Here is a 72,089-nt window from a genome sequence, read left to right on the forward strand (position 1 = left end):
TATTACAGTTTTCAATATTTTTTCAATACAAATTTTCAAGTGTACGTAATGAGCTTTAGTTTATAATTAAAATTTAATTAAAGTTATAATCAGATGCAGAGTCAGGAAATTTTCTTTGAGGGAGCTGAACATGATACATTCATATATATATGTTATACCAAAGAAAAAATAAATATAAATCTCATAAATAAGTATATGACATATTAAAAAACATAATAATTATTAAAATTAAAGAAACATAAAAAATAGATATTCATAAAATAATAGAATAAACATATTTCTTATAAAAACCAAAATAAATATATTAGTTAAGAATAAACGTATATTTAAGTTAATTCATCTAAAATATGTATAAAAATTGAGACTACTAATTTAATTTAAGTACATAGAAATAAATGAATGGGAGCTCAGCTCCCTCATCCAATCCATCAAAACAGACTTAAAATATTAAGTTTACAGGTCCAACATGATAATAATATTACAGACCAAATTCAAATAATTACTGCTAACGCATGCGGAAATTCTAGGAGTAAATAAAATTACAAAACTATTGATAAACAACCTGCGAAGGAGAAAAGCATGTTAACCACAATAAAATCCTCCTGTAGCCTGAGAAAAAAATATTGAACAGGAGTGAGCGTTCGACTCAGAGAGTAAAATATCAATTTTAACCAAAATCTCTATAACTATCTAAAACTAATGCAACCTGTGGAATGAAGTGCAACATCAGCAATAAATTCACATCATAGCATCAGAAAGGTAATTTGGAGCACTCACACACCCTGTAGTATCAATCATAACATATGGGAGCTGATCCCCTATACAGCTCTCTTAAATCCAACCTGGTGCCAGCGAATTACTCAAGCTCGGACTTCCACTTAATAACCAAATCGAGGGTCCCAGCGAATTACTCAAGCCGTGACTACCCCTCAAAGGAACGGGTCCCAGCGAATTACTCAAGCCGTGACTACCCCGTCCTTTCCATAGTCCACACCACATCACACGCACGCCAACGCACGCACACTGCTCCAAATTACCACAACAACATCCATGGTACATCAACAGTTATGAATGCAACATAAATCGTGCCTAGAGTTTAACTACATAAATATATGCATATAAGTGATGCATGGGCATGCTTGAACATATAATAATATCGAAATTACAATTAAAATTAATATTCTACTCACAGACTTGACGACAATCACTGTGGCGGGCGGAGGAAGAAGGTCATTCCGCTCACCTGACAATTTTATTACAATCATTTAATAAATCTGACTCAATACAAACAAAGAAAAAGACCAATACGTCCTAAGTCGTGCCGAAAATCCGACAGAATCTTCCCTATACCTAGGACCTACCCAACCTGCAAAAGGGCTCAAAACACACTTCTATATCCACAATCCATATATCCACAACTCAATCACATCACACAGCCCCTCGTGGGCCCATCAAATCAATCACCCATCACAATACGCAAAATTTCAATTTAGTCCTTATTATTGATCATTTTTGCAAAAACTGCTCAAATAAGCTCTAAAAATTATAAAACTCTGCCCCGCGGTCCTTAGAAATATTACTAAGCTATTGCAAAAAGAATCGTAATTTTCTAAGCTACCACGAATATTTTATGGATTTTTAATCCTATTTAAGCACTAGAAAATTACGAAAAAGCAAGGTTCGGGTTTACCTTTGCCGATTCCGACTTCGGGAACGCGCTCGGGATGCCTGACAATAGTGGGATAGCCAAAACCTCGATCCAATTCGGAGACTTTTCCGGTAGCTGGTCTGTCTGGCCAGAAATTCACAGATCCGGACAACTGTCGAATTTCCGCGAATTGAGGATACCTACACGAAGCCCAATAATAATATATAAAAATCAGGGGTGTTACAATTATGAAAAAATTAAATATATGAATTATTAATTTAAATATTAAATTATTAAAAATTGAAAAAAAAAATTGTAACGAAATTAATGACAGATATTAATGTATTAACAAAATCAAACTTTAAAAACTAAATCATTTCTCATAAAAAAAGTACGAAAATTGATATTTAATTTTTAACACACTTTAGATATTAATTTGCAATGGAAAATTTACAATTTGATATTTGAGTTTTGTCTTATATTATATTTCAGTCTCTAAATTTTAGAAAATTAATTATTTAGTCTCCAATCATTGTATTATATTGCATTTTAATCTCTAAATTTTTTAAAACTAATTATTTAGTTTATAAATTTTACATTATATTATACTTTAGTCTCAATTATTTTAATAAAAACATTAAAATTATAAGTACTATTGTTATATATATTAAAATTAAATGGACTAAATAATTTATTACTTAAAATTTAGAGATTAAAATGTAATATAGTATAAAATTTAAAAATTAAAAAATTAATTTCTTAAAAATCCAAAGTTTAAAATGTAATGCAGACCAAAATCCAAAAATCAAATTGTAAATTTCGCATTTATAATTTATCCTTTTAATTTTAGACCACGCACATTAATTTATTGTCCCTTGAATTTTATCATTTTTATATTTTTTTATACATATAAAATATTCATTTAAAATAATTAACCCAATGGTTGAATTAAATTAATCCAAAATTAATTAAAGGTTTTAGTTAGAACATGTATTAATTAATAAATCAAAAATTGATAACTAGAAGTCTTGACCTATAGTGTTACATTGGTGGGTTCAATGAGTTAAAAATCTACATTATAAATTATCCATGTTATACGGAGTATTTATTATTTTATGTTAATAATATAATTTAATATTTATTTTTATATTTTTTATTTTTGTAAATTATATTATAAAATTTTATTAATATTAAAATCTTTTATTAATTATATTAAATACAATTAAAATTTACATTAAATTTTAAATAATTATATACCTATCAAAATTAAATTAAATTAAATTAATTTTTTAAATAATTATTAATTATTTTTCTTTAAATGCTCCTTTATAAATATGTAAAAATATAATATATTTGCAATTAAAAAAAAATACTATATATGATTAAAAAGAATATATACATAATAGCAAATATAATAATAGATATGCTTAAAGATATTATCTTAAATATTATGCTAATATTTAAGAAATGATAATAAAAAATCATAAAAGCCATAATTATTTTCTAATTTATAATCTTAATTTTTTTTTTCTCATACTTTTTTCTAAGATTTTCATTTTATTATTCTATTTGAAATTTTGATAAGTGAAAAGGATGTGTGGAGATTTTAATAATCTATATACCTAGTATTCAAGAAAAATAAAAATGAATTTTATTTTCTTGTGTTAATAAATATTTTTTTAATAACGGCTGATATAACTTTGTATTTACAAGAGATATAAAAATATATACCTTTTAATCTTAAATTCTAAAATAAATTGAGTAACATATTATTTATTCTATAATTTTTTAAATTGTATTAATCTTAGTCTAATATCCCTTCACACATTTTCTCGGGAACCAAACAGAGGCAGATTACATGATTTGTTGGGCCAATAACTAAGCTCGTATAGAAGTGAGATTTTATTAGCTATACTAATATAAAATTATTAATCATATTTAGGGTTGAGCATATTTCGGTCTGAATCGAAAAATCAAACCGAACTAAATTGAGTCAATTTGGTTTATTCAGTTCAATTTTAAAATTTAATCGGTTCGATTCGGTTTATAAATTTTGACGATTTCGATTAATCGGTTCGGTTTAGTTATTTTTATAAAAAATAAAAAAAAAATCAAACCGAACTAAAATTATATATATATATATATACACACACACACAAAGGAAACTCTAATATTTTTTAGTTATAATTTCTAAGTTTTTTTTATGTTTTTGTTATTGAGATTTAATGTTTAAAATATCAAATCTTATAAAATTCGATTTGATCGATTTAAAACTGAACCGAACTGTAATTTATCAGTTTGATTCGGTTCGATTGTCTCTTAGTGATCGGTTTGATTCGATTCGATTGTCTCTTAGTAATCGGTTTGATTCGATTTTCAAAATTTTTAATTTTTGATTTTTGATTTTCGGTTTTATCGGTTTGGAACCTAACCGACCGTTTGCACACCCTTGATCATATTACAGTTTTCAATATTTTTTCAATACAAATTTTCAAGTGCACGTAATGAGTTTTAGTTTATAATTAAAATTTAATTAAAGTTATAATCAGAAGCAGAGTCAGGAAATTTTCTTTGAGGGAGCTGAACATAATACATTGATTATATATATATATATATATATATATATATATATATATATATATATATATGTTATACCAAAGAAAAAATAAATATAAATCTCATAAATAAGTATATGACATATTAAAAAACATAATAATTATTAAAATTAAAGAAACATAAAAAATAGATATTCATAAAATAATAGAATAAACATATTTCTTATAAAAACCAAAATAAATATATTAGTTAAGAATAAACGTATATTTAAGTTAATTCATCTAAAATATGCATAAAAATTGATACTACTAATTTAATTTACTTACATAGAAATAAATGAAATAATTTTTAATTTGAATGAAATAAATGATAGGTAGTTAAATGAGAGAGAAGATAAATAAAAAAAAATTATATATTACCATAGAAAATTGCATTTGAAAATAAAAGGTTTAATGCTTTTAAAATTGCCTAAAAGCCTTTTTATTTAATTTAATATTTTTCAGACTTTAAATGGTTCTAAAAAATAATTAAATTAAATGTCTAAACCCACCACTAAATTTGTATTTTTCGGTTAAATATTGGCTTAATGGCGTGATGAGCTTTTTTTTTAGTTTTTTTTTTAATTATTTTCTTTGAATGTTAAGATAAATAATAAAAGATAAATAAAATGTTTCATTATAATAAATATCCCTTGTAACCGTTTAGGGAAAAGGACATTTAATTATTTATTTATTTATTTTATTTTTAAGATAATTAGTTTTTCCTACAACATGCATTGCACGTTACAGACTCGTGATTTAATTTTATATATTTAATTTTTATTAATTTTATATATAATATAATATTATTGTAGTATTATAAATATTATAATTAATTATTTAAATTAAAATATTAATTTTATTTTGATTACTTACATAAATAAAATATTTATTAATTTATGAATGTTATGTGTTATTTTATTAACATATAATCTTAACTTAATTATAAACTTAAATGTAATATAATAAAAAAATATAATAATAAGTTTTAAAAATGAAAATGGGTAAGATGTTTAAAAGTTAAATAAGTTAATAAAAAATATAAATTAGCTAATTGAATTAAATTCGTTTAAATTTTGTTATTTTAATTTTTATTAGAAAAAAGATTGATTTGCTTACATTATATTTTTTTATAATTTAAAATAATATTTAGTTGTATAATAATGTTGCATATTTAAATTAATGTGAATGAAAATTATAAAATAAAAAATTATAATTTTAAAAATATATTTTATATGATTTTGTATTTGATAAAAGATATAAAATATATACTCTTTAATTTTAAATTTTGAAATAAGATTTATTATTTTTTAAATTATATTAATTTTAGTTTTTTGATATGATTTGATCATATAAAATGCAAGGAACCAAATGCCCCAGTAGAGGGAAAGAGAAAGAAGGGAAATGGAGATGCTTAAAAATGACATGAAGAGAAATAGTTTCATAGTTAATAGTTTTAGATATTATTGTTTTCAATCAGATGTTATTTGTAACACCCCAAAAATTTTAAATTTATGAGCATTTTTGGTATTTTAATTTTATTTAAATTTTAGAAATTTTTTTGAGATTTTTCGGATTTTAAAAATCGGGTTCGATTTTCCAAAAATATAAACTTTGATGATTTTTAAAAATTAATTTAAAGACCACGTGACAAAACTAAAAATATATTTGGAGTCTACGTATTTTTCTGAGTTTTCTGGAATTTTTTTCGGAATTTTTGGACCTCGTTTTCAGTCTCGAGGCAGAATAAAAATTTAAAATTTTGTATTTCGAATTGAACCGGTCGAATCGAACCGGACCGGATCGGACCGGTCGAATCGGACCGGCTCCCTTCTCTTTTTCTTCCTCCCGCGCGCGTCGTTCCCTCTTCCTTTTCTCTCTCTTTTCTCTCTCCTCCCTCCCCTGCCGCCGGCCAGCCACCTTCCCCTGCCACCCCAGCCGACCGGCGTCGCCACCCAGCCTCCCCAGCCGACCGGCCGCCGCCCCAAACGGCCGGAAAACGCGCGCGATCTCCCTCCCTCGCGCGCGCGACGTTTCGGCTTCCCCGACCAAAATCCGGCCGATCCGGCCACCAATTGGACCGGGTCTTATGTCTAAAATCATCTACTCGGCGAGAGCTTTCCATAGACACCAACAACGCCGAAATCCATCAAGCGGTTTGTCCAATTTTTGCTCGGGAAGTTTTTAGCCCATTTAGACTTTTGGGCTAGATTTCTCGAAAATCGTGAATCCCACGAGAAAACCGAGGGTACCAGCACGCTCCACTCGTCGAGAGCTTCGCGGCGACATAAATTTCAAATTTTTCCGACACCGTTTTTCGGTGGGTCCCACGGAACTTCGCAGTGTTTTTCCGAGCATTTAATGAGCTTAGAAAATTCTGAAAAATTTATGTACTAACCCCCGTGTTATGGGCTTCGTGTAGGTATCCTCGATTCGCGGAAATTCGACAGTTGACCGGGTCTGCAAAATTCCGGCCAGACCGACCCGTTACCGGAAAAGTCTCCGAATTGGACCGAGGTTTTGGCGAGCCCCCCATTGTTAGACGTCCCGAGCGCGTTCCCGAAGTCGGAATTGGCAAAGGTAAACCCGAACCTTGCTTTTTCGTAATTTTCTAGTGCTTAAATGGGATTAAAAATCCATAAAATATTTGTGGTAGCTTAGAAAATTATGATTCTTTTTGCAATCGCTTAGTAATATTGCTAAGGACCGCGAGGCAAAGTTTTAGAATTTTTAGAGCTGATTTGGGCAGTTTTTGCAAAAATGGTCAATTATAGGGACTAAATTGAAATTTTACATATTGTGATGGATGATTGATTTGATGGGCCCAAGAGGGGCTGTGTGATGTGATTGAGTTGTGGACATATGGATTGTGAATATAGAAGTGTGTTTTGAGCCCTTTTTACAGGTTGGGTAGGTCCTAGGTATAGGGGAGACTCTGCCGGATTTTCGGTACGACTTAGGACGTATTGGTCTTTTTCTTTGTTTGTATTGAGTCAAATTTATTAAATGATTGTAATAAAATTGTCAGGTGAGCCGGGACAGCCTTCTTCCTCCGCCCAGCTGCCTCAGTGACCATTATCAAGTCTGTGAGTAAAATATTAATTTTAATTGTAATTTCGATATTATTATATGTTCAAGCATGCCCATGCATCACTTATATGCATATATTTATGTAGTTAAATTATAGGCACGATTTATGTTGCATTCATAACTGTTAGCATGCCATGGATGTTGTTGTGGTAATTTGGAGCAGTGTGCGTGCGTTGGCGTGCGTGTGATGTGGTGTGGACTATGGATAGGACGGGTAGACACGGCTTGAGATCTTCGCTGGGACCCGGTCCTTCGGGGTAGACACGGCTTGAGTTCTTCGCTGGGACCCCGATTTGGTTATTAAGTGGAAGTCCGAGCTGAGTTCTTCGCTGGCACCAGGTTGGATTTAAGAGAGTCAGATAGGATCACTCCCATATATTATGATTGATGTTACAGGGTGCGTGAGTGCTCCAAATTTACCTTTTTGATGTTATGATGTGAAAATGTTGTTGATGTTGCATTTCACTCTACAGGGTGCATTAGTTTTAGATAGTTATAGAGATTATGGTTAAAATTGATATTTTACTCTCTGAGTCGAATGCTCACTCCTGTTCAATATTTTTCCAGGCCACAGGAGGATATTTTTGAGGTTAACCTGCTTCCTTTCCTCGCAGGTTGTTTATCAATATTTGTGTAATTTTATTTACTCCTAGAATTTCCGCATGTGTTAGAAATGTTTATTTGATTTGGGTCTGTAAACTAAATTATTATTGTGGACCTGTAAAATTATTATATGCATGTTTGATGGACTGGATGAGGGAGCTGAGCTCCCATTTATCATTATGATGATATGAGTATGTGGAGGGTGAGCTGAGCTCCCCAATGGATTGTTTATTGTGTTTACAGGTCGGGTGAGTCAAAAACTCCCCGTTGGTAGGTCCATTTTATGGCCGGACTCTGTCCGGTTGGTTTCTTGAAATTGGGCCCAAATGGGCCTTAGAGTTGGGTAAATGAATAGTTAAGGCTTACTACGAGCCTCGGGGGCTTTAGGCTGGCCCAGGTCCTAGTGCCGGTCCGGCCCATAGGTTGGGTCGTGACATTATTGTTTCAAGATAAGAAGACCATTTCATTGTTCTCTCAATTTGACTTTATCTCTATATTTCATAAGGTGCGTTTATATATTTTATAGTTACTTATATTTTCTTATATTAATTAATTTTTATTTATCTATTTTAATAATAAAATAATTATGATATAATAAATAAAAAAGTTATATATTTATTTGGAAAATAAAATAAATTATATGATAAAATAAATTAATATTTATATATATTTATTTTAATGATAAAATAAATGTTATGATATATATACCCTTATTAGTTATTTTATATACTATCAACAACAACCAGACAAAATTTTATCAAACACTTGAGATAAATCAACTATCATTAGTTGTATTTAACAGTTAAATCAAATAAGTCATTGATGTGCCACATGACAATTTTTAAATATCCTTATCAAGTTTATTAGCAAAATTTTTAAATCACAATTTTTAAAACTACCACCACCATTATTCACTGTTACTACTATTGCTATTACTACCACCACCACCTACCGTTGTTACTTCACTACCGCCACTATACTATTGCAACCATCATGCACCCACTACTATTGCTGTCACTACCGTTGTCGCCGCTGCCACCACTGCCACTTAGCTAGAATTACCATCTAACCACTGATCATTATAGCAATTACCACTTATTGTTAATACTATAAATAAATTAAGTATTAAAATAAAAATTATCATCACATTACATTACTTAAAATTTTTATTTTTCAATGAAATATGAGAATGTAGTGATAATTATATTATATTAAATGACATCATTCATTTCATTATATAATTGATTACATTATACTACGTTATATTATATTATACCAAACGTAGCCTCCAAGTATTGTGTTCAATCTTCATTCTAACACTTATTTTTCTTACTTTTCCACAAATTAATCATAGCAATCTATTTCACATCATATATTCATGCTAAATGTAACAAACCGGAAAAAAAAAAAAAGTTAAAAATCGGGAGGAGGAAACCCCCCCCCCCCCCCAATTTTCTCTTCTCTCCTCTCCTTCCCTCTCTTCTTCTTCTTTCTTTTTCCGGTGACCAACCGGAGACCTCCCAAGCAGCTCCCCACCCGGCCGGCGACCCTCCGGCTACGGCAAGAGCCACCAGAAACGGCGGCAAGAGAGGGAGGAGAGAGAGAAAACGCGCGCACAGTGGGCAGCGGCTTTCCGGCGCGATTCCGGCTTCATCCGCCTCTGATCGAGGCGATTCAGGTGGCGTTGGAAAGCTTGTTCCGAGAGTTTTCTTTTGATACCAATTTTGCAGCAAATGGAGGTCGGATGAGTGAGATATGGAGGAGAGAAGTTTCGGGTTTTTCAAGCTTTTTCGTCAGATCTAGGACGATCTGACCGTTGGATTGACGATCCGAGATCATATAGGGACTGAGGAAGAGGAGAGGAACATGGTGGTATGATTAGATCCGGCAAATATCGCCGGCGATCGGTTGCCGGCCACCGTGCGCGGTGGTTCCCGCGGTGGCTCCGATAGGCTATGGAGGTGATTCAACTTCCAAAGGCTTCCTCATAAATTTTTGGAATTTTTGAGACACAGATAAATTTCGGGTAAGACAATTTTTATTATTTCTCTGTCTGTGGAGCATAAATACAATGTTTCTTAAACAGGAAAAATTGGAGAAAAATTCTAAGAAAAATATATGACGAAAGTAAAATTATTTGGAGATATTCTATGGTGTTTGTTGAATTTTTGAGTGATTGTATAATATTTTTGAAAAATATAGATGGAATTTAGTTAGATTTTTAGCATATGAGCATATAAGATTATTTGAAATTAAAGATAATTAAATTTTATATAATTGGTTGAAGCTTGAGGATGGAGGTTTAAATATGTGAATATTTAATTAGGTTGAATTAAGAATATGTTAGATGTTAGAAACTTATGGAATCGAGTAAAATTCTTGAATAAAATATTCATGGGTGATTAGAAAATTATAATGCATTTTGCAATAGCCTTATAATATTATTAAGGACATCGGGGCAAAATTTTAGAATTTTTAGAGCTTGTTTGAGTGAATTTTGAAAAATGTCAATTATAGGGACTAAAACGTAATTTTTAAGATTTTGAGTATTGTCTGATTTGGAGGGCCTAGGAGGGGCCATGTGATATTGATGAGATGTGGTTGTGGAAATTGAGAATTTAGAAGTGTTATTTGAGCCTTTTTGCAGGTTGAATAGGTCCTAGGTATAGGGGAAATTCTGCCAGATTTCCGGCATGAATTAGGCTGTCTATTGCCTCTTTAGAGTTTTATCTTAACTTAGTACTAATAAATTTATAATTTAATTATTAAATGATCGAGGTCAGCTATTTTTCTGCATCCAGCAGCCACAATAGTCATCGGTATACAGTGAGTAAAATATTAATTTTAATTGTAATTTTGATATTATTATATGTTTAAGCATGCCCATGCATCACTTATATGTATGTATTTATGTAGTTAAACTCTAGGCACGTTTTATATTGCATTCACAAATATTAAAGTGCCATAAATGTTGTTGTGGTAATTTTGAGCAGTGTGCGTGCGTTAGCGTGCGTGTGATGTGGTGTGGACTATGGATAGGACGGGTAGACACGGCTCGAGATCTTCGCTGGGACCCGATCCTTTGGGGGTAGCCACAGCTTGAGTTCTTCGCTGGGACCCCGATTTGGTTTATTAAACGAAAGTCCGGCTTGAGTTCTTCGCTGGCACCAGGTTGGATTTAAGAGAGCTGTATAGGGGATCAGCTCCCATATATTATGATTGATATTACTGGGTGTGTAAGTGCTCCAAATTACCTTTTTGATGTTATGATGTGCAATTGTTGTTGATGTTGCATTTCACTCTACAGGGTGCATTAGCTTTAGATAGTTATAGAGATTATGGTTAAAATTGATATTTTACTCTCTGAGTCGAACGCTCACTCCTGTTCAATATTTTTCCAGGCCACAGGAGGAGTTATTTCATAGAGCAACCTGTTTTCTTCCTCGCAGGTTTAACGTCGATTATTTAATTGTTTTACTATCTTTTCTAAATTTAAAATCTAGAACTCCGCATGTGTTAGTAATAGTGTGGACCTTGTTAGAAATTGTGTTAATTTAAATTTTTGAGATTTATAAATGAAGGTTTGTATGGTATTTAAACAGTTTGTAAATGAGGTAACAGGGTTGAGCTGGGCTCCCCTGATTTTAGTTTTCTGAAAATTTCTAGGCTAAGTTGGCCCGAAATGAAATCATAACAGTTTAATTTAAATTATCTTATATGCATATTGGGTCTAAATTGTGGGCCTGGTTATGGATTTGAGGAATAGTTAGGCTTACTACGGGCCTTGGGAGCTTTAAACTGACTCAGGTCATAGTGCCGGTCCGGCCCATAGGTTAGGTCGTGACACTAAACTTCAATTCTTATTCTCCTCCTACTTTTTCCCTTCCTTCTCTTCTTTGCTTCGTTATGTTTCTTTTACTTTTTTTTTTGTCCGTTCTTTTCCTGTTTTTGTCAACATTGTCATCTTTCTTGGCTTTTTTTCCCTCCATTTACACTTTGCTTCTTTTTTTTCAATTGGACTTTCCTTTTTCTTTTTTTGTTACCCATCTTTGTTTTGCTCTTGTTATTCACTTGGTTGTTCAAATTTTTAATTCTTTTATTCATTTATTATTGGCTTTTGCTTAGTTTAGATATTAGTAGAGATGATAAGGAGTAGGATATCCGTGAAAAATTACTTACTCGAACCCGAACTCAAATCCGATTAATATTCTCAATACCTGAACTTGATTAATATTTTTAATACCTGAATCCATATCAAACCTGATTAAAATTTACCCTCAACTACTCAAATGCGAATGTTATTACCCGAAAAATACCAAAACCCATTTAATTTTATACATTTTAGTAATCTATAAAAAAATATTTTTTTTATTAATAATCTATATTTTGAAAACATAATAATTCTATAAAATATTTAAATTTTATTTATTGAAAATATAATAAATATGAAAATTTATAAATATTATTATAAAAAAACATATATTTTATATTTAATTAATTATTAATAAATAAATTCAGGTAACGAATACTTAACATACAAAACCTGAATCTGTTATGAATATTATACCTCAAACTCGAATCTGTACCAAACCCAATTATATATTACCTAAATTTTTCTTATTAGGATTCAATTAGACCAGGTACTCACAAATATTCAAACCTTTGCCATACCTAGATGTTAGCTTTATATTTTTGGTGGCTCTTATATTTGTTTTGCATATGAGGATTTTTTTTTTTTATTCGTATTGCAGATGAGACTTTAAACTTTGAATTTTATCATCCAAATCAATTCATATCTAGAATCTGCAACGAATTAAGTCGTGAAAATTGAGATTTTGTTATTTTTTGATATCTAATTTTTGTCATTTTTTTTTCATTTCTTTAAATGCAGAGAATTTATGATTGTTGTTTTCTGTTTCACTATTCTTCTCCTTATTTTTGACTTTGTGTTGAGTTTACATTAGTTATAAGGTTTTGATATAGTGCCTGTTTGTCATTGCATTTGAAACCTCAAAACTACCTTTTTGAATAAAAGTATCATTTTAAATATTATTAAAAAAATTATTTTATTATTTTTATAATTAAAACTCATCAAATTTAATTTTAAATTTTTTTTAATACTCTCTAATTAATATATTAAAATAGTGATTTTAATATTACTAATGATAAGAAAACTAAGCGTAATTCTAATAACAATATCAAATAAGCCCAAAATGTGTATGTATTGCTAATGCTAAGAAAACTAAGAGTGAAAATTTGAGATATTAAAAGAACATATCAATTGAATTAAATTAAACTAGTTTATTTTAATTTGACTCAATTGGATTAATTTCTAAAATTCAGTCAATTAAATTTTAATTTTTAATAATTTTTTTTTTTTGAAATTGGTTCATTCAAATCCAATTAGCTATTTTCACACCCCCTACTAAACAAAATTTAACAAAGAGAATCAAGCAATACTTGCAAATTTATAAAAAGAAATTAAATAAAATAGATTGAAGCACAAATAAATTCCTTATCAAGAACATGAAAAAAGAAACACTAATTTAATAAAATAAATCAGAGTGATGATTAAACAAACACTAATAATGCATCTCTTAAACATAAAAATTAACAATTTAATAAATACTAATATTATAATTTCAAAAATTATATATTAAAATTCAATTATTTATAACAGTATTTAATTACTAATTATAATAATATACTTTTATCATTTAAAAGATTATTAATTTAATATTAATTAAATTTTAATTTAATTTTAAGTAAATTTTAAACTCTCAAACATTTACTTTTATTTATGTGACTAATATGAAAAAGACAAAAAAAACCAAAGTGAAATTCTGAAACATACTGGGCGAGTTTTGAAAAGAAGATGGACCCATGTGATAGAACCCATAGCAAAACTCGATCACGAGCTAGTTCGGCTTGTGAACCGACTCGGGTCAAACTCGAGAATAGGTTGAGTCAATAATTTCATTACTTGAATTAGATTGAAACTAGGGCTTAGAACGACTACTTTCGGGCCCTCTTCCTTGAACCAGGACCAGAAATATAGCCGATTCAAATCGATAATTACGGTTTTGGTTTAATTTTAATTTTTGTTTTAATTATAAAGTGACTTATTAATTGACCAACTGGGAGGCGCCACTTGGACCAATCCCCACATCCCATATGGCGTTGGAGGAGGTGCCATGGCACCTAACTCCTCCTTTACATTAACCATTGGCTGCAATGGTTTGTTACTTTTTTTTGTTTTTATTTTTCATTTTTTTAAGATAAAATGCCATTCCCAACAGAAAAATAACTACGTTTTTGGCATTTCAAAATTTTGATTTCCCTATATATAACTCATAAATCTCCTCCAAATTATTATTTTTTCAATTCTCCAATTCTCTCCATTTGAATTCTCCATTTTTCAAAATTCATAATTTTATTTTTTATAATTCACATAGATTATTTTTTTTCACTTACACAATATCCATATTGCTCAATTTTTTTCCCATTATTCAACTCTATATAATTTTTATATAGTGCTTTAAAAAAAGGTTAGAGCTCCGGACAATCTTCAAAAGGAGGTTGAGAACAAAGAAAAGGTAATGTGTCAATCCAAAATTCTAATAGTCAAGATATTTTTTACCTCAATTTTAGATCAATGGGCCTTGACACGCCAAATAAGTTATTTGATAACCAATTGCCATTTATGAATCTAAGAAACTTTGGATCTATGCTTATTAATTTAAAGGAGGAGCAAGATGAAGCATCCACTCCAACAGAGCTAATCTAGTCTAGCCTGGGTTTAAAATTAAATATTTTTATTATGCATTAACCAAAATTCAAGTAGATAATAAAATTAAGTTGAAATGCAATTGTTGCAACCATCTATTTAAATTCCCAATTGGAAGTAGATATTTGACTCTAAATAAACATCTTGAGAAGTAAGCAAACCCAATTATTAAGATTTGTAGGCTCAACACATTTTGGTGTTTTTAAATTTTCCTACAAATTCAAAGAAGAAATGGTAAAATTAATAAGTTTCGAACACCTTTATGTTTCTTGTAGTGGAAAATTGCAAGTTAAATAATTTATTCTTATAGAAAAATAAAACAATTAAATTATTAGATTAATTGAAATATAGGGTTTCAATTTACTCAGATATGTGGAGTGATTATTGGCAAGGAATTTCTATATAATAATTGTCACGATCCAAATTCTTGGTCGGACCGGCAATAGGACTTGGTGTAACGCCCTCACTTTAAATAGTCCGTACATTATATTATTCCGACGACTAATGTCTGTTCAAACAGCTAGGATGTTTGGAACTACATTCAAACTAGAGTAAGGAGTCATAAATTGATTGAATAAAAACTAAGAAAAATTAAGGAAAAAAAAAAAAAAATGCCAATAGGTTAAACGAGCCGGGATTTCGGCGATGGGTGACTTCACTGGGAAATGATAATAAGTTCGGTGTAACTCTAAATTCAAGCCAAACCCTATGAAACCCTTAATGAAGACTTAATTAAGGGAATTTCTATGAAGTAATAAGGCAAAGAAATGAAAGAAAATAAGCACAAAGCAAAGAAAGATAAGGCATTATCGGGTATTATGAAAAAGACAGATATAAACCCGGTAAGAGCCAAATTTGGTCAATTAAATTTGAAGGTCCAATATTGACAAAAAATGAGAGAAATTAATTTAATGAAGCTAGATTAATTTAATTAATTGAGATTATGAAAATTAAATATAATTATTGAAAAGTCAAAATTTAATGATTATAAACTTCAAAATAATCACAAAATTGCCATTCTAGTTATTTACAATATTGCCATTAAACATTTATTTAATATATTTGTCTATTATTGAGCTGAAATTTCAGCCTTCATCTTCATCCATTCCCGTCCATTGCTCTTTCTCTCTCTCTTTCTTACACTTTCCTCCATTAACACCCAAAATTAAGCTTAAAACCTTAGGTTTCTCACATGATTTCTTTAGGAAATCAATAGAAACCACCAAATTCAACCTTGAATTGAAGAAAACTCCTAAGGAATCAAAAAATATTTGAGAGTTTAGAAAGCAAGGAAATTCAGCCAAGAAGTGATTCAACAAGGGGAAGTGAAGGTTAGTGCTAAATCCCTTGTTCTTTCTTTTCTTATGTTGAAATTATGGTGAATTATGATAGAATTAAATGAAAATTTATGAAATTAATGGATGTTTGAAAGACCTAAAATTCGGCCAGCCTATGTACATGAAGTGTTTGATGTGTTTAATGGGATTTAAACTTGAATTCTAGCATGGATTAAGTGATATACATGGTGTATATGGTGAAAATGCATAAAAGTGATGTAGATTGAGATTGGGAGCTAAGGTTTTGACCTAACTTTGAGAACCTTGTGTATACTTGAAATTGACCTTGTTGAGATGAATTGTTGATAATTAGAAGTGCTGTGAATGTGAAATGGAGTTTGAGAGTTGGGAGGAATTGAAATTGGGAGTGTAATTTTTCTTGCAAGACATTCGGATTTATGAGTCTAGTGAGGTTTTTGAACCATAAATAGAGTTGTGTTGCTCCAATTGGTATGAGGCCAATTGGAGATGAAAATAGGGTCCTAATGCCCCATTTTTTATGAAGAAATCATACTAAAAAACTGTCCCTAGCCTGGCCTAAAATTGGCTTGAATCCGGGTAACCCTAATTTGGACCTGAAAAAATGACCAAATGAACAGTAAATGTTCAAATGGCCATAACTCACACTAGGAAGGTCAGAATGACCTGATTCTTGAACCATTGGAAAGAGTAGACATAAGAGCACATTTTTCATGAAGAATATAGAACTCAGATCTGCCTCTAACCAAATCAAATTGCTAGCACAAATTAGGTCAACAAAACTGTCCAGAACTATACTGCTTAGAAATTTCTGAACATAGGCTACCCAACCAGTTTTGGCAAAAATGTTATAACTTGGTCTACAAAATTGAAAATGCAATGAAACCAGTGGAAAAACTTCCACAAGACATAGATCTACAATATTGATGTTTTAACCAGAACCCAGAACCCAAAGGAACTAAGTTAAATTATTAGAACAAATTAGTACACCAAATCCTGAAATTTGCCTCAACCACTACTTGACCCCAGAATAGTATTTTACTATAACTTTCACTATGAAATCCCAAATGGGATGAGCTGAACTGTTCTGGAAACCTAAGAAATAGGACTCCAACTTTGGTTTAGATGGTGAGTGTAAGGACCCTAAAATTGGTGTCAAAGCCAATGACTAAACCTGGAATCCTGTTGGTACAGGATACCTAAAGTCTAGGCCAGTTAATTTACTATAATTAATTCTACAAGACCTAAAAAATTGTAATTCAAAATTATGAGTAATCATAAGACATAGGGTAACAACTTTTATGAAGAACATTAGACTTAAAAGTGGCTGTAACATGTCCAATTAATTAGACAAAGATTTACTCCAGAATCTGCCTGAATGTGGACCCAGGAAGAGACCATGAACCAGTTATGGTTATTTGACCATAACTTGAGTTTTAAAACTTCAAATGACATGAATCTAAAAGGAAAACAAAGACAAGACATAGAGGAACAACTTCCATGAAGGAAGTGTGGTCAAACAGTGGCCACACCTTAACCAATTTGTTAGGTAAACTTAAGACATCAAATCTGGACCTTGAGAAATGTTCATAGAATGACTTGTTATATGATATGAAGTGAATCAAAATGAATTGTTAAACATAAAAGTGACATGAATATGCATGTGAGACTTATGTTCCCATCATAAGTAATATGAAAATAATATTAAATACAACTAGCACATAATATGAAATTATAAATACTTAATAACATTAATTTGCCTAAAGTATACCTAGACTTATTTCTATAGCATGGATCGATTGGTATACCAATTAGGAATTACATATTGCAGTACTACCCATAGGAATAATCATTGATAGACAATATATGTCTGATATGATTATTCTACAGGCTTTATGTCTGCCCGTTAGCCATTGTGTCTAATTTTATTTCTGGCTTTATGCCTACCCGCTAGCCTTGTGCCTGATATGACAGATGTATACATGTTAGACATACGGATGTTTAACTAGTATACTCCCGTGTATCCAGTATTTATAGTTTATTATAGGTTACTTGGGCACAGATATCAGTAATACACTTTAAATTTAAATAATTACATGAAGAGATCACAGATATGAGTAATAAGACTGAACATGGAGTATATGAACAGAAAAGATCATGATTAACTTAATTGCTTCCAAAGCTCTATAAACATGTAAAAAACTATAAACTCATGAAATCAATATTTCTTTATAAAGTTATATGTGGAATAAATATTTCAATTATTTAGTTATTTTTATTTCAAATTATTATACTAGTAAGCAGAAATGCTTAGCGCGATATATTGTTTCCTCGCGTAGGTACAGGAGACCACCACCACCAGTAGCAGTATTGGTAAAGCACCGATAGAGGCTTGACCAGATCTGCTACAGTACCAGTGTCACCTCAGCAGTCCGTTTTGGTAGCGCTCATGTATATTTAGGTTTTTGCATTTCGGTTATTGTATGTAAGTAAACTATATACATCATTTTCTGAATATAAATAAATTGTAAATTATTGTATACAAATTTTATATGAATGTATGAAGTTTATATGAATGAAATCAAATTTATTTTCTTAAAAATTATATGAGCTATGATATGATATAATGCATGGAAATTGATATAAGCAACGAGATGATGTATGAGAATATAAAATAGATATAAAATGTTTTTAACAGGTAACAGTGGAATCTGCCATACACTGAATAAAATAAAAGAGACTCTGTCTGGATCTCCATAAAGAATGAAAAAAAATTTTTTTTACACGTAAGATAATATAATTAAATAGACATTAAATTAATATTGTACATGACAAGATAGGATAGGGTACTCTGGCACCGAATGTAGCACACTTTGTTCGACTACACTGTAGACGGATGAGGGGTGTTACACTTGGGTCAGCATAAAGCCGCTAAAGTCTGTAGTAAGTCTAACTGTTCTAGCCCAACTGTAAAGCCCATACTCTAAGTCCCATTTCAAGGAATCAGCCCATACTCTAAGTCCCATTTCAAGGAATCAATCGGACAGAGTTTAGCCATAACCTGGGCTATCTAACGGGGAGTTTTTATCTCACTCTACCTGTAATCACATAATACATCAAATTAGAGAGCTCAGCTCACCCTCACAATCCTCAATCAATCATATAATCAAATGGAAGCTCAACTCCCTCATCCTTAGAAAAATCCATCTCATACATTCAATATATCCATAAAAATTAAGTTACTGGTTTCTATAAAAAATAAATCATTATAGTGCCACAATTAAAAATAACTCAAGCACATGCAGAGTCCTATATTTTAAATTGAGAAAATAAAATACAAGGAATGACTGCTGATAAATCTGCGAGAAAGGAAGCAAGTTATTCTGAAAATAAACCCTCCTTTAGCCTAGAAAAATAGGGTAAACAGGAGTAAACGTTCAACTCATAGAGTAAGATATTGATTCTAAATACAATTTCTATAACTATCTAGGGCTAATGGATCCCTAAGGATGAAATGCAACATATATCAGCACATTCAACTAAGTTCAAACAATATTCGCATGAAAAGTAATTTGGAGCACTCATACACTGGAGCATCACATCAATTAAATATATATATATATATATATATATATATATATGGAAGCTGATCATCTACACAGCTCTTTTAATTCCAACCTCTGCCAGTGAGATCAACTCGAGCTGGACTTTCTTTTAATAATCCAAATGCAAAGGTCAGTGAGATTAACTCAAAGTCGTACTCACTCCAACTTATCACAAAAGGGACCGAGCCCCAAACGAGACTAGCTCAAGTTAATCTGCCCATCTTACCTATATCCACTACCACACGTTATGTACGCCAACACATGCACACAGCTCCAAATTACACTAAGGCAACACTCATATTAATTTCATCAAATAATAATACAACACAAAGCATGCCTATAATAGCTATATACTTATAATTATAAGTGAATGCATGAACATGCCTATGTATAATAATATTGAAATTATAAATAAAATCAATATCTACTCACAGTACACCGGGAATCACTGTGATGGTTGAGTGGAGGTAGAGGGCTGACCCTGATCACCTAAACAATTATATTATATTTTTATCAGTACTAACTTTAAAACAAGATTTTAAAGAGATAAAGACGTCTTAATTTATGCCAGAAATCTAACAGAATTTTCCCTGTACTTAGGATCTATCCAACCAGCAAAGTAGTTCAAATCACACTTCTAAAATCACAAGTCTCAAACCCACATCTCAACAACATCACATGGCCCCTCCTGGACCCTCCAAACTAGGCAAAACTCACATACTTAGAAAATTTAGTTATAGTCCTTAAAACTGACATTCTATAAAAATCATTCAAACTAGCTCTAAAAATTCTAAAATTTTGCCCCATGGTCTTTAACAATGCTATAAGGCTATTGCAAAAGGAATTACAAATTTTTGGCTACCCACAAATATTTTATGAATTTTCATTCTAAACTCAACCTTAAGTAAAATGGAGTATTTGGAGTTCAGATTTACCTATGCCAATTCTCACACTTAAAACACATTCGGGACATTTGAAAATGGTGGAAAGCACTGTAGTGTTGACCCGCTTCCGAAGTGAGTCCGACAGGTCGTGTGTCTGGCCTTAAAATGGAGTTCTGATTACTAGTAAAATTTCCTCGAAATGAAAATATCTACGCAAAGCTCACAACACCAGAAGTTGGAATATAATTTTTATTTAAAAATTTGGGATATTATATTTTTCCCTTTTTACAGAAAATTCGTCCTCAAATTTTACACAAGGCAGAACAATAACACTGAGTTACATACTAAACAAGTATGGGTACTTATTGTGCATACTCTGACTCCCAAGTGCATTCCTCTACAAAACTTTAAGCATAGGGATCTATTTTGATCAAAGCTATCTCATCTGATTGTCTACTATAGCTATTGGCTGCTTCTTAAAGGTCAAGTTCTCATTCAATTCCACTGTATCTGGTTATAGTACATGAGAAGGATTGGGAATATATTTCCTAAGCATGAAGATATGAAACACTAGGTGGACATAGAAAAGGTTTGGTGGCAACTCTAACCGGTAGGCTACTGCTCCCACTCTGTCTATGATCTCAAAAGGTCCTATGTAATGAGGTACTAACTTGCCTTTCTTTCTAAATCTCATAACCTCTTTCATGGGAGAAACCTTTAAGAACACATAGTCACCCACTGAAAATTCTATATCTTTCCGCATTGGATCTGCATAACTCTTCTGCCTGCTGAAAGCTATCTTTAAATATTTCCTGACTAAAGGAACCATCTCTAAAGTGTACTACACCAGATCTAAATCATGCACCTTCACCTCTCTAACTTTTGTTCAACACAGAGGGGACCTATACTTTCTGCCATATAATACTTCATAGAGTTCCATTCCAATACTAAAATGATAACTATTATTATAAGCAAATTCCACCAATGGTAGCTGATCATCCCATTGATCTCCAAAATCCAAGACACACATGCAAAGTATATCCTTCAATGTTTGAATTATCCTTTCAGACTGTCCATCTGTCTGTGAGTAAAAAGCTGTGCTTAAATTTAGCTGTGTGCCAAGTGATTCTCCTAGTTTCCTCTAGAATCGAGAAGTGAACTAGGGCCCTCTAGTAGACATTATGGAAGCAAGAATCCCATGCAATCTATCTCACGAATGTACAACCTTGTGTACTGAACAACAGAATATGTGGCCTGTATAGGTAAAAAGTGAGCTTACTTGGTCAGACGGTCCATAATTACCCATATGGATCATACCCTCGGGTAATACGAGGCAATACAGTTACGAAATCCATGGTGATCATTTTTCACTTCCACTCTAGGATGAGAATCAGCTTTCCTGGTGGCCCTTGATGCTCAAATCTTACTTTCTGACAAGTTAGGCACTTGGACACAAAGTATGCTATGTCTCTCTTCATACCATTCTACCAGTACCTATCCTTCACATTACGGTACATCTTTATAAATCCTGGGTGAACACTGTAAGGCGTATAATGTGCCTCCTGCATAATCTCATTTCTTAGGTTGTCCACATCTGGCACATATACCCTGGAGCCTTGCATAAGAATACCATCTCCATCAAACTCAAATTTACAATCTTCTCCTTGCTGTACCATTTCCACAATCAGCATTAGTTATGGGACTCTATGCTAGAAAACTCTAATTCTATCCCGCAGATCTGGCCAGTACTCTGTGCCAGTACTCTAAGTCCCATTTCAAGGAATCAACCGGACAGAGTCTTACCATAACTTGGACTATCCAATGGGGAGTTTTTAGCTCACCCGACCTATAATCACAGAATACATCAAATTGGGGAGCTCAGCTCACCCTCACAATCTTCAATCAACCATATAATCAAATGGGAGCTTACCTCCCTCATCCTCAAAACAATCTATCTCTTACATTCAATATATCCATAAAAATTAAGTTACTAATTTCTAAAGAAAATAGATCATTACAGTCCCATAAATAAAAAATAACTCTAGCACATGCAGAGTCCTAAATTTTAAATCAAGAAAATGAAATACAAGAAATGGCTGCTGATAAACCTGTGAGAAAAGAAGCAGATTATTTTGAAAATAAAATCTTCCTGTAGCCTGAAAAAATAGGATAAACAGGACTGAGCGTTCGACTCATAGAGTAAGATATTAATTTTAAATATAATTTCTATAACTATCTAGGGCTAATACATCCCTAAGGATGAAATGCAGCATATATTAACACATTTAACCAAGTTCAAACAATATTTGCACAAAGAATAACTTGGAGCACTCACACACCCGTGTGTTATATCAATCAAATATATATATATATATATATATATATATATATGGGAGCTGATTCCTTACATAGCTCTCTTAATTCCAACATCTGCTAGCGAGATCAACTCGAGCTGGACTTTCTCTTAACAATCCAAATGTGGGGGTCAGTGAGATCAACTCAAGGCCACACTTATACCGACTTATCACAAAAAGGACCGGACTCCAAGCGAGACTAGCTCAAGCCGATCTGCCTGTTCTACCCATATCGAGTACCACACCTCATGCATGCCGACACATGCACACAGCTTACCCTAAGGCAACACCCACATCAATTTCATCAAATAATAATGCAACACAAAGCGTGCCTATAATAGCTATATAAATATAATTATAAGTGAATGCATGAGCATGCATTGTATGTATAATAATAGTAAAATTATAAATAAAATCAATATCTACTCATAGTATACCGGGAATCATTGTGGTGGCTGAGTGGAGGAAAAGGGTTGACCCTAATCACGTAAACAATTATATTATTTTTTTATCAGTACTAACTTTAAAACAAAATTTTAAAGAGATAAAAGACGTCTTAATTTATACCGAAAATCTGGCAGAATTTTTTCTGCACCTAGGACCTACCTAACCTACAAAGTGGTTCAAATCACACTTCTAAAATCACAAGTCTCAAACCCACATCTCAACAACATCACATGGCCCCTCCTGGGCCCTCCAAACTAGGCAAAACTCACATACTCAGAAAATTCAATTATAGTCCTTAAAACTAATATTTTGCAAAAATCATTCAAACTAGCTCTTAAAAATTCTAAAATTTTGCCCTGCGATCCTTAACAATGCTATAAGGCTATTGCAAAAGGAATTAGAATTTTCTGGCTACCCGCGAATATTTTATGAATTTTCATTTTAAACTTAACCTTAGGTAAAACTGAGCATTTGGAGTTCGGATTTACCTATGCCAATTCTAACACCTGAAACACGTTCGAGACATCTGAAAATGGTGAGAAGCACAGTAGTGTCGACCCACTTTCGAAGAGGGCCCGGTAGCCCGTGTGTTTAGCTCGAAAATGCAGTCCCGATTGCTAGTGTAATTTCCTCAAAATGAAAACACATACGCAAAGCTCACAATACCAGAAATTAGAATATAATTTTTTTAAAAAAAATTTGGGATGTTACAATAATAATGTGGTATTGGATTATTTATGTTAATTCAAAATTCATGGCAAATTTGAAACCAGCCAAATCAATTAAGAAATAAGAATCATAACTACTTTAATACTGAACTAAAATTATGACCGAATCTGAATTAGTGTCTATTTGGTTTAACCGTTGAATGCAGCTGATAACTTTTAGCTGATAACTATTACTGTTAGCTGATAGTTGATAACTGGTAGCTGATTTATGTTAAATATTTGATAAAATTATATTTAGCTATTATTGTTGATACGTGAAATGACTAATAAAGGTATATATCATATAATTTATTTTATTATTGAAATAAATATAAAATTATAAATTTATTATATCATATAATTTATTTTATTATTAAATTAAATATATAATTATTAAATTAATATATTATATCATTTATTATATTATTAAAATAAATATATAATTATTAATCTATTATATTATATTATTTATTTTATTATTGAAATAAGAAAATAATTAAATTCGTTAAAAAAATAATTAAATAACTTTAAAAATATAAATAAAATAATAAAGTAATTATTGTTAATAAAGAAAAAAACTTATAATTAATTTTAAGTTTTTAATATAAATAAATATTTTATATTTTATATTATTAATAAAAATATTTTATCAAGGCTTAATATGTTAAAATTATAAATAAAAAAGATAAAATTATAAATAATATTAATTTTTAAATTAAATAAAAAAATATAATTAAAATAAAAAATAAAATAAAATTAATTACCAACTAATAAGAAATAATTTTAAAAATAGAGCTAATATAAATTATAGTTAACAGGTGACATATCAATTATTCATTACCACCAACTTTATTTTTTTTAAACTTAACACAAATACTCTAAATATCTATTCAAATGTCTATTACCTATCAACCTTATGCAACACAACAGGTGAATCAAATAGTTCGAACCCACAAAATCTAAGCGGTTCCGTTTCTCCTCCAAGTGCCAAGGAACCGCCAGTCCCGGGCCTTGGCCGGGTCTATTTGTAAGGATAGTGATATTGATATATTTGCAGAGACTGAAGTTGAGCAATTAGCAGCAAATCCAAATGTTGGTCCCACCAGAGAGAAACGAGTGGCGAAGAGCAGCCAAATGGGTGAAGCTAACGGCAGCAGAATGCCACACGTTCTCTTCTCACCTATCTTATATGTATTCTTCTCATTGGACAGATGGCCATACAACAACTGATATTCAATTGCTGATTCTCTTGTAAGAAAAGGATTCAAACCCGTTAATCTTTTTACTTAAATGTTAAGTTTGTAAACAATTCTGATTCTTCAATTCAGTAACGATTGAATTTCAAGAAAGTCATATGGAGAATTGTTTTTTAGCTTATGAAATTGAACTGGGTTTTCTTTAGTTTGGCTTAGTTTATAATGTTATACAACTTATATTCTGTAACTATATGATCTCTACTTGCTTTCTCACATTTTAAAAAAACCCATTTGAACAACTGATCTTATCATCTTTAATTCACATGGGTTTGGTTTAATTTTGATTATTTTGATCAATATACATTGCTTTTACTAAGGAATTTTTCTGAGTTTAGTTTAGTTGTGCTCATTGTGGTCATTATTTTCCTTCATTTTCTTTTGAACTTTTGAAATCTCGTATTTTTGTTTGCATTGTTGATTAGTTTTATCAAAACACAGCTTCTTATGGGCTTAGGATTAATTTTGAAAAAGTAAAATTGAAAATTGATTATAGTGTTGTAAATTCTCATCATAGGTTAGTTTTAGCTCATTGCTTTTACCTTTTTCTTTTCCTTTTTCTTTTTAGCTATTTGAGAGATGTCACTTTGTTGAACTTTGTTTACTTCATTTGGTTTTTAAGCAGAGAATGGGAGCTTGGTGAAGTATTCTTTTGGGTTTCATATTGAGTTGACACAAAAATGATGCCTGTTTGCTCGGTCACCCCGTGTTCTTCTTCTCATCCTCAGGTAAGATTTCACTTTTTATGTGTCTGCCTCTGTAATTTAACTTATGTTTACTGTCAATATTACTTCATTTATGGTTTTATATTATGTTTACTTGAATTGCTGCTTTCATACGATTTCCTCAAATCCAATTAAGTTAGGCAGTTGTGTATACTTGTCCTAAAGCTGAGAAAACCTTCAAATTTTTTTCAGAAAGTGTAGCTGGTTGTCTTCTTTATGGAAGCCTATATAAAGTAAATAGTGCTTATAGTTCACTGTGGTTCTCCAAATTTAGTTCAAATTCTTTAACTGTTACTTGTCATATCAATTTATGTTCTATCAGTGTGAAAATTTATTGGCATCTTTCTGTGGCATTGACACTCTTCTTTTGTGCTTGTGCACATGTTCTTTATTAAGGTCCATTCGCTAAGATGTTATCTCGATCAATGGTCAATGACGGTTACTTTTCTTTCTTAACCATGCTCCACTTCCAAGTTTCTAATTAACATTTTATTCACAAATTTGAAATTGCAAATGCTGCAGATTTCAGTCCATGGAGGAATGCGACTCTTTTGTCCACATTGGAATGATTCTGAATCCAGATGTATTGCAGAAGACAGAGTTGTTTTCGGCTTTCCCAATGGAACTTATCAGCAAAGAATTTCCTTTAAAACTCAAGCTGCAAAATCTTCTTACTTCATTTTCCTTGAAAGAAATGAACAATCAGTACCCATGGGTTTTACTGAAAATCATTTCTGCATAAATGAATTAAATGATATTAAATGCAAGTTATACAATGAACTGGACCTTAAGCGAGGGGATAAAGTGGAATATGTGGAAAGTTATAGCATATCTGATGTAGAAGAGGGACTAATGGACTTTACTGACCAGTCAACAGAAAATGCAGATAGTTTAACAGGACCAGTGGAACCTGATATCTCGTCAACTAGCGCTATAAAACTAGAGAATCCCAGCATAGAATCTGACTCCCTGGATATGGATAATGATTCATTATCCAGTGTGAAGGCAAGTTTTGATGATTTATTTGATGGGGTTAGGGACTCCATCAACACTTCTGTGAATGAGGGAGAAAATCTATTGAAAAGCTCACTAGATACAATTACTTCATCGATAACATCAATTACAAAAAGTGCTTCTGAAGCAGTGGATAATGCCTGGACTGGGGTGTTTTCAGCTGTAGATCAAACAAGAGAATCAGCTGGAAATAGATTGAATAGCTTCTCAAGTGATTTGAAGGAAGCCACAATTAAAGCAACAGTCAGTTCTGTTGATGTGTTGAGAGGCACAATTATTGCAATGGAAGACTTGATAGCAAAAGGGGCTTCTCTTGTTGTTTATTGTTATGGATCTGCCAAGGGACTACTTCCTCCAGAGATCAGGGATGCACTAATTTTTTCTGAAGAAAAAGGGGCACAAATATTGAGGCCCATTGGTACATCTTTTCAGCAGGTATACTTATATGGGCGCACATTTTTCTTTAATGGGCAAATATATTAAATGATTCAGTGGCAGCCTTCTGTAATGATCTTCTTTTTCCATTTGGTGCATTGATTTAATGGCAGTTTTCGATCATGATATGCTTATGCCATCCGATACATTGAATGAAATGCAAAAAAATAAATTCCTCTCTCTCTCTCTCTCTCTCTCTCTCTCTCTCACACACACACACACACACACACACACACACACACACACACACACACACATTCTTCTCATTCTTGGTAAGATTCTGACCTAGGATACATTGATGTCAATATATTTTTGTTGACGTTGGAACTCCTTTTGTCGGACCCATCAGTCAATGTTTTAGATATCCAGAATTTTTTGTTGAAAAATCATTGTAGAAATCAACAGTATCCTTGTCTGTAAAACAATATTTGCTCAATTCTGAACATGCTGAAGTTGTCTTCCACTAATAATACTGAATTTCACGCCTTACAAGCAGATTTATTTTGCTGTTGAGGAATTGGAGAAAAATCTTGGCTTGGATCCTAATGATCCAATTGTTCCATTCTTTCTTCTCGTTGGAACCTCGGCCACTCTTTGGTATGGATGTCCTTTTGTGCATGAAATAATTTATTTATTTAATCTGTTTTAAAAGTGAAACTTGAATTTTTTATCAGATTCGTGCAGGATTTTTTATTGGGTGTGGGCTTATGGTGGTTACTCTGGAGATTTATCTCCTCAGTTAACTTTAGATCTATTGACCGGGACAGAGAATGCTGTTCTCATTGATGTTCGGCCCGAGGCAAGAGATTGTAAATTTTTCTGGCCATTTGTTTTGTTCGGTTGACCGTCTAAAAGTTTGAATTTCTCCATTAGAGTGCCTAAAGCCAAACAAATTCTCCCACTGTTTTTAATTTTGGTTCTACTCAAGGGTTTCTCCTTTCTCGAACTCTGCTCTATAATAGCTTACTTTTAATGATATAGCTGATGCCATCTTCTTATTTTAGTTTTTACTAGCACTAAAATTTGGTGTTGGGCATTGCCTTTGTCAAGGTCCTGAGAGAAAGAGATGGCATTCCTGATATTCGACGAACAGCTCGGTTTCGCTATGCAAGTGTAACTCTACCAGGGGTTAGTTTACATTTACAGTACTATATGAGGAAGGATTAATTTTTGAACAATAATTGTACTGCTATGTAAGACAACAATGATGTTATTGGAGTTTGGCTGTATTTCTTTTTGGAAATCTTACATTTGACTTCATCCAGGTTGATGAACCACTGCAAAAATTGTTGAAGGGTGGCAATGACATAGACAACACCTTAATTGCTGCAGTTATTCAAAACTTGAAAGCTGTTCAGGTATATAGCTTTAGGTTTTGACATCACTGTTCTTTTTATATATGTTATTGTTTTTAAGCTTTCTGAAAAGTGACAAAAGTATTTTTCCCTCCCTTTTTTGGTCTTGGGGGCATGTGGGTGAGTGTGTGGAAGTCTTAGGACTTCATCTCACCAAACTGTGTGTTGTAATCAGGGGCATGAGAAAATATTTTTAATGAATCCTTCTCTAATTACAGAATCCTTCATTCCATTTCATGGTCTTGTCTGAAGGGAAGGGATAACTAGATACATGCTGCAACTGTCCAAATGAAATACAATGAGAATTTCTGTAGAAGGTTTAGATAATTTAAGTGTTTAAAGCATCTTAATGAAATTAATTATTCTGATACTTTTCCTGTAATTTTGAATGGTGGTTCAAAAGTATGTACCTAGTGCTCTAGAGAACTAGAAGATTTTTATAGGAAATGTATTTTGGACAATTTAACATATTAAAAAAATGAATACAGTAGGGTCCTACTTTTTAACTTTTGTGAGTTTTCTACGTTTGAATCTGGCTTTCAGAATGTTGTCTCAGAATTTTATTTTTTTCTCTAATGCTTGTAGGACAGGTCCAAGGTCATAGTTATGGATGCTGACGGTATCTCTTCCAAAGGCATTGCAAGATCCTTGAGAAAACTTGGGGTTAAGGCAAGTATTTCCAAATCTCTACTTTTCTTTTATACCATAAGTAGATAAGCATTTAGGTGAGTCCAAAACAAGAAAAGGAGAAAGTGAATTCCACTTATATAACCTTCATTATGTGTGTTTGCTAATATGGAGCATAATTGAAACTTCATTAAGCAGTTAAATTGATTTAATAGTTGTTTGTTAGACTTGGGGATGAATGACTTAAATAACTCTAAAATGCCTTATGCTTCTAACAGGTATTTCTTTTAAGCCAAACCTAGTATGCATGATGCATACAAGGGTTACTCAAGAAATATAAAAAGAAAACTGAAAAACAATGAAATACAAAGAAAGAAAACAAACATATTGTTGAAGTTGAAGTTAAGATTATTCTAAATTAGTGAATTGGAGCAAAGAATAAATGGTCTTTGCAACTTTGAATAGGCTTGGCCTCTGGTTCGGTTTGGCTTCGAGCAGGAACCAGCAGTTCTGGTTCATGGAACAAGGGGGTTCTAGCCAGTTGCAATTCTGGTTATTGGAACTGGTGGGCTTGTTCGGTCCAATTTCAGTTTAGTTCTAGTTTCAAACGAGCTGAAAATGATTTTTTTAAAAATTTTTACAAAAAATAAAAGTTTTCTTTTTGGACCATAAATATTGTGCATTTTTTTTTATTGCAAAGAAATGGAAAAAGTTACATGTATATGTAAATATTGGAAATAAAAAATACATATAATTTTTTTGCAGCTGGTTCCATTAAAAGCTAATTTTTCCTTTTAAATTTAGGCAAATTACCTTATATTAATTGGTTTTATTTCCTTTTTTATATTACTTTCCGATATTTATGTTAATTGTATTAATTTTCTATTTCTTTAGTTATATTATAAATATAAGTAATTAATATTGTTAGCCTCATCAACTCCAATGAGCTTGATTTTGATCATCACAAAACCCAATGAACTTAGTTTAACCCTTGTGCATAGTGTTTAGTGACTCTTGTGTAGGGTGTGCCTTGAAAGAGTTTGATGGAAGGGACTTAAAATTGAAGTGGAAGCACCTAAAGTAGAATATCATCTTGTATAACACAAGATGAATCAAAATCAAGGAAGAGAGAATAGAATTTGGTCATATAGGTCAAATGTAAGGGATTAATGAGACTTTTTGCCAAAAGATGAACTATATATATATATTTTTTTAATTCAAACTTTTGGATATCATTTTTATCATATTTCTAAGGTTTTTGAGTGGCCAAAATAGTTTTTCTAAGTGTTCTACGAAAATCCAAAATCTTGAAGTTCAAATCAGACAGTAGTGAAATTAGTTAGCTACTTTAAATGTTAATTTTATCAGAAACCAAATTAGCTACCTAACTTTAGCCTGCCTTACTTTTAGCTACCTAATTCTCACCTGGACAACATTTTTAGCTACCTAATTTTGATCACCCCTGTCTGAAATCAGTTTGCACAATTTTCTATGGACCAACGGCTAGTTTTTCAAAATTTTCTAGCTGTTGGACATATATTTGATTTGATTCTTTCACCCTTCAAACATGCCTATATAAGGTTTCATTTACTACCTTTCACCATGAAAGCATTTCAACTCTAAGAGATTTATTGTAATCATTTATGAGCTTTCATTCTTGAGCTTCATTTTTATCATTGTTATATCATTGGCAAATCTTCTCTCTAACCTTAATAGCTCTTCAATCTTATATTTATGAGTGAATGAGAGTGATTCTTATAAACCAAAACATATTTATAGTTCTCAAGCATCTTATAGGCTTGAAGTTGAGTGTTCTTGTGAAGAAGAACTTGTAAAGGTTTCAAGCACCTAGTAAAGGCTTGTGAGACTGTAAAAGGCTTGTCTTTTGCCCATTGAAAAGAGCATTTAGTGGACAGTGACTCTCAAAGAAGTTCTTTGAGGAGTGGGTGTAGGCTTGGAGGGCCGAACCACTGTAAAACTATTGTGTTTGATCTTCCTCTCCCTTAACTCTTTCATTTCAGCACTTTGATTACCTTTATTGTTGTGATTCTGTTGATACATTTTCTGAAACTGCTGAAATTGAAGTATATTGAGTTGTAACTTTGTCACTGAGCTTGAATATAAAAGGCATACTTGGCTTGGTTAAAGTGTGATTGTTTGTATATTGTCTCTTGAGCACATTTAACTCACTCAAAAAGTAATATTCACACACTTTGTTTGTCTAGCATCAATTTTTCATAAGTGCGTTGAGTAAGGGCTAAAAAATTGTTATCCAATTCACTCCCCCTTGACCATTTTTTTGGGACAATAAGTATGTATTTTTCCTTAATTGAATCGATTCACTTTATTTATTAATGCTTTAATATTTTCCTTAATTGTTCTTATCAAATTTCTTTACTTATAATTATAACAATCAAAATTTTTTCTTTAAATATAAATAAATTGCCTTAATTATATTACAAGTTATAATTGATAAAAAAATATCACTTATATATCAAATTTCTGTTATTTTTAATTTATTTGCAAGGGGGTTATTACATGGCCCGTCCTAGGGACATGCCACAATATTTTTTTTTTCCAAAATTTTTTTCAAATCCAGGCCAAACTGGACCAAACCAGCGGTTTCAGTTCTGTACAGTTCACAAGTTGGGGGGGACTGTAACTGCGGCCGCCCCCCCGGTGGTACCTGTTCTGGTCTGGGCTGGTCCTAACTGTGAACCGACAGAATGAAGATTGTAATAATGACTATTCAACTTTCCAACTGCAATCCCCACATTCTTGAATTTTTTCCATCTAAAGACAATGTAACATACAAAAGAGTACTCTCCAAGCCAATTTGATCTCTTTGCAAGTCACGATTTCCAACTTGCAGATAATTGTAGCTGATTCAGGCATAAACAAACCATTTCCAACTTGCAGATAATTGTAGCTGATTCAGGCATAAACAAACCAACTCCAACCAACAACAAAAACAATGCTTATGATTTCACTGCCATTGGAGCTGAAGCAATAGATCAGTAACTGTTTCTTCATTTGTCATGCACAAACAGAACCAACTCCTGTACCTAAATAGTTTTCATGAGGTTGTCAGTGGTAAGTCTTTTATCAAGGGGCTGCAGTGTTCAACTTGGAAATAGCGACTTTGGTCGTGGTTGATGCATCAGCACACCATATATTTTTCAAAAGGACCAAATAGCTCCAACATGCAAAACTTATAAAAAAAAAAAAAAACTTAATGCCGTATTTACTATTAGCAATAAAATTTTGACACACTATATCACTGGTGGTAAAAACCTTGTATATAATGCATTTTATAACTGTTTGACCTTCCCTTTATGGTTTTGTACCATCTGATATTCATTCTCCTTCAGCTGAGATCCTTGACAATTACCTTTTTTTTTTTTTAATGATTCATAGTCATGAGGAACTGATGAAATAATAAAAATCTCAATTTTGATAAGGCAAAGTAGTCTTAGTATTTTTTAATTAAGTCATCATATTACTAGTCTAACGATGTAATTGTACATAAATTTCAAAGGAGCCAGGTCAATTTATATCTTCAAATATATTTTTATTACTTTGAAAAATTAAATGCTAGGGAAAACCCATGTTCATTCTAGTAATTCCCGCCCAAGATAGGTTTCACGTGAGAGTTCTGGCTTCAAGATCAATAGAGGACCACTTCACGAAGTATATTATTAGTTCATCTAGCTTATATGTTGACCTGTTTGTGTAAGTAGCAATACCTTAATGTTCAATCTCTTTTTAGTTAGATTAGTGATCTCAGTTGTCTTGTGGAGTGAACATGGGGTGGTAATTGTTGTTGTGTGTGGCTGTGTATATGGCTTATGAAGTGAAACTTTTCATACTTTAATACAAGATATAACAGTAGAAAATTTTCTAGCTAGACAAATCAGTGGTATTGGGACTTGCTTGGGCAAGAAAATTTTCCACTTTCATGTTGTTAAGCTGGATTTATAAGAAAAAGGAGCACATTACTAATTCTTTGGTTAATATTGACCATGACAGAGACCATACTTGGTCCAAGGCGGCTTCCAGTCTTGGGTGAAACAAGGTCTTCGAATCAAGGAACTTAAACCTGAGACAGCACTAACTGTACTGAATGAGGTATTTATTGCATTGCTACAGTATATTCTCTTTAATTACAATTCCTTTTTGACGTATTTTTGGAGAAAATCAGTGTGTTTTCTATTGAATAAATCTTTGTACATGTTCTTATTTATATACAAGTGTTCTACTCTAACTAGAAAACTAAGGTACAATAGGAAACAATAATTACAATAGGAAAAGTAATCAACAAACACCTAATAATCTGCTATCACAACAGAATCGGGATTCCAACACTTCTAATGATCATTCATCTATTTTCAATGAGTTATGCTACATGTTATGTATGACATCACATGCACACTTCATCAGCGCGGATAACTGATCTAATGTTAACATCAATAATATGAAAACTTTTAAAAGTATGTAACTCTTATGATCATTCAGAAAGCTCAATGAATTTGAAAGTTGTTCAAGTTTTAGTGTACCAAAACAAGCTTACTTGAAGTATCAGGAAACCATCTGAGAGAAAAAAAGATTGTTTTGCTTGTAAGTAGATTGTGATGACCATAGGGTTAAAACTTCATTTAACCTATCGCTAACAGCAGCCACCCTTTATTCAATATGCTTTGCTAGTATGTGCCATTTCTTTCATGATTTCAATGTACGTTGGTTCTTGCCTTTTTCTGTCTGAATCTGAGTTTTCACCTTACAATTGCAAGAAATTGTTTTAATTTTCAGGAAGCTGAGGCAATACTAGAAGATCTTAGTCCTTCTCCAGTGCAAGTCCTTGGGTATGGAGTGGTAAGAATCAGGACACTGTTAAGTTTAGCACTATGATTAGCAGTCTTCTATGATGTATCATGCACGTAAACAGTGGAAACATGTTTTTCTGGAAGTTCTGTTCAAATGATAGAGAAAAAAGAAGGGATATGGGTAGTTCTTTTTATTTCAAATGAGTTCTTCTCTGTATGGTCTAGATATGAGCTTATATCAATTTTAGATTCTTCTCCTGGGAGATCTGTTTTTCAAGTAACTAAAAGTAGATTGGAATTGGATCTTATTTGCATATAGTCTACATCATTAATCCATATTTTGGAGTAGTTTTACTTGCTCATCATGCAAATTTCTAGTGCAATGTTCACTTATAAATGTATTTATTTAATGGACAGGGTTCTGTTGCAGCATTGTATGCATTACTAGGTGTGTATTTTTCTTCCTTTATGTATTCTAAGTTCTAAATAGAATGAAAAAGAAACTGAATAATAGACCAAACTACACTTTGATCTCTAAATGCATGCCAATATGTATAATGCCTGTCTTGCCAACTTCTTTGGTGCAGGTGATGTCCATAGTAATTTCGATTAGTGATCACTTACAAATTGTATTTTTAAGTCATTAAGCTTGGCTTTTTATTTATGGGAGAGTATGTTTTGGAGATACATTTCTTTTTCGTTGTGGTTAAAGAATTGAAAGAAGTATGAATGTTATCATGTATATTATGTTACAAAAAAAATTACTATATTAATTAATTTTTTATTTATATTAAATTAACATTTTTAATTTTTATGAACATATTATGTTAAATAAAATTGAAAATAAATTGTCACATAAATATGCTTTACATACCACGTAAATATAATTAGTGTACCTCAAACCAAATTTGTGTATCAATTGAACATAACCCTATGTATTCTATATTTTATTAAGTGGTGCCACCATCTGAGAGTACTGTGATCTAGGTAACTATGGTTGTATGCCAAAAACACAACAACATCTGTCTGGGGTAAAGAATGTGGCAATTTTTTGTCCAAGCAAGGATTTTCTTGGTTTCTTTGGGTGGGATGGCAAAGGCAGTATTATAAATGGCTTTATTTTGGAAATTTTTAGTTGTGGTATGGGGAAATTTTTCTAATCAGCTACTGTTTTTGTAACTTAAATACTATACCTTTGCCATATTCTTAATTGGTCCCTGCTACGTAGAAATAAAAGACAATCACGTCTGAGTTAATTTACTCTTCTACATGTTTTTGAAATCCCATACACCAATTCAATTGCCATTTTTTGTGATACTTTTCTCCATATGTCAGATTTGAAAATTGACTTAAGTTGATTGAGAAAGCCCATAGATACATGGCTGACCTTGTCAAATTGTTAATTACCAGCAATTCTTGGTTGGATATTCATTTTGCCATTTTAATTTTCTGACTTTCCTTTTTCTCTCTGTAGACTTTGTTCCTCCGAAGTTCTTTTTTTTTTTTTTTTTTTTTAAATAATTCTTCTTGCCAACTAAGTATACACTTTATTTCAGAGTGGGAGAAGACATTACAACTTATTGGTGTTGTTGGCCTCACTCAGGTATTTATTCGTCTCTAGTAACAGTGCTGTGTTCAAAGTTTATATATATATATGTATACATATATACATTGGTTTATCTTTTTCTGTGTGACCTTGATATCTCTTAATTGCTAAATGTTAATGGTCCTGAGTTTTCATTTGATGAACAATATGGCTAGAATATGAGCAATGTCTATTAGCTGTAACATGGTCAATTTAATATGAGAATGAAGCAGGGTGTTGATAATTCACAAATCCATTGATTTATTCTGTATCCAAGATAATGTATTAGGAATTTAGGATGGTAAAGATGGTTATAGTTCTGTCATTTGTTTACATATCGGCTAAATATACATATTTGCCTCTTAACTAATTGAGAAATATCTATTATTGATGTAGAAAAAATAAAGAAGAATAAAGAACTAAGAGAAATCAATGACCAATCCTTGGAAAAGAAAACTAATTGTCAATAATTTATTTAATCTCAACAATGATCATAATCCAAAACTTGTCTAATAACAACAGAAACCCTAGGTCTTATTTATAGAATTAGGAATCCCAATTACGTTAGGATTTTAGAATCCTAATTCAATCCTAATTAGAAGTATTAAATTAAACTAAAATAAATTAGAAAATAGTAAAATTTCTAAATAAGAGACCTAATAAGATAAAAATTCTTAAATGATAAAACTTTTAAATTTTCTAATTCTACAGTGAGAATAATTCATGAATTTTATTTTCCTATATTGCATTATTATCCTTTGGTTAGAGAAAACTCGACCTCGAGTTTTGAAGTGTTGAAAGATCAAGAACCAAGTAAGGAGAACACACAATGTGATCTTCTTGGACGGTAGTAATAAGAATGACTGCATTAATTATAGACTTGCCTCTTAAAATTTTAATTTGTATTGAACCTTAAGTTGTTCTATTATTCATTGATGACCTTGCAAATCATGCCTATTAATTGAAAAAATAAAATTTAAATGATACAATTGATAACAAAAAAAGGTCGAAATACATAGTCAAATTTAGGTACAGGTGATCACGGTTCAGTTAACCAAACTGTTTAGCTATTCCTGAATCGAACCGTTAATATTGGTTAATTAGTTTCTCCTAGTCCAATTTGGACAGTTTTGAAGAATTTTTAGAAAGTGAAATTTAATTTAGAATATTCAATTTAAATTTCACCAAAAACATCTTTTATAATGGTCATTTTTAGTAAAACTTTACTTCTAATATCCATGGGGTGTGAAAAAAAATAAACACATAAAGAGAGTAACTTACAAAATATTTACCGTAGGGAGGTGTTTTTTACCATGTAGGACGAGAAGCAACTTAGATGCTATTTATAATAGCGTCCCGCTACCGTGGACAGTTTAGAAAACTATGAGTCATATAAGTAGCAACTAGACTGGCATACAACTCAACTTAACTCAACTAAGCCTTTATCCCAAAAATTTGGGGTCGGCTATATGGATTCGCTTTTTCCACTCTGAACGATTTTGAGTTAAATCCTCAGAAATGTGTAATGCTTCTAAGTCATGCTGTACTACTCTCCTCCAAGTCAATTTAGGTCTACCCCTTTTTTTCTTTCTATCCTCTAGCCTAATGTGCTCTACTTGTCTAACTGGAGCCTCCGTATGTCTACGCTTCACATGACCAAACCACCTCAATCTCCCTTCTCTCAACTTATCTTCAATTGGCACCACTCCTACCTTTTCTCTAATACTTTCATTACGGACTTTATCTAGTCTAGTATGGCCACTCATCCACCTTAACATTCTCATCTCTGCAACTCTTATCTTAGATGCATACGACTCTTTCAGTGCCCAACACTCACTACCATATAGCATAGCCGGTCGTATGACTGTACGGTAAAATTTTCCTTTTAATTTATTGGGAATCTTACGATCACATAGAACTCCCGTGGCACGTCTCCACTTCAACCATCCGGCTTTAATCCTATGACTAACATCCTCCTCACATCCCCATCTACTTGAAGGATCGAGCCTAGATATTTAAAGTGATTACTTTGGGACAGTGCCACTCCATTCAAACTAACTCCTTCCCTATCACCGCTTGGCCTTCTTGAACTTGCAATGCATGTATTCTGTCTTCGTTCTACTTAACTTAAAACCCTTTGACTCTAGAGTACTTCTCCAAAGTTCTAGCTTCCTATTGACTCCTTCTCGTGTCTCATCTATCAAAACAATATCATCCGCAAACATCATGCACCAAGGAATACTCTCTTGTATATGTTTCGTCAGTTCATCTAAAACTAATGTAAAAAGGTAAGGGCTTATGGCTGATCCTTGATGAAATCAAATTGATATCTGAAAATCTCTTGTATCCCCTCCTACTGTGCGTACAATAGTAGTTGCTCCTTCATACATATCTTTCAATACTTGTATGTACCTAATAGATACCCTCTTTTGTTCTAACGCATTCCATAAGACCTCTCTTGGAACACTATCATAAGCCTTCTCCAAATCAATAAAAACCATGTGTAGATCTTTCTTCCCATCTCTATATTTCTCCATCAAGCTTCTAATGAGAAAGATCGCTTCCATAGTTGAAGCGACCATGCATGAAACCAAATTGATTGAGAGAGATAGAAGTATCATGACGTAGTCGATGCTCCACAACTCTCTCCCACAACTTCATAGTATGGCTCATGAGTTTAATTCCCCTATAGTTTGAGCAACTCTGTATGTCTCCCTTATTTTTAAAAATAGGTACTAAAATACTCTTCCTCCATTCATCAGGCATTTTCTTTGAGTTTAGAATCTTATTAAATAATTTAGTTAACCATGCCACTCCCATATCTCCCAAATACTTCCACACTTCAATTGGTATTTCATCGGGTCCACAGGCTTTACCTACTTTCATTCTCTTAAGTGCTTCCTTTACTTCTAAAGATCTAATCCTTCTAGTATAATTTACATTCTTTTCTATTGTTCTATAATCTATATTCACGCTATTTCCATTTTGACTATTATTAAAGAGATCATTAAAATAATTTCTCCATCTTTCTTTAATGTCCTCATCTTTCACCAACACTTTTCCTTCTTTATCCTTAATGCACCTAACTTGATTGAGATCTTGACATTTCCTTTCTCTACTCCTTGCTAATCTATAAATATCTTTCTCCCTTCTTTAGTTCCAAGTTTCTCATATAACTTTTCAAAGGCACGTGCTCTTGCTTGGCTAATCGCCTTTTGCCTCTTTCTTTGCTATCTTGTACTGTTCATATGCCTCATTATTATCACATTTAGGTAATTTCTTATACCATTCCCTTTTTCTCTTCACTTCCTTTTGTACTTCCTCATTCCACCACCATCTCTCTTTTGAGGGTGGTCCATGTCCTTTAGACTCCCCAAGTACTTTTCTAGCTACTTCTCTAATCTTTGATGCCATCTGTATCCACATATCATTGGCCTCCATATCTAGCTTCCATACTTCAGACTCAGGAAGCTCATTTTTGAACTTCACTTGCTTTACTCCTTTGAACTCCCACCACTTTGTTCGAGCTACACTATTTCTTCTGACCTTACTTGAATTGTTCCTAAACTTGACATCCAAGACCACCAACCTATGTTGACTTGTTAAAGCCTCTCCTGGAATGACCTTGCAATCCTTGCATAGAGCTCTATTTGTCTTCCTGGTTAAGAGGAAGTCGATTTGGCTTCTATGTTGCCCACTTTTGAAAGTCACTAAATGCGACTCTATTTTTATAAAGTAGGTATTTGCTAGTATTAGGTCGTATGCCATAGCAAAATCCAGGATGCTTTTTCCCTCCTCATTTCGACTGCCAAAACCAAAACCTCCATGAACATTCTCATAACCTTGCCTATCACTTCCTACATGTCCATTCAAATCTCCACCAATGAAAACATTTTCTTCATTCGGTATGCTTTGCATTAAATCATCCATATCTTCCCAAAACCTTTGTTTACTCTCACTGTCTAGTCCTATTTGTGGGGCATAAGCACTAACTATATTTATTGTTTCTCCGTCTAGTACTAGCTTTACTAGTATAATTCTATCTCCTACTCTTTTCACAGCTACTACTGCGTCTTTCAATGTCCTGTCTATGATTATACCCACTCCGTTCTTGTTTCTCTCCTTTCCGGTAAACCACAATTTGTACCCTGAATTACCCACTTCCTTACTTTTCTCTCCTACCCATTTAGTCTCCTGAATGCAAGCAATATTCACCCTTCTCCTTTCCAAGGTATCCACAAGCTCCATTAATTTTCCTGTAAGTGATCCAACATTCCAAGTACCAACCCTGATCCTCCTCCTATCCTGCTCCTTCCTAATTGGTCTCCTTCTATGATATCTTCTATTATTTTCTATGTCTATCTTGTGTTCTGTTCCACTATTTATTCTATTATCTGTCCTATGGACTAACTTCTTTACCCACACCCGTCCATGATGTGGGAACCCTTGCTCACTTAACACCACACCCGGGCGCCGGCATGGCGCGTCGCTTTCGGTGAACGCCCTACACCCTTGCATATTTATCACTACACCCGGGCTCCGATGTAGCGCGTCGTTAGTAGAGGACGCCCCAACGTTTATATCATTTGAATCCATATCATAGGGTGTGACGAAATTTTTACGCTGGTTGTCACCTACCGCAACCCTCCTCCTTTATCCGGGCTTGGGACCAGCTAAGCGCAAACTACTTAGGCGGAGTTAGCAACTAGACTGGCATATTTAGAAAAAATAAAAAATAAAAAGACAATAATGAGGCAGCCACCTTCCTCACACAACTGACCAACAGAAATAAGATTGAGTGTCAAATTAATGGTATAATAACAGGAATGAAAGAATGAACTAAAACAGGTTGTAAAGAGAGAAGAGAGACCCCATAAACTAGAAATAAAAGTTTTACGGCTCTGATACCATGTTAGAAGAAAGAATACAAGTAATAAAGGAAATGATTGTGTATTTATCTGTGTCTTATTTACAGAGATATTACATCTATTTATATATGAGAATATGAGCTAATTTAGACAAAAATAATAATTGCTGTAATTATGCTAACAATATGAAAAAAAAATTATTCAAAAATTTTTCATAGGGGTCCTCAAACATTTTTTTATGTTTAAAAACACGTTTCTGGGAGAGTATCACTGCATTTAAAATTAATTCAACACGGAGGTAAGATGTGCATAGCATTTTCAATACTTAAATAATAATAATAATAATAATAGCATCTTCAATATATAGAAATGCTTCAAAAGAAGCTTGGATCAAGTTGTCCATGTTAGGGGAACGCTACTATAAGCAGCATCCAAGCTACTTTTTGTCTTTACTTCTTTCTACCTAGGAAAAAAAACTCCCTTTTCGCAAATATTTTGCAAGTCACTCTCTGTGTGTTTATTTTTTTTAAACCCACCTATTTGGAAAAAAGTCCAATATCCATTGCTATCTTTATCGAGTACGTGTAAATATATATTATCATTGTAACTTCTTAAAATTAATTATAAAGCATATTGAAATAGTAAGTTATAAATTTTTAAGTATCCATGGTTTGATAAAAGAATTCTTATTAAAAAAATTCATCTAATAAATTATGTATGATATTATGACTTTGGTTTGGTTAATTATCAATTTTGTAAATTAAAAATCATAATTTAGTTCATCAACTCAATTAACTAATTTTCTTTATATTGCTTTTCAGTTTTCATGTATGAAGCTTGTCCATGTTCCTAGTTGAAGCTTGATGCTAGATCCTAGATGCTCTGTCTAATGTTTTCGCCTTATTTCAAAATGGGAGCTCTAATTTATACTTGTTGGAGTAATAATTTATACATGCTGAATCTATTTTTAATGATCCCTGTGTTTCCTAATTGTTGGCTCTTCATACTCCACTAGAGTATTTATCGGCGAGTTGCTTCATATGAAGGCCCTGAGGATTTCAGGAAAGATGTGAGGTAAAACCTACTCCAAAAGTCTTGCCTATTTATGCTGCCATATGTTGACATGATTCAGTACAACATTGCATTTCATACCCTTGCTCATAAACAAAGTTTAAATACAACAACAACTACTAAGCGTTAATCTCAAAATAGTTAGAGTTAAACTATGTAGATCCTTTTTCGCCATTCAATTCCGTAAGACAAAACAAAGCTTATACACACTAACATTAATTTTTCTCTTTCCTTACCTTCTTTTTATGTGAAAATTGCAATATGTTTTTCAGATATATATATATATATATATATATATATATATATATCAATTATTAGGATTCTATGTTCTATGTATTTATTTATTTGTTAATTTATTGTTTGAAGGTTATTGCTTGCTCCTTTAAAAATTGGAGCTCAGGCATTTTCATGGGCTGCTGGAAAATTAGAAACCAACGGCATTGGACTCCCTACATCACCTTCATCTTTAGATGTTCAAAACCGGGTGCTTCAAGCTGCTGCAAAGCATGAATCTCAATCATCTGATACTGAAGAAGTTCAGAATCCATCTGCTGAATCATCGACTCCAATAAATGAGAATGTAGATTTTTCAGAAGCATAGGCATTGGAATTGGCCTTAAATAATCATTCCTACATTTGAGAATTGAACTAATCTTTCCAATGTATAAAGTGTAGTAATAAACATCCCACGGTATGACTTCTTTGAAATTGAGTTTTGCACTTTACATCAGATCAATCAAGCAAGTTTGTACATCTCAAATTTTTATTCCTTTTGATGAGGACAGAGACATAACAGTCATAAGCATACTTTTATGCACATGGCATTTGCAATGCTATGAATCACTCATATGTTCTCATATCATAACAGGAAGGGACAACAGAATCACTCGCAGCCTATTACATGCTTTGTTGGCTGCAAGTAAAACTGGTACGTAAAGAGAATAATACATGATGCATGTCAAAATGTGGGCAATAAAAAGGAAAACAGACATGATATCAAGAAGTTGGAATCATGGGTATCAAGAAATATGTGCACAAACAAAAGCAAGATAACTCTTAATAGTTCTTTCAAAATATTCAACTAACCAACTTAGTGAGCTATTGACTATGCTTACAGGAGCTCAGCTCAAAATATTCATTCTTCTGGTAATCAACCCCAACTCCAACAATCCAAACATTAAGACAAAATGCCCTCAAAAGAGGAAAACCAAGACTACTGCAGAAATGTTTTACAGGGTGATGGATTTCTCTGGATTCGACATATCACCAGTTGTTAGATCAACAGGGCATGTTTTATGTGGTCCACTTTTGTTTCCCATTACCACCATTGGTGGTGGGGATAGTAACCCTGCATTGAAAAGAATGTTTCGTACAGGGTCTGAAGGCTGGGCACCAACTGATAGCCAATACCTGCAGTGCAGAGAAGAAAGAAAATAATAACGAAACAAGAATATAAGTAATCATACATACTGTGTTCATTGGATTAATCAGTCTATTGGCAGCCATCAAAAAGCTTTGCACAAAGTAAAAATGGATTTGTCAGTTTCTTGCTTCTTTAATTTAAAATTTGTAACTAGTTTACTCAAATTTCTAGCTGAGCTAACAGTGGTAAACAATTCAAATTCCATTTTAGCTGCTCAAGTGTACATGTCAGCAAAAGTAAATCAAAAGAATTTAGGTAAAGATACCACAAAGGATGATATTACTCATAAAAGATGGTATTAGAAAATTTAAGCTAAATCCAATCAAACTCAGATCAATGACACCAAGAAGAAAAAAAAAATCTGCATCTCTGATCTGAGAACATTTAAGTTAATTACAAGCCATCCTCAAAATATGATGATTTAAAACTTGATTACTAACGAGAGACAAGATTGCTATGACTATACTGTCCAGGTTTGAAATATTAGTCTCAGAAACTGATTTAAACTCTCGATTAGCATTATCAAGCTTTCTCAGCCTCATTTCAAACATATCAGGATAAATGACAAGTTAAGGGACCTCCATAACTAGCAAAGTCAAATTTGTGAACCTATTATTACCTAGGAATGTATCAAATGAATCCATTTGTAAAGAATAATGACACAAGCATATATACCCTAGGTGGATGAGAGTATGCCAAAAAGATTAAAATTCATAAGGCTCAAGAAACACTAGAGAACTTATAATTTAAAACTAGAATACACGAGATTGCCACTAAGCTATCAACTTTATCCTTTGTGACAAATCCACAACATGGGTGCAAAGCAAATGGAGAAGGGAAACAGTGAGAGGCATCTACACAAAAATACTTAAGAATAGTCCAAAAAATAGAAAAATAGTGAAAAGCACTTCACTTAAATTCCAATATCTACACTGAAGAGGTGTAAAAACCTTTTCTTGTTATGAATTATAATCAGCAAGTAAACCAATTGAATTGAGAAGAAAACTAAAAAGTTAAAAATGGCTTACTTCACTCTGTCGAATTTGAGGCCCACTTTCTTATTGTCCTCTTTACCTGTTAAAAATGGGGAAGAAAAATGATAATCAACAGATTAAGCCCTCGGGCCAAATAGAACATTTTTAATTTTACCATTTCTTCCCCTTAATGGCTTCCTTTGGAATAAATCATTCACAGGAAAAGAATTCAATTGAATTCTCCACAATCATGCTTGATTTCTATTTATTTTAAAATAATCTTTACAAAGTTAAAAAGAATTGAATTTTTTAGTTCCAAACATGAGAATTATTGACCAAAAAGATATCAATTGAATTGAATTGAATTCTTACAAAATCCAAACAGGGGGTTTGAGATGGGAATTTAGGTTCTTGACTGTTGATTCTATAAAACTGAAACATCCAACCTTAGCAAAGTCAAACTATCATATAAATCTTAATAATAGGATGCAACTCTTCTCTACGGTCAGAAAGAAACAATTAAATTAAAATTCTAAATTTTGCTTCATACCGGGCATAAAATCACTCCTTATCAAATAAAACCTAAAAGGAAGAAAGTTTCAAGATCACTATCCCGATTAAGAATGAAGTGAACCCCATTAACCTGAAAAGCTCATAATTTCTACTTTCATTTTGCTTTTCTCACATGTTCTTGGAAACCAAACGAAGGATAATGAATGAAAAAAAAAAACAAAAGAGTATACCAGCCAAGGGATTATAGAAACCAATGACTTGAAGAATCTTGCCATCTCTAGGTGATTTGCTATCAGCAGCAACGATCCTGTAAAATGGTCTGTTCCTGCATCCGCATCTCTCCAATCGTATCTTCACTGCCATTTGCTCTTTTGATTCAACAAACTTCCCTCAGAGATTAACAGCAGGAAGGTGAGCTTACTTAGTCGAGGGTTTTAGGCTTCGGGGTTTTGGCGTTAACGCTTTGTCCCCGCATATCCATTTGTGAGCCCATTGGCTTCATACTCTTAGCCCAAATTTGAAGGGCATTTTGGTCCCAGAACAAAACTGTCAATCCCACGTTTCCTCTGGTCCTTTTTTGTTTTTGAAAAAAAAAAACCACCTATATAATGATGTTGCCATGTAAGTAATAAAATATATCATTGTCATTCTATTTTTTTAATATATTACTTTTTTTTTAGGGATAATTTCAGAATATTGCCATTTAAACCCCTGAAAAAATTTAACAATATTTTTCAAAATTATGATGTAATTTTCAATGTATTATTTTTAAATTAATAATAATAATAATAATAATAATAATAATAATAATAATAATAATAATAATAATAATAATAATAAGTACACGGATTGTTCATTAAATAATAAGTGATTATTATTCCCATGAAAATCACGTTGAGTGATGAATTTTAATAATTAAGATTATGTACATGATAAAATATATGCTACATTGTAGGACTAAATTTAAATCTAATTATTAATTAACCTAATCAATTAAACATAATAAATCAACCAACCAATAGATAAAAAGACTCTTGGTTTGACTATATCAACTCACTATAACCAAAAACACTCAACTCACTTAATCATGGATGATATTGCTTTTGAAGGTGAATTATCATAAATTATCTAATGTTGAAGGTGGATTAAAGCCGGATAGTTGAAGTGGAGACGTGCCACTGGAGTTTTATGTGATCGCAAGATTCCTAATAAGTTGAAAGGAAAATTTTACTGTATAGCCATACGACCGGCTATGTTATATAGTAGTGAGTGTTGGTCACTGAAGGAATCATTTGCGTCTAAGATAAGAGTTACAGAGATGAGAATGTTAAGGTGGATAAGTGGCCATACTCGACTAGATAAAGTCCGTAATGAGAGTATTAGAGAAAAGGTAGGAGTGGTGCTAATTAAGGATAAGTTGAGATAAGGGAGATTGAGGTGGTTTGGTCATGTGAAACGTAGACATTTGGAGGCTCCAGTTAGACAAGTAGAGAACATTAGGCTAGAGGATAGAAAGAAAAAAATAGGTAGACCTAAATTTACTTGGAGGAGAGTAGTACAACATGACCTAGAAGTATTACACATTTATGAGGATTTAACCTAAAATCATTTAGAGTGGAGAAAACAAATCCATATAGTCGACCCTAAATTTTTAGGATAAAGGCTTAGTTGAGTTAAGTTGAGTATCTAATATTCTCTTTCAAGGCATATAAGTTGTATTAGAATTAACATATAGCATCAAGCTAACCCATTAAACTCTTTGATATTCAGTTTTTACTTAAAAGAATTAATCCTATCTCTAAAGTTAAATACCCCTAAGTTTATATTCTAGAGATCTAATATTAAACTTCATCTTTTAATATTTCATTCAATATCTAAAATTGTGCAATTATGGGATTCAAATATAATGCAATCTAGGGTTGTACATGGGTCAATTCAAATGGGTTGAGGGTCTCTTGCTAAATCAAACCGAATTGATTGGTTTTAAGAAATGGGAAACCAAAACCATTGCTAAAAAAGATGAACCATGTTAATTGGTTTGGATGTTTCTTCATCGGGATTGGTTTAAAACTGATGAAAAGAAAATCTAAATGTCAAAATGAGACAAATTTTCTATTTTTCTAATTCAAAGCAATTGTGAAACAAGGAAATAAAAACAAATCTAACACAAATTCACAACAACCTATCAACAATTAGCAAATTTAACTTAAAAAATTTTTCTATCAAAACATAAAATCACTTACCCCATCCTAATAAAACTCAAAAAACCATTTGGAGAGCCATAAATTTTAGACCGATGAAAAAAGAATTTAAATGAAAAAATGGGACAACTTTTTTGTTTTGTATATTCAAATCTACTGTGACACAAGAAATAAAAAATTTAAAACAAATTCACAAAAACCATCGATGATAGTATATCTAATTTCAGTGTCTTTCCACCAAAGCATAAAATTAGTTATCTATCCAAATAAAACTCAAAAACACCTTTAAAGAGCCATAAATCTTAGAAGCCACAAATCCCAACCTCAATATACTGATTCTTATCTTAAGAAAACACAAAACAACATTAAGATTCCATGAGAAGTGATAAATAGGAAGAGGAAGGTGGTGAGAGATGAAAGTAATTTTGTCATGTGACTCTCTCTCAACTCTTAGCATAGAAGAAGTAAAGGAGGAAAAAGAAAAAAGTTAAGAGAGATGAGGAATGAATCTAGAACGAACCATCAACAAAATAGGGCTCATGTTGGAAGAGAATAAATTTATAGCCAAGGCTAAAAACGGCACAGTATTAAAACTATGCTTTATATTGTCTTATTGTCAGTTCGAGGTTAAATTGAAATCTCATAGTGATAAACTCGAGCCAAAATTGAATAATCGGTTTTCCTTCCATCTTCGACCCACAGCCAGATAAAAAACAATAAAGCCCATTACTTTCGGTTTTCACAGGTTCATCAGTTTTTCGATTATGTTGTACAGTCTTAACACAAGCATTAAGCACATTAGAATTGAATCAAAAGCAAACATCAATCCATTAATTTAATTAAGTAAAATTAAATCATAACCATAATTGAAGCTGAAGAGCTACATTCCTAACCTTAGAAGAAAAAAAACCTCGCCCAACATGTTTACAATAAAGCTCAAATTAAAGTCATTGAAAGAACAAAGCAAAACGTTGAATTAATCCAACACTAAAAATAAAGAAAGGTAGAAGAATGTTTAGGCTAGAGTTCTCCAATGGCTGCTATAATCTTCAAAGATCTTGCTTGTTCTTGGGCTTTAATCTTTTTGGATGTTATGATTTTTGTGAAAAGAAAGACTTCCTTTTTATTTTGGTGTAAATCTCTTTATATTCACTGTGACACCCCTTATCCGTCTACAGTGTAGCCGAGTAAGATATGCTACACAGTGTGTCGGAGCACTAATTCATATCTCCATTACAATTTACCATTTTTAATTTATTTATTTACAATTTTTGATTAATTTTAATTTTTCGCAAATTTTATAGAAAATCCGGCAGAGTGCCGACTGTAAATTGGAAAAACAGTTCTTCTGAATCTGTTAAAAACACTTCCAATATAATCATATTATCAATCTCAGTCAACCGCCAACATCTTTTCAACAATTTCTCAAATGACTTCAATATCTCAAATTTCAATTCATTTCATATCATACTCAATTCAATAAGAAATACTCAAATTTATTACTGAACATGGTTCATAAATAATTACATCAAAAGCATAATTACATGAGTTTATAATATACATTACAAAAGTTTATAAAATACAAAAGACCAAAAGTAGCCTAATGTCCTACCAATGCATTGCAAATGTGAGGTGACTCTGGACTCTGTGTGCAGATCTGAAAGTTCACCCGGTATGAGGTCTGCTGGACTCCCCAGCTATGTCTCCAGTACCTGCGTGTGGCAAAAGCAACGCGCTAAGTAATTCTGCTTAGTGGTGGCAATATAAAATAAAATAACTAAAATAAAGTGAATATGCAGAATGTATGTTTACATCTTTGGTAGACTTAATATCTGACATTTATTGCAGTATTATTCGATTAAAATTTGATAAGATTCATTATCATTGCCCGAGTAACCCATACTAGTCGATTGGACTGGATAAATGGGTAAACTGGCATTGGGTACTAAGTACCTCGGACCATCATACCATCGGTCACATTGTGTCTCCCAGTGTGCAACAGAACAGCTAATAAGCTGTAATAATTATCAAGGATAAAACCCAAGTATAATAACTCAATCAACATAGCCAAAGGCTATTTTATCATAGAATGGCACGTGAGGCCATAAAACACAAAATGGCATGAAGCCATATGCAGTACTGCTAACAGAACCCTATTGGCATGCCAACCTATCCAAATCAATCTTGCTAGGTGTACTAGGGCATGTTACACTCATAATTTATACAATTCTTGAAATTTAAGTTTAGGTATTACTATTCATTTCATTAGTCAACAAAAATGTTGACTTTTACATAGACAATAGGTACATTGGTTTTAATACTCCCAACATACCACATTTTGCATTCTAAAATTGTTGGTATTGGTTGCCAATACCATTTCTAAGCTTAATGTTAGTTGTTCAAAATTTTTAGATTTCAAGCCTTATATTTACTATTCCATTAGTCATCTTTGCAGTGGGAATTTGGCAAAGTTGTCAACATGAAAGTTGTTCCTTATTGTGTCTAGTTACATTTCTTTTTTTTAATCACTCAATTTGGAGTTTTGTAGCTCAAGTTATAGCCTAATTATCATGACTGGCCGAATTGTCAACTTCTCAGATTTTTTGGACTAACCAAATCTATGGTATTTTGTGTAGTAACTGTAGGTCACCTTTTGAACATGTTATGGTCAAAATTTGGGTTAGATTTCTTCATGAAAGTTGTAGGTCCATGTCTCAGCTATTTTTTGGTAGAATTTTAGGTCAATTGCACCTTTCTACACTGATTTATGACCAAATGAATAAACACTGTTTATTTGGTCATTTTGCCCAGGCAGAATGCAGGTCACTCGGATTATGGCAATCTTTAGGTCAACTTGGTTTGATTTTCTGGGCATGGTTTCTCCATCAAAGTTATGCCATTATGTGTCTAGTTTCATGTTCAATTGGCCTTGCACCAATTGAACCTCTACAACTCCAGTTATTGCTGCCCAAACCTGCTGGACTCATGGTCAATCCTGTAGGTCAGCCAAGGCAGCAACACTAACTTCAATTCCCACTACACAAACCACTTCATTTCTCATTCACACATAAGCAAATGGTCACTAATTGACCATTAAAACTTACTTTCATTATTGTATGATCAAAGTCTCAATTTCATACCCAAACCCTAACCTATTCCATCTCAAATTATGCATTCACTTACTTTTCACCATCCTAAATAATAGGTTAATGTTAAGGGCAGCTAGGGTACCATTTTAATTCAAGAAAATCTTCAAAACCCTACCAAGCCCAAGGCTACTGGAATTTTAAGAAAAGCTTACACATGGTATATTTTTAATTTTCATGCAAATTTACATTCCACTCCACTCCTTTAACATGAATCAAAAGAGAATGAGTGAGTTTAGTCACTAACCTTTAATGAAGTAAATTCCAAGCTTATCAAAGCTCCTCCTTTCTATTTCCTTTTGCTGTCTTTAGCTTGCCCAAGATGTATGAACAATTTTTTGTGAAGACAAAGTTGAGTTTCAAGGTAATTTAGTGGGTGATTTCAAGCTTTCCTAAGCTTCCATGGAGTTTCTCTTATCTTTCTCTTTCTCTAATATTTCTGCTGGTTTGGAAAGAAATGGCTGCTGGAATTTTTCTTCTTTGTTTTTATCTTATTTTGTGTTCCTTTTATCTCTTAAGTCATTTTGTTAAGTGGTGATTGGGTGGAAATTCTTAATTACATAAGCATGACATCATAATTCTCAATTTAACTTCTTTTTCTTTCTTTTCTTTTCTATCAAATTTCAATTCAATTTTTAGCAATATTTATTCACATTTTGTGTCATAATAATTATTAACTGGACAAGTCGGCCAAAAATCACCTCTGAAGGCGAAATGACTAAAATGCCCTCCGTTTGGCTTAACAGACTAAAATTGTCTGTACCGATTGAAAAATTTTTCTAAGCATTTTCTTGGCATTCTATGCCATAGGAACCTCAATGAACCTTCTCTGGAGTCCCAAAAATTATTTTATGAATTTTCTCTCGGGTCTAGGGCTCCTAGTTGCGAGAACCGCAACTTCCCACTAGGTTACCTATCGCTAGGGCATCGGCTCATTTAACTTGGTTGTATTTTATTTCTAAAATTTTTCCTAAATTTTTTCTTATTAATATTTGAGTTAATTATGGTTTCTCACTTTAGTTTAAATATTTTTCCGGACGTTCTAGCTGTCCAGACTGACACTGGTCACCAGAACAGTAGAATGTACGGAGTTGCTACAGGGAGAGTGTTACATTCACCATGTTTTTGGTGTGCTAGAGGACCTAGACTAATTGGGAAAAAGAATCCCACAAAAATCCTTGTATTTCATGAATTTGAGCCTTTTTCTCACAACTCACATACCCTGAGCATGTCATATCGCATGCCCATGTTGTTTCATTACCCTGGGCATGTTATTTTGCTTTGTCACATGCACAAGGCATGCAACATTCAACCAAACACAATTCTTTAAAATGCTTCAAAATTTCTCTGAAGACATAAGAGTAAATGCTTAGGGTATGTCATATCCAGCTCTCACATGCCTTGAGCATGTGGTAATATGCCAAAACATTGCTTAAAGATTTAAGTTGTTCTTTTTATGCTCTTTTTGAAGGTTTAATCAATGAAACTCCAAACTCCATAACTTTTAATTTCAGTCTTCACCTATAATGCATCAAAATAAGTGGAAAACAAGAGAGACATTCACTATGATAAAACTGAATAAAGCATAAGCATAATTGACCCTAAAATAAGCTATAAATGCACATCAAATAATATATTTATTTTAACGTAAGACATAATTTCTAAAAAATATTGATATATATTAAATATTAAAAATACATTTTTTAATTATAATTGCATATTAATTATTATTGTGAAATTAAAATTTCTTTTCATCTATAAGTATTGTTGTAAAATTTGAACCGACTCGATGGAGTTACTTGGTGAACTGGTGACCCGAGCATAACATCAAGCCACTTCTCTCATTGAGTTGGATAAGAAGGTGACTCGAAAAACTCTGATGACCTGGTGGTTAAAATAGTGACATGATTAATTTAAAAATTTTTAAATTGAAAATTTTTAAAAATATAAGTGATATTAATATTTTAATATTTAAAAAAATTATCTTTGTATTTAATCAATGAATAAGATATTATTTACCTATTATCTTTTTATTTATAGTAATATAAGAAACTTTATAAAATAATATGTTTTTTTTTTAATATATAATTAATATTTGATAAATATTAAAAAAGTAGTTATTCATTTATAAAATTATATTTATTTTGTATACTAATTATAAATTTTGAGAATAAAATATTTAAAATTTAAATATTCTCAATATTTTCATATAAAATTTAAACTATTATTAAGATATATATAAATATAGCTCGATAAAAGTTGAAATATTGATTCTAAAAATAAAATTTAGTTGATTAAACTTATTTAATTATTTCAATAAGTGTAATATCTAATTAATACATATTTAATTAATTTTTTAATAATTCATTGATTGAACTAGGCCTTTCAGCTAGATTAAGTTTCAATCTGAGTTTAATAACTAGGACTATAAGTAGAGGTGTGCGGTTCCGATTTGGTTCAGAATTTGTCTAGGAATCGAAATCGGACTAAAATTTCGGTACCGTTTTAATTCAGTTTTTCATTTTTCGGTTCCAATTCGGTACCATTCTCGATTCTCGTTCAGTTCGGTATGATTTTGGTTCAATTCTTAATTCTTAAAATAATTTTATTTAATTAATTTTTTAAAAGTCATACTTAAATTAGTATTTAAAATTTGAATTGTGTTATTAATATATAATATATCACAAAATATATTTTTTAGCTATTTCTAAATTATATAATTTTTAACGATAAGGTGCATATATAATTTAGGATTAAATATATTATATAATATAATAATTATCATACAATATATATTTTAACTATTTATTAATTATGTTATTTTTAACTGTAAGACACAAATATAAATAAAAATTAAAAAATATATAATATAATAATATATTTATAATTAAGAATTATAAGATAATTTAATATATTTATAACTAAAATTATTAAAAAAATATAGAGAAATAAAATATACTGTTAAGTTGTATTTAGTTATATATATATATATATAATACATCTAAAAAATATAGAAAAACATATGTATAAGATATATCATAAAATATATCTTTTAGCTATTTGTAAATTATATAATATTTAACCATAAGGTATATATATAATTTAGGGTTAAATATATGATATAATATAATAATATAAGTATATCATATAATATATATTTTAACTATTTATTAATTATGTTATTTTTAACTATAATATATAAATATAATTAAAAAATAAAAAATATATAATATAATAATATATTTATAATTAAGAATTATATAATAATTTAATATATTTATCACTAAAATTATTAAAAAAATATAAAAAAATTAAATATACTATTAAGTTGTATTTAGTATATATATATATATATATAATACATCTAAAAAAATATATATGTATAAATTTAATTTTGATTCGATTTTAATACAATTCTGATTCGTTATTTTGTGAAGAATCAAAATTGAGTTAAAGTATAAAAAACTTTAATTTTATATGATTTCTATTGATTTGATTACAGTTCTATTCGGTTACTCAAGTACCACGCACAGCTCTAACTGTTAGTGAGTGTTTTCAATTCATATTACGTCCCAGCAGGCCTACTTGGGTTGGGTTGGAATCTCGGATTCAAAGTCAACTGTCCACAAAGCAAGGAATGTCATTGACCAAAACGGCAACGTAAAGTACACACGACAATTTGACCCCTCCACTCGATCAATCCAATCAGTAGCGGGGAAGAAACCTCTAGGGTTTACCAGACATCTACAAAACAGGTAACCTATCTCTCTTTTAGGGTTTACCAGAGAGAAATCTCCCTAATAACAGTGCACGGAACTCTTATTTGGGATTTTATTTAGCTTCTATTGTTTTCCAGGGTAAGAATTCGGTTAATACTTAAAGATTTGAAAAATTCTTTCCTTTTTGATCTCGAAGATAGCAATTGCATCAATTTTGGCCTTTTTTTTCCCCAGTGAACACCATTATTAAGAGGATTATATGATTCAAGATAAAAACGTTAAATAATGTTTTCTTTAGTCGTTATTAATGCGTAGCCCAATTTTGTCTCATTTAATCTTGTTGGAATATAAAGCAACTGTTAGTTCTCAATGTTGAAATGAGTGCTATGAGTTTTGAGCTTTTGTTGCTTGTGGGTTTATTTACTTCGGTGTTCTATAGAATTGACATTCAGATCTTGTTTAATATGTTTCTATAGTCATTTTGAAATGATTAATATTCAGTAAAGATGTAGCTTCTTATAGGGTCTTAGAATTGATTTTCATGTGGATCCTGGTGTCTTTACTTCTCGTGGGATTCGTCTACATTGTCCAATTTCAGTTTCTCCGTTTAGCTCTATCAACGGTATGCATGGGATGTGGTATGCATTAGGGCCTTGGTCACCTCATCTTTCAGAAAATTTAACTTCACTATGAGATTTATTCGCTTGGAATTGGTATAATTCGGCGTTCTACTTCTATGTTAACTCCTTTAACCTTAATTAATATTTTGGTAATCAAGTGAAGGAAAAGTAGTGGAGGCAGGATTAGACAGGGTTGAGATTTGAAGTTTGGAATATTTGTATATCTTGGCATTGCCACAAATCCTAGATTTTAGGCTTACCTAGTTTGTAGCTTAATAAAAAATTCGTTATATTTCATCTCGTTCATTTTATTTTGCTTGCTTAATTCTTTGACGTTGGTTTTAATTCAGGAAAGTGCTGAAAACGAATAATAGGAACTCTTTTAAATAGCAGACGTCAAGATGCAAGTTATTCCTAGAGAGGGTGATAATCCTTTGTCTGTTTCTGGTCCAAGGCCAATGGAATGGTCTGCTGTTCCTTATACTGGGCCTCAAGGACCTGGGCCAAATGGAAAGCAACGGACATCGAGCTTGGAATCGCCCATAATGTTACTCACTGGTCATCAGAGTGCCGTATATACAATGAAGTTCAATCCAGCTGGAAGTGTCATTGCATCTGGATCACATGACAAAGAAATCTTTCTATGGTATGTCCATGGGGAGTGCAAAAATTTCATGGTTTTGAAAGGGCACAAAAATGCAGTACTGGATCTACACTGGACTACTGATGGATACCAGATAATATCGGCTAGTCCTGATAAAACAGTCAGGGCATGGGATATTGAGACAGGGAAACAGATTAAGAAAATGGCAGAGCATTCATCTTTTGTAAATTCATGTTGTTCGTCAAGGAGAGGGCCTCCACTCATTGTAAGTGGATCTGATGATGGAACTGCAAAACTTTGGGATATGCGACAGAGGGGTGCCATCCAAACATTTCCAGATAAATACCAAATCACAGCAGTCAGTTTTTCTGATGCATCAGATAAGATCTTCACAGGTGGTATAGACAATGATGTTAAGGTTTGGGACCTGCGCAAAGGTGAAGTAAACACGAAACTCGAAGGCCATCAAGATATGATAACTGGCATGCAATTGAGTCCTGATGGCTCATATCTTCTTACTAATGGTATGGATTGCAAGCTCTGCATTTGGGATATGCGGCCCTATGCGCCACAGAATCGTTGTGTTAAGGTACTGGAAGGGCACCAACACAACTTTGAAAAGAACTTGTTGAAATGTAGCTGGTCACCTGATGGAAGCAAGGTTACCGCTGGTAGTTCAGATCGGATGGTCTACATATGGGATACAACTTCTCGACGCATATTATATAAGCTTCCTGGCCACACTGGGTCTGTCAACGAGTGTGTCTTCCACCCTACTGAGCCTATTGTCGGATCTTGCAGTAGTGATAAACAGATTTATCTTGGGGAGATCTAATTACCATGGTATCAGTGCTCGAAACTAAATTAATGTTAGCAATGAGAATATTTTGGAGGCTTATGGCCTATGTATCTTTACCCTGCAAATTTGTTGAATAGATTGCATGCCTCCTGTAGTTTTTTTGGCTGAATTTGATGACTTTACTGATAAATGCTATATGATTTGCTAATGCATTCTTACTTTTTGCTGAAATGTCTAATTTTTAAGATTGTTCTGTGCTTGTTGGTGGATTTGTGCTATTGCAAAGCACTTGTATCGGACGTTGCGTTATGGAATAGCATTAGCTAATCTCAAACAGGTTCAGTAGGTACTACCATGGTGGTGAAGATTACGAAAAAAAATTATTGTATGGAGTCATCTTTTTAGTTTTAAGTCCAACTGAGTTTGCCAGAATTGGTTTCTAATTTTGGCTATGTGGTATATTCTGTCTAGATGATGACAAGCAACAAGTAGTTTTTTTTTTTATTTTTTTATTTTTTTTTATTTTTATATATATATATTTTTTATATTTTTTTATTTAATTTTATAAATAAGGACAGGCAACTAGTGTTATTCCTAATGTTTCAAGCAATTTGGCTTCTGATTTATGCTAGCTTTCAAGTTGCTGAAGAAATACATCCGCTGAAGAGTAATTGCGCGGGAGGAGTCGTACTTGACGGGGTGATTTATTATTATTATTTTTTTCGTTGTTTTTGTTGTCATTTTTAAATTAATCAATTACAAAAAGTCTTTCGAGATTAAGCTAAAAAATCTATGCTTAAATTGATTTCTATTTTTTTTTTAATTTCAACGTAGTAAATAGATTAATATACTTTTTCTAAGAAAAAAAAATTAGAGATTATTTAAATATTTTTTTTTAAATATAAAAGTAAATTTTACTTTTTTTAGGCTATATAAGTTTTCCAGTGTTTTAAAAAGAAAATTTAAGAAATTATTTTTATTATTAGATTGTAATATTAAATTAATGATATGTGTTTATATTAATTATATTTAAATATTTATATTTTAATAAAATTATTAAACTATAAAAATAACTTAATTTTTCTTTTAATAAGAAGAAATATTTTTTATTATTTATTTTTCTAAATACTCATAGAAAATATGAAAAATATTTTCTTCACAATAAACAAAGCCTGAAACTAAAAAGAAAATGACTTTTATTAAAAAAAATTTATTTTTTATATTTTAAATTTTAATAATTTTATTAAAATATAAAAAAAATAATATATATTATCAATTCAATATTAAAATTATTTTTCATAAAATTATTTTTAAAAAAATATATTTTATAAAAAAAATTTTCTATATTTTAATTATTTTCTGCCAAATAAAATATCTTTATTAATCATGATGGATTTTCATCATAATCATTTGTGAAATTATCTGTCCATCATAATCATGATGGACTCTCAACAAATGCAATTATTTTTGGGGTTTCGATTAAAGAACCTTTTGGCAACTTATAATTATAATTAAAGGAAAAAAAAAAAAAAAACTAGCCGATGGACTAGCCGTTACAATATTACAGATCTCATCACAACATGTTGAAAGAACTAGCCGTTGGCATATTGAACCCCTATATAATCCTAACACTAAGCAATTCCCTTCTCATCTGCCTTCAAGAAACAGAAAATAATTCTTCTTCTTCTTCTTCTTCTTATCTTATCCTCTCTCGCCTGAAAAATTTCCCTGTTAAATATTACAAGGAAGAATTTCCCAAATGGGTGTCTTTATCCGCCATAACCAATCTTCTGCTGTGGTTCAATCTCACCAACGCATGTACAAGTTCTTCATAATCTGCAACTACATTCTACTGAGTGCAGCCTCTAGTTGCGTCTTCCTCACTCTCTCTCTGCGTTTATTCCCATCTTTCTGTGGTTTCTTCCTCATCCTCCTCCACATACTCACCATCGTCGGTGCCGTCTCCGGCAGCTCCGTCGCCACATCTGGGTCCAGCAGATGGTATGCGGCTCACATGGTGGCTACTTCACTCGCTGCAATATTTCAAGGGTCAGTGTCAGTGCTGATCTTCACGCAGACCGGAGATTTCTTGGGGTACTTGAAATCTTATGTTAGGGAAGAAGATGGAGCTGTGATATTGAAGCTGGCTGGTGGGCTTTGCGCGTTGATCTTTTGCTTGGAGTGGGTTGTTTTGAGTCTGGCATTTTTGCTCAGGTACTATGCTTTTGTGGAAGGAAGTGGCTGTGCAGGTGGTAGTTCTTTAGCCGCCGGTGGAAAAGTTCAAGAAGAGGAGTTGAAGAACTGGCCCTGGCCATTCCAAGTTTAGCTTCATTAATATCTTCTTGTTGGTCATGCTTTATTTATTTATTTATTTAATTTATTTCTTGTTAATTATTTGTTTTCTCTATTGTATCACTTGTCAATTACATTCTTGATTATTCAATTCTTAATTATTAATATATTTTATATTTTTCAGAGAGTGTACTCAATGAAAAATAGATTATTTGCCAAACCAGGTTTAAATTTACCGAATAGTTAAAAAAATTACCCTCAAATATGACTTGTTCTAAAAGGGATGAATGGAGTGAATAAGTAATAAATAAATGCCAAAATAAATTATTATTTAAAATTATTAATGGGTTTTATTAATTTAAAATCAAATATTAATAATGGGTTTTGTTAAAATATTATAATTTTACCGTTATTAATCATAAAAGGTGCGCTTGTTTTATCACTTAAACTTAAAGGTTGAAAGTATTTTATCATGAGTCATTATTATTAATTTATCCAACGGTTGTTGTCCACGTGATAAATTTTACTTTAGAGGTTGAAAGTAATTAAAACTAACTACTTAGTTAATTACTTTTTAAAATTAATTACCCAATTAATTATTTTTAATGTTAATTAAATAATTATAATTAGTTAATTTTTTTATATTTTACTTTTTTAATATTAATTAAAAAAAATATGGAAATAAAAATAATTTTCATATTTTAAATAATTAAAATTAATTTATAGTAATTTTAATTTTAATAAATTATATGAAAATATAAAATAATTTTTTTTATATTTTCAATTTAATTAATAATATTGAATAATAAAAAATAGTATTTTGATATTTTTGTTTAATTAATTTATATAATATAAAAATAAAATTTTAATATTAAAAAATAAAAAATAATTAAATATTAAAAAAATAGTGTGTAATCAAATGAGGAGTTTGGTATTTGAGCTTAAATCAAAATTTATAGGCTAAATTGAATCAAAAATTAAAAAAGACTAAATTAAATCTCGCCAGAGCAAATTGAGCTTTATTTCCTATTTTACTTTTTCAATGAATTTACATCTTTAGCCAAAAAAAAAAAAATTGTTGTTCAATAATTATAATATTACAGTGTAAATTTGAAAGTGTTAATGGTATTAATAAGGTTGAATTGAAAAATAAGTTGAAAATTCAATCAATAAAAATTAAATATGATTAGAATAATTTTTTTCAAGTTAAATAATATATATATATATATAAAGTGATAGATATTATCAAGAGTTTGGCATATGATTTTCTCTTTTATAATATTATCATATGATTAATATATGACATTTTCTTTCATAATATCATCACGTGACATTCTCTATTATATGTAAATTATAAATTATTTAATAATTGCCCTATTAATATTGTACTAAATGTAACACCCTCCCTGTAGCAACTCCGTACATTTTACTGCTCTGGTGACCAGTGTTGGTCCGGACAGTTAAAACGTCCAAGAAAATATTTAAACTGAAGTAAGGAACCATAATTAGCTCAAATATTAATAAGAAAAATTTAGAAAAAATTTTAGAAATAATATACAACCAAGTTAAATGAGCCAGTGCCCTAGCGATGGGTAACCTAGTAGGAAGTTGCGGTTCTCGCAACTAGGAGCCCTAGACCCGGGGGAAAATTCATAAAATAATTTTTGGGACTCCAGAGAAGGGTCATTGAGGTTCCTATGGCATTAGAATGCTAAAAAAATGCTTAGAAAAAATTTTCAATCGATACAGACGATTTTGGCTCAACAAGCCAAACGAAGGGCATTTTGGTCATTTCGTCTTCAGAGATGATTTTTGGCCGACTTTTCCAGTTAAGTAAATAATTATTATGACATAAAATATGAATAAATATTGCTATAAATTAAATTGAAATTGAGTAGAAAAGAAAAAAAAATGAATTAAATAAGAAATTATGACATCACATGATGTCATTAGTGTGCCTCCACCCAATCACATGGTGACACATGGCTATAACTCACTTAAAATGAGTTAAATGGGCAGAAATGAAAGAAAAAAAAAAATTAGATTTCTTTCCTCCCTTCTCCCTTCCACCCAAACCTCCATGAAAGCTCCACCAAAGTTTCATAACTCACCAAATCTCACCCCAAAACCCTAAACACCTTTGACAAAAATTAACCCCCACATCAAGAGCAAGGTTTTGATTATCATAAAGTGAAGAAATTCTAAGGTTTATACAAGCCAATAAAGAGATCAAAGAGGTTAGTGCATGTTAATTACTTAATCTTGTTTATTTTTTAAAATTTTGTTTGAATTTGAACAAATAATTAAGAAATTGAGATAAATCATGTGTGAAATTGAGAATGGAATTTTGGCCAGCTATATGGGAGTGGTAGTTGATGGTTTTGATGGATTTAAAATGGCTTAAAAATAGTGTTGATGTGTAGACATAAATTTGAAATGAATTAGTATGCCTAATTGACATGTGTTGTGTGAACCTTGAATTTGAGCTAGGATTTGGACACAAAAACTTGGATCTTGTTCATGTGTTGGTGAATGAAAGTTTAAATGGTCAATTAGTGACCATTTGGCTGTGTACGATGAAGAATTGAAGTGAGTTGTAGCTTGGGATTTGAGTTTGGCTAAGCTGCCTTGTGTGACCTGCAGGTCTGGATGTGAGTCTAGCCTGTTTGGGCAGCTATAACTTGGGTTGTATAGGTTCAATTGGTGCAAGGCCAATTGGACATGAAACTAGACACATAATGGAACAACTTTGGTATAGAAACCTTGCCCAGAAAACCAAGCCAAGTTGGCCTAAAAATTGTCCTAATTTGGGTGACTTGCATTCTGCCTAGGCAAAATGACCAAATGAATAGTATTTATTCATTTGGTCATAACTCAGTGTAGAAAGGTCCAATTGACTTGAAATTTTACCAGCAGAAAGCTGAGACATATACCTACAACTTTCATGAGGAACACAAATTCAAATTCTGACCATAACCTAGTCAAATTTCCAACCAAACTTAGGTTACAAAATCTGGCAGAACCAGTTTTGTCCAGAATTTTGGATTCTATCTAATCCGGCCAGTTATGGTTTTTAGGCCATAACTTGAGCTACAAAACTCCAAATAGAGTGATTCAAAAAAGGAAATATAACTAGACAAAATAAGGAACAACTTTCATGAAGACAATTTTGCCAAATTTCTATTGTACAAATGACCAATGGAACAGTAAATATGAGGCTTGAAATTTGAAAATTTTGAATAACTAACACTAAGCTTAGAAATGGTATTGGCAACCAATACCAACAATTTTAGAATGCAAAATGTGGTATGTTGGGAGTATTAGAACCAATGTACCTATTGTCTATACAAAAGTCAATATTTTAGTTGACTAATAAAATGAATAGTAACACCTAAACTTAAAGTTCAAGAATTGTACAATTTAAAAGTGTAACATACCCTAGTACACCTAGCAAGATTGGTTTGGATAGGTTGGCATGTCAATAGAGTTCAGTTAGTAGTACTGCACGTGGCATTATGCCATTATGTGATTTTATGGCTTTTAGCCATTCTGACATTGTGTTGATGCTTGGCCTTGTGCCTAATGTTATTACAGCTTATTAGCTGTTCTGTTGCATACCGGGAGATGCATATGTGACCGATGGTGTGACGGCCCGAGGTACTAGATACCCAGTGCCAGTTGACCCGTTTATCCAAATTATATCCAAAGATAGGTTACTTGGGCAACCAAAAATGAAAGTTGATAAATTTAATGAAATAATGAATATAACAAGTACCAAATAAATAAGACTACCAATAATTATCAAAAATTTGTCTGCATGACACATCAATACACTCACTGTATATTTATTTCCTTTTAGTTCTTTTTATTGGAAGTGTTTTTCACGGGTTCCAAAGAACTGTTTTCTTCATTTTTAGCCAGTACTCTACCAGATTTTCTATAAAATTTGCGGAACCTCAAATAAATTATAATTTCAATAAATGACTTAAATGAATTATATTTCACAAATTGTACTTCATAACTATGAAAAAAAAATAAATTAGGAAGGATAAAAATGATTGAAATAAAATAAGATATTCCGGTACATTGTGTGACATATCTTACTCGGCTATACTGTAGACGGGTAAGGGGTGTCACACTAAATAACCATTATTATAAGGTGTCTTAAAATATATTAACGTATATTAATTACATATATTTATATTTATATTATATATAGATAAATTTTAATTATTTCTATTATAAAATTTGAGAGATAAAAATAATAAAAATAAAATTTAAAATAATTAATAAAAAATTTAAAACATTATATTACTTTTATATATTAAAATTAATAGCATGGACAATTTTCTTGTTTTAGCTAATAAAACGTAGGAATATACGTTTAATTAGACAATTGAAAATAATCAAATAAGCTCATGCTAAAAAAAAGTGAGAGTAAATAATGGTTACCGGAAAACTTCACCAAATTGAACACTAGTGATGAAAAAATGAAGCTAGATTAGAAGGGAATTGATCAATGCTTACATCACTTGTGTTAGTCGTCGAAAATGGTTGGCATAGCCACACCAAAATCCTGTCCTATTGCCCGTCACTAAGAGAGAAAAATGTCCTTATTACTGCTGTCAATGCCAACATTTCTTTGCCAACACAAATGTTGCCAAAGGGAAGAGATGTCAGTTTCTATGGTGGCTTGCTCCAGTGGGTATGAAGATTTCTTGACTACGAGATAAATGAAAGAAAGTTCTATTGATTTCGATTATACTCAAGAAAAGGAGAGTAAAGTTTATATTAAGTAGCTAAAACACTAAACACATGAGCTACAAGCTCCAATGACATCAGCAACAACTAACTACTTAAATTAAAAACAGAATTACTCTAGCTCAGCTTAGCAATAATTGATTGCTTTACACATTTCATCCCCCCCTCCCCACCCCACCCCCAACCCTAAAGTTGGATCAAGTGCACTAGATTCAAATTGGAAATGAACTTATGATGAAGATCAAATTGCAAAGGCTTGGTAAACACATCAGCAAACTATAACTGAGATGAAATGTGGGCTGGAGAAGTAAAACCTTGCTGCAGTCACTGTCTAACAATGTGGCAATTAATTTCAATGTGTTTAGTCTCCTCATAAAACATTGGATTCTGAGCAATATGCAAGGCTGCCTTGTTGTCACACTTGAGAGCAATAGGCAAGTAGATAAAGGCCTTGGGAAGCGTGAATTAGGGTTTTAGAGGTTGGAATTCAAAATTTTTTCTAGAATTTCATGCAAACATATCAAGTGCATTATGGTCCTAACCAACCTTTAACACCCAAAGGCATGCCAAAACATACTTTTAACATGCATTAGACATTCATTTGCCATCAAGAATTGTTGTTTAATAATTAAACAAATTAAACCCTAAATAAAAGAGGGTTTTTAGGACTCTAACCTCTTAGGGTGCAGAATCAAACTTCTTACTCCCTTGGAAGTCTCAAGAACACCAATTAGAGTTTTTCTAGCTTGTCCACCACAAGCTCTACCAAGCTCACCAATGGCAGCCCCCAATTCTCCCTTTTAGTGATTTTCCAACCAATAAACTTTGGGGTTTTAGCTTATGGTGAGGTTCTTATGGATGTATAAGGCTAGAAACACTTTCTAGTAATTTTGATTCAAGAAGAAAACAAGCTTTTCTTGATGAATCTATGGAAGAAATGAAGAGAGGGAGAGAGAGTCAAGTTGCCATCCAAAATGAGGAAGAAGAAGAAAAAGAATTAATTAATTAATTTGTCTTCTTCTTATCTTATAATAATATGCAAGACAAAAGACATTAATGGTATTGCCACTTGTCATTTTCTTATTTAATCTAGCTTTTAGGTGTTTTAATCACATTAAGCCACTTGTCAAGCCAAGATTAAATCATCAAGAGTCATCTTCCATCAATGGAAGACAAGTGGCACACTTTTAAGAGTGCCATGTGTCACCATCTCATGGTGCCATGTGTCATCATGTGAAAAATACCAAAATGCCCTTGTATGCATTTTTTGAGTTCTCAACTCAAAATTGCAATTTTTCCCTCAAATTAATTTATATCACATATAAATTAATTAATTAATTAATCTCTATTAATTAATTTCATAATTAAATTTATATTTAAACTCTTTAAATATAAATCCAATTTATATAATACATCAAATATCCAAGATTTTATTTCTAGTCATGCTAGGGACTTTGCAATCTTATTGCAAATTAAATCTATTTAATTAATTAATTAAACTCTTTAATTAATCAATTAAATCATAATTTACTTGGTGGTTAACTTGTGCAGGTGTGTGACTTACTAGGCTCATTATTAATTGGCAATGAGAAATGATATTAATTATTAATATCATTGGAACTCTTCCAGACCGTAAATGATTTTCCTAAATCATTTTAGGCATCTCATAGACCATGGTTGACACCTAGCATAGCATGCCATGGCCACCTAATTAGTAATAAGGAATACCTTAAATATGAACCTTTAATCATACATCATCATGCGCTTAAATACCTCCGCATTATGTCCCAATCCCATCAAGGGTCATGGTAGAGTCAAACCCCTTATCATGGAATCTTATGCACTCATTTGAAATCTAATTTTTGACATATTAGACTTTACCATCAGGAAACATCTTTCCTAGCCAGGAACTTAATCTTGTCAAGAACAGCTCAAATCCGCATAGGACTTTTAACCCCGTTTACTCAAGGCTATAGATCCCTCTTGACTGAACACCTGTCCTAACATATGATTGATCTGAGCCAACACACACCGAAATATCCATACACAGTACAGATATGTGAGTGTTATCAAACTCAAACCACCCATATAGGAGACAACCATGTCATCTCAGGTCTGAGGATTATATGCACTAGTATGACACGGATAACATTTTATTGACTTGAGTAAGCGCCATGTTCATGTTATCTATTCGTCACAAGTTCGACCTACTTATCATATAAGTGCCCACTGTGTTTATCCCGATATCTCATATTAGATGGTATGAAACTCACAATTCCATATACATCAGTTTCCCATACTGATCAATGGAGATAAATAGAGGTGACATCTCTTTGGATATAATGTGCCCACCAAAATATCCTTTAACTGCGAACTCTGATTTATAGCAAATGACCCATATATTCTGTCACTCATATTCTTATCTCATAAGAATAGAATATATAATATATTGCTAATGGACAATTTCAAATAAATATGATATGAAACATACAACAATTAAATGAAATGTTAATTGCCATTAAAATATTCATAATGTCATTTATAAGGTACAAGATTAGTGTATACTCTAGGGCACATGCAACTAACAGTAGACTGGTATATGAAGATCTTAAACAAATATGTGATTCATAACAATTCACACACAGTGGCTACAATTGACACACAGTGGCTATCATTGATCTATACTCTACTTCAGCAGAGGATTTAGAAATGGTAGATCGCTTCTTTGTCTTCCAACTAATCAAACAATGTCCAGCAAAAATGCAAAATCCTATAATTTCCTACTGAAGGCACAAGATGCCCAATTTGCATCACACTAGGCTGTTAAATGAAAATCATTAGAAGCGGCAAATTATAACCTTGTAGAAGGATAGGATTTCAATTATTTAAGCACATGAAAAGCAACCTCCCAATGTGGTTTTCTAGGCACGAACATGAATTGACTTAGATGCTAGACTGCATAGCTAATGTTAGGCCTAGTGATGCTAATATATAACAGTCGACCAATGTGCCTGCGATAAGAATCTGTATTTTCCAAAAGCTCTCCAAAATTAGTAGAAAGATGTAGGCCTTGAGGCAAAGGACACGCTGCAAGCTTGCAATTAGACAGCTCAGAATCAACTACAACATCCAAAATAAACTTCTTTTGGCTGATTACAGTACCTTCAGCAGACCTGGCAACTTCCAAACCTGAGAAATACTTCATAAAACCCAAATCCTTGAGAGTGAATTTGGAATGAAAAGCAGCTTTGACATTTTCTATGGTTGTAGAGGAAGTGCTTATAATAATAACATCATCTACATAGACCCAAAGAGCCAAAAAATGATCATTAGTAGATTGAGTGAACAAATAATGGTCATTCTGAGATTGCACAAAACCAAGGGACTTTAAAAAACCAGAAAACTCAAGATTCCATTGTCGTGATAACTGTTTAAAGCCATAAAGAGACCATTTTAACAAGTAGACTTGCCTTGGCTCCTGTCACTAATTTAGCCACTAGAGAAAATCTTTCTTATTAATCCAACCCCCTCTATCTGATTATAACCTTTTGCAACCAAGCAAGCATTGTATCTATCCATTGCACTATTTGGCTTGCATTTAACTTTGTAAACCCATTTTGAACCGATGGCTTTCTCTCCCTTTGGCAACTCAGTTAACTCCCAGGTTTCATTTTTCTTTAAAGCTGACAACTCCTGCTCCATAGCCTTAATCTAATTAATATCAGTTGCAGCTCGAGAATATGTAGTAGGCTTAGAGATAGTAGATACGTTGTTCATGTACGACTGATGGGTAGATGTATAAACAAAAGTCGAAGATAATTTGTCAACTGAAATATAGGGAAAGAATTGATTGAACATGTAACGCCCTCACTTTAGGTAGTCCGTACATTCTACTGTTTTGATGACCAACATTTGTTCGGACAGCCAGGATGGCTAGACCTATACTTAAACTAGAGTGAGAGTCATAAGATGGTTAAATAAAGACCAAGAAAAATTAAAGAAAAATAAAAGAAATGAAGTGCAGCTCGGTTAAATGAGCCAGAAGTCACGGCGATGGGTGACCCTAATGAGAAGCGACTGTGAAGATAGTTGTTAACCCCAGACTCATGGGGAAACCCTGTAAGATAAATATTGGGACTTAATTTAAGGAGTTATGAGTTTTAAATGACAATGAAAATGTCAAAGAAAATCCAAGAAAATTTAATCAATCGGTAAAGACAAATATAACTCGATAAGTTCAACGAAGGGCATTTTGGTCATTTTACTCTCAGTGTTGAATTTTTAGCTAAATGTCAATTAAAATGAGAAAGAATAAAACCTTAAAATAAAATAAAATAAAATAAAATTATGAATTTGTATTATGGAAAAGGGAAAAGAAAGAAAAAAAAAAAAAAATGTAACCTAAGCATGATGTCAAAATGACAACATTAAAATTTTAACCAATTAAATTAAGACAAGCATATATAAATAGAGACAAACTTAATTAATTAGCCAAAAATCTATCATCTTCTTCCTTGGTTTCTCTTTTGGCCGAATTCCATAGCCTTCCTTCCACCATTTTTTTTTCAAGCTTCAAGCTTGAATTTCTCCCCATTTACACACAAAAACCCCTAAGTGTCTTCACTAAACATTTATCCTATACCTTGAGGAAGCTTTAGACAGCAAAAATTTGAAGAAAAATTGAAGTTTTAATAAGTCCAAGTTGGTCCTAATTGAGGTTAGTGCATTATCTATATCTCACTTCATCTCTAAACATGATAAGCATGCTAAACTAGGTTAATATTTCATGAAATTAAAAGAAATTCATGCATAATTGAGAACTCTAATTTTGGCAGCCATGAAATAGTGAGAAATTGATGGTTTTAATTGTATTTAACTTGTTAGTGATGGTATGTGATGAGTTTGTATATGGTAGAAATCAATTTGCATGGAGTTTGCATGAGTTGTGAAAATTGAAGTCAGAGTTTTGACCTAAATTTGGGGATTTTGTGTTGTGGCTTGAAATTGATGATGTTGAGATCAATTGTTAACTATTTGAAGTGCCATGAATGTAATTAATATTTGGGAGTCTGGTGGAATTGAGAAATTAGGAGTATTGTTTTCATGCAGGAATTCTAGATCTTGAGTCCAGTGTACTTTTATGGCCATAAGTAGAGTTATGTTGCTCCAATTGGTGTGAGGCTAATTGAACATGAAACCTAAGACAATTTGCCACATTTTTCATGGAGAGACCCTATTAAAATATTGAACCTAACATGACCTAAAATTGGCTTGAATCCGGGTAACCATATGCTAAACCTGGAAAAATGACCATATGAACAGTAAATATTCAAATGGCCATAACTTACACTAGGAAGGTCAGAATGACCTGATTCTTCACCCATTTGAAAGGTTAGATATAGGAGCAAATTTTTCATGAAGAACACCGAGCTTAATTTTGCCTCTAACCTAACCATTTTGCTAGAAAAATTTAGGTCAACAATTCTGACCAGAACCAAAACTGCCCTGAAATTCTAAACTTGGACCTACCCAACCAGTTTTGGCAAAAATACCATAACTTGGTTCACAAAATTGAAAATGTAGTTAAACCAAAGCCAAAATTTTTATAAGACCTAGAACTACAATTTTGGTGTTTTGACCAAAACCCATAACCTAATGGAACTTGGCCAAATTGTTAGAAAAATTCCGTATCCCAAATCCTGAATTTAAACTAAATAACTACTTGACCTCAGAATGGTATTTATATCATATATCTCACTAGAAAACTCCAAATGGGATGAGCCAAATTTTTATGAAAACCTAAGAGACAGGGTTCCAACCATGATTCATAAACCTTCTTCAAATTTTGAGTGTAAGAACCCTAAAATGGGAATCAAAAACACTGACCTGAACCTGAAATCCTGAAGGCACAGGGTTCATGAGTCCAGGTTAGTCAATTAGCTATAAAGAAAAATTATGATTCTTAAACCTGAGTGACCCTAAGACATAGGAGAACAACTCATATGAAGAACATTAGGCCTAAAATTGACTATAACATGTCCAAATGACTAGATAAATTTTGACTCCAGAATTTGCCTGGTTCTAGAACCAACAAGGGTCAATGAACCAATTTTGGTAATTTGACCATAACTTGAGTTATAAAACTCCAAATGATATGATTCAAAAAGGAAAAAAAAAAGATAAGACATAGAGAAACAACTTCCGTGAAGGAAGTGTGACCAAACAGTGGCTATATCTTGACCAATATGCTAGATGAAATTAAGACACCTAAATCTAGGCCTTGAAAAAGTTTCATAAAATGACTTAGTATATAATATGGAAGTAATCAAAATGATTTGCTAAACATAAAATTGACATGAATATGTATATGTGACTTATGTTTCCCATCACAAGTAACATGAAAATGCTATGAAACACAAATAGTACATGACATGAAATAATAAAACTATAAGTGCTTAATAGTACTACTTTGCCCAAAGTATACCTAGATTTATGTATATAGCATGGATTAATTTGTATACCAATTAGGGACTACATATTACAATACTGCCCAGAGGAATGATCATTGATAGACAACATATGTCTGATATAGTTGTTCTACAGGCTTTATGCCTGCCCGTTGGCCATTGTGCCTATTATGATTTTTGGCTTCATGCTTGCCCGCTGGCCTTGTGCCTTACATGATCGATGTATACATGATAGATATACGGATGTCTAACTAGTATAATCCCGTCTATCCAGTCTTTATAGTCTGTCATAGGTTACTTGGGCACAGATACGAGTAATAAGCTTTAAAATTAAATAATTACATGGAGAGATCACTGATAAGAATTTAATAAGATTGAATATAGAATAAGTGAACAAAAAAGATTCTGATTAAATTAATTGCTCCCAAAGTTCAATAAACATGTAAATGACTCAAAATTCATGAGATTGTACATAGAATAATCATCTTCAATTATTTAGTTATTTTTATTTCAATTTATGCACCACTAAGCAAAATTTGCTTAGCGCGTTGGTTTTACCACGCGTAGGTACTGGAGACTAGTAGCAGCAGCAGCAGTAGCAGTTGTGTCAGATAGGGATTTCATCAGATCTACTTTAGTATAGGTGTCACCTCAGACATTTATTTTTGGTAAGGCCCATATGTATGTTCAGATTTTGTATTTTGTTCATTGTACATAAGTAAATGATGTAAATCATTTTTAGGCATGTAATTAAATCTTGGGATTATATATAATTTGTAAATTATTGTATATAAATTTTATATGGATGAATGTAATATGTTTTCTTGAAAATTTTTATGAGCAATGATATAATATAATGCATGGGAAAATGATATGAGCAATGATGTGATATATGGACATATGAAATGGATATAAATGGCTTTAACAGGTGAATAGTGAAACCCACCATGCACTAATAAAACAGAGGAGACTCTGTCTCGGTCTCCATAAAAAAATAAAATGTGAATAAAAAAAAATCTACACATAGCCTAATACAAATAAATGGACATTAAATCAATAATGTACACGACAAGATAAAATGGGGTGCTCCGGCACCGAATGTGGCACGCCTTGCTCGGCTGCACTGTAGACGAGTAAGGGGTGTCACAGAATAAGTAACATTTATAGTAACAGAGTCAGTGGATACAATATGGATAAAATCTTTTAGCCAGCCTAGTTTTGAATGTGTTCTTGAAGTTTTTCTAGGGATAATGGGTTTAGAGGAAGTTAAAGGTTGAGTAGAAGATATAATATTTATGGGTGGAGCAGCAGGTTCAATTTTTGTATTTTGAGTAGTAGGTATAGGAGATGATGCATGATTTGGAGAAGGAAAAAAAAGTGTTAAAGATGCAAAAGACTATGATTCTAAATTGGACAAATGAGAATTGTTTAAAAAAAAAAAAGGTTTAGGTAAAATAGAAGAATCATCTGAAGGAAAATTTGAATTGGTTTTAAAATGAAATACAACCTCTTGGGACAAGACATCTCTGCTAACAAAGATTTCTCTAGTACTTAAATCATACAAATTATATGCCTTATGACTCCTTGCATAACCAATTAAAATAAAAGTAATAGCCTTATATGTGAATTTGTCCTTATGCGGATAGACATTAGCTATAAAGCATAGACACCTAAAAATTTTCATGTGATCATAAGCTGGTGGCTTATTATACAACATATGGAGAGAGCCACTTCAATTTTTTTTGATAGGAAGCCTATTAATAATATATGTTGCTGTAAGAACACACTCTAACTAGAAATTCTTTGGCAAATTAGCTTGTAACCTTAATGCTCTAGCAGTGTTAATTAAAAACCTATGTTTTCTTTCCACTACCCCATTTTATTGAGGGGTAAATGGATAGGTTCTTTGATGCACTATGCCCTTGCTTGTAAACAACTATGTATATTTATTATTGACAAGTTCAGTACCATTGTCTGTCCTAATAGTTTTAATTGTAACCCTAAACTGATTGTGAACTAGGTTAATAAAATTCTCCAAAGTACTTATTGTATGAGATTTGTCTTGTAACATAAAAGTCCAAGTAGTTCTACTGTAATCATTTATTATAGTAAAAAAAATACCTAGCTCCTGTAATAGATTGCACCTTATAAGGTCCCCAAATATCCACATATATCAAATTAAAACTCTTTGCTGCATGAGACTTACTAATGGGAAATGAGAATTATTGTCCCTTATAGCAACCCAAAAAGGGGGGTGGGGGGGGGGGGGGAGGGAGTGAATTGGGTGTTAATTAAAAATTTGAAGGCTAGGAGGTATTTTTTAAGAAAAAGGCACAAGGAAAAAGAAAAGAAGGAAGCACACAAGAAATTTATAGAGGTTCGGCTATCCTAAGCCTACGTCTTCTCCTCAAGGCCCTCCTTGAGAGTTAACTCCATTATAATTCTTCTTTAGGTGAAGAATAAACCTCTTACAAACTTGCTCTTTTACAAATTCATTTTCTCACAAGAGCAATTTAATGCCCTATCACACTCAAGTTACAATAAATACTCACAATAACTTTAAATAAACTCTCTGAACACAAAAATTATAGCTTAAACAACTAAGCTCTCAAGAATAAATTATGGCAACTCAAGTTTTAGAGAAAAAGTAGGAGTCAAAATCTTTAGAACATAATAAATTCTCAAGGAATAGTTTTTATAACTTTCCTCCAGTCATAAATGGTCTATATTTATAATTTTGATAAGAAAATGACCGTTGGGGGTGCATTAAATGCAAATA

At 32.0% G+C, this 72,089-nt stretch overlaps 4 protein-coding genes across 11 annotated transcripts; 3 read left to right on the forward strand and 1 right to left on the reverse strand.

Annotated features, from left to right (window-relative positions):
- Nucleotides 1-25,100: 25,100 nt before the first annotated feature.
- On the forward strand, nt 25,101-42,551 carry LOC110660530 (uncharacterized). Of its 4 annotated transcripts, none has more exons than XM_021818874.2 (14): nt 25,101-25,286; nt 25,911-26,016; nt 26,536-27,462; nt 27,959-28,059; nt 28,147-28,261; nt 28,513-28,590; nt 28,728-28,820; nt 29,403-29,486; nt 33,474-33,572; nt 34,254-34,316; nt 34,685-34,715; nt 35,824-35,870; nt 41,736-41,794; nt 42,158-42,551. In XM_021818874.2, the coding sequence occupies exons 2-14, from the start codon at nt 25,969-25,971 to the stop codon at nt 42,390-42,392; spliced, it is 1,980 nt and encodes a 659-aa protein (XP_021674566.2). In that variant the 5' UTR covers nt 25,101-25,286; nt 25,911-25,968; the 3' UTR covers nt 42,393-42,551. The 4 variants fall into 4 exon arrangements, with proteins under 4 accessions (XP_021674566.2, XP_021674565.2, XP_021674567.2 ...); XM_021818873.2 differs by having other exon boundaries at nt 25,914-26,016; XM_021818875.2 differs by lacking the exon at nt 25,101-25,286 and adding an exon at nt 25,342-25,805 and having other exon boundaries at nt 25,914-26,016.
- Nucleotides 42,552-42,822: 271 nt separating this feature from the next.
- On the reverse strand, nt 42,823-45,188 carry LOC110660531 (30S ribosomal protein S16-2, chloroplastic/mitochondrial). Its single transcript, XM_021818876.2, has 3 exons — nt 44,932-45,188; nt 44,243-44,288; nt 42,823-43,201 (listed from the first exon to the last, which is right to left on the reverse strand). Exons 1-3 carry the CDS (start codon nt 45,062-45,064, stop codon nt 43,021-43,023), a joined length of 360 nt encoding a protein of 119 aa, XP_021674568.1. The 5' UTR covers nt 45,065-45,188; the 3' UTR covers nt 42,823-43,020.
- An 8,489-nt stretch (nt 45,189-53,677) lies between these two features.
- On the forward strand, nt 53,678-56,021 carry LOC110660532 (uncharacterized). Of its 5 annotated transcripts, none has more exons than XM_058153868.1 (2): nt 53,678-53,803; nt 54,738-56,021. In XM_058153868.1, the coding sequence occupies exon 2, from the start codon at nt 54,789-54,791 to the stop codon at nt 55,824-55,826; it is 1,038 nt and encodes a 345-aa protein (XP_058009851.1). In that variant the 5' UTR covers nt 53,678-53,803; nt 54,738-54,788; the 3' UTR covers nt 55,827-56,021. The 5 variants fall into 5 exon arrangements, with proteins under 5 accessions (XP_058009851.1, XP_058009854.1, XP_058009853.1 ...); XM_058153871.1 differs by having other exon boundaries at nt 53,735-53,803; nt 54,781-56,021; XM_058153870.1 differs by having other exon boundaries at nt 53,751-53,803; nt 54,762-56,021.
- A 1,427-nt stretch (nt 56,022-57,448) lies between these two features.
- On the forward strand, nt 57,449-58,265 carry LOC110660534 (uncharacterized). The gene has a single exon (XM_021818877.2). The coding sequence runs from the start codon at nt 57,550-57,552 to the stop codon at nt 58,114-58,116; it is 567 nt and encodes a 188-aa protein (XP_021674569.2). The 5' UTR covers nt 57,449-57,549; the 3' UTR covers nt 58,117-58,265.
- Nucleotides 58,266-72,089: the final 13,824 nt, after the last annotated feature.

Source organism: Hevea brasiliensis, chromosome 9 (assembly GCF_030052815.1).
Source record: "Hevea brasiliensis isolate MT/VB/25A 57/8 chromosome 9, ASM3005281v1, whole genome shotgun sequence".
NCBI lineage: Eukaryota > Viridiplantae > Streptophyta > Magnoliopsida > Malpighiales > Euphorbiaceae > Hevea > Hevea brasiliensis.

Bases quoted from the DNA above. Each gene is read 5' to 3' on its own strand.
- LOC110660530 (XM_021818874.2), top strand. From the start codon at position 25,969: ATGATGCCTGTTTGCTCGGTCACCCCGTGTTCTTCTTCTCATCCTCAG. The intron at 26,017-26,535 runs GTAAGATTTCAC...CAAATGCTGCAG, and splicing joins GTTCTTCTTCTCATCCTCAG to ATTTCAGTCCATGGAGGAAT. The intron at 35,871-41,735 runs GTATTTATTCGT...ATACTCCACTAG, and splicing joins GTGTTGTTGGCCTCACTCAG to AGTATTTATCGGCGAGTTGC.
- LOC110660532 (XM_058153868.1), top strand. From the start codon at position 54,789: ATGCAAGTTATTCCTAGAGAGGGTGATAATCCTTTGTCTGTTTCTGGT.
- LOC110660534 (XM_021818877.2), top strand. From the start codon at position 57,550: ATGGGTGTCTTTATCCGCCATAACCAATCTTCTGCTGTGGTTCAATCT.
- LOC110660531 (XM_021818876.2), bottom strand. From the start codon at position 45,064: ATGGCAGTGAAGATACGATTGGAGAGATGCGGATGCAGGAACAGACCA. The intron at 44,289-44,931 runs GTATACTCTTTT...CATTTTTAACAG, and splicing joins TTTCTATAATCCCTTGGCTG to GTAAAGAGGACAATAAGAAA. The intron at 43,202-44,242 runs GTAAGCCATTTT...TCTGCACTGCAG, and splicing joins CTCAAATTCGACAGAGTGAA to GTATTGGCTATCAGTTGGTG.